At 43.4% G+C, this 72,089-nt stretch overlaps 1 protein-coding gene across 1 annotated transcript; it reads left to right on the forward strand.

Moving 5' to 3' along the window:
• Positions 1-480: 480 nt before the first annotated feature.
• Positions 481-27,238, forward strand: LOC148022567 (uncharacterized). The gene is made up of 3 exons (XM_087695093.1): positions 481-775; positions 1,176-1,281; positions 26,837-27,238. Exons 1-3 carry the CDS (start codon positions 636-638, stop codon positions 26,849-26,851), a joined length of 261 nt encoding a protein of 86 aa, XP_087551219.1. The 5' UTR covers positions 481-635; the 3' UTR covers positions 26,852-27,238.
• The last annotated feature ends 44,851 nt before the right edge of the window (positions 27,239-72,089 follow it).

The raw sequence follows: 72,089 nt of genomic DNA on the forward strand, positions 1-72,089 counted from the left end.
TGTGGAGCAAAGATCCATCGTTCAGCATTATCTTCATCATATCTCTCTCCTCCTATAGTGCGTGCAAATCATTGACCTATGGATGCCCTCTCTCTAAGTGTTTTGGAAACTATTTCTAAGGTTTCTATAAAAAGCCACAAGAACAAGTTTTTGGTTTTTGGAGAGAATAATTCATTTGAAAACACACTCCTCACGGTTTTGTACTTAAAAACCCAGGATGCTTCACCCCATAGCAAGCACTATCTCCCTTGGCTATTACTGGTTATTAGAGGCATGATATTCCAATTAAAAAAGCGAATGTGAGGATGAGGCACAATGGGTAGATGGGGCCAACATGATTTTTGAAAGTAAAAGATGCGTTTGGAAACCAGCTCATGTGACTCTAAACTGAATTCGGAAACCAAAAAAAAAGCAGAAAACTAGTTTGTGGGGAAACACCCTCATGGGAACGTAAGGTATGACCTTCTCAAAGTGAGGGATGTCTAGAGAGTGACAAGAGAGATTCCGCCCCCATGAGATATATAGTGGTCCGCAAGAGCGACGTGATACGTCCCCAAACGTTAGTTAATTAATCACACGAGCGCCATAATCAACCAAATTGGGAAAATCCCTTATGACTACAAGAGAAATCAGAGATGGGTAGCTCGTGCTCGTGTCTGCAGTCGTCGCCTGTGCTAGACGACCATCCCTACAAGCCTCCCACCAAGAAACGCAGCAGCAACGATCCACACGATATTGAAGCTCGGGCCATGGCTGGCTTGGCCGCACAAAAGAGGTACCACAGGCTCGGACACACTTTGAGACTTTCTGTGCTGTGTGTGTGTGTGGGTGTTAAGTAATAAACTCAGGGTCTAATTCCTTAAGCATCCCTTTGAATCCCACTGTCCACACATGTCCGATGGCTTCCCAAAGTCCTGTGCTAAAAAAAGGAAAAGGGGATTGTTTACTGTAATGGTCTGCAGGGTAAGGATCAGGGGGAAATAGAAAAAGACCAAGCGAGGAATAGATATATGATCATTGAGCTGGTCGTGCTTTAATGGTTGTGTTTCTGATAATCCTGCATGTAGATGAAATTGATCGTTTAGCTGGTTATGCCTAATCGTTGTGTTAGTGCGTTTTTGTTCTGATTATGTTTTATAAACATGCCCGCTTACCAAATGTCTGCCTTTCCAAAGGGCTGAGCTTTACGAAAAGTCGGCAGCTGGAAGAGCTGCACGTGCCCAAATAGCTAAACAAAAAAAATATTCTCAAGCATCGTCTAAAGGTGAATCTGTTCTCAAGGTAAGCATTCACAAATTACACATTATCTTCATTTCTCCATCTAATCTGGTTGAATTTCTAGCGGCGGCTTTGGAAATTGTTGTGATGCAATGTCCTGCATTTAGTCAAATAGAAATAAAGGAGTACACTTTGCTGCACCCTGTGCTATTCTGTCTTTATATTAGTATATGCATTCAAGACATTCATAATACATGCACTAGCTTACAATCGATAGAAATGCATTATAAGCATGGATCATACCAAGTGCACCAAGAACATGGAGTGCCTGCCAGTTGCTTCCTGGCCCTACATAATGGAGTGCTGGGCGTGAGGCTTGGACCATTGACAAAAGATGTATAGCTTCAAACCACAAATGGGTTTCGGAGATTCCCAACTTATATGCTCACTTGGTGAGCAGGCAATGAAACTTTTGAGTGAGTTTGCACAGTCTCCTACCTCTTTGCAAGCCTTGCCCTCCATTTTCTCATCCCCTTACCTTTGGCAGTGCTCTTGTGGTAGTAGTTACTGCTTGTGACTTAGTACACTAGAAGCTTAGGGGGACACATATAGAAGAGCAGGTAGCAATTGTCAAGAAGCTTCCCATCACAAACTTCAAGGGAATATGCAGCATAAATCTTGCCCATTGTGGTAGGTGGGTTGCAAAAAGTGAGTGATTTGTCATTAGAAAATAGATTTTGAACAGCAACGGGGATAGTGAGACACAAAGGTCGAATTGTGTATGAAAAAAGGTCGAACTTGTGTATGAAATCCATTTAGAAAACAGATGATGGTTGATGGCATTAGAAAATAGATCTGGACAGCTATGGGGATAGTGGAGCAGCTGTGTTTTGGAGGCTGATGACAGCATCAAAGGAGCAGCAGTAGACGATGCTTGGAGCAATCGCAATGGCAGCAGGGACTGTGCTTTTGCACCAGACAGCTCCAGTCAGCCAGGGATGATAGCAGCAGCATGGGTGGTTGGAGAAGCTGTTGCTGATCTGAGATGGCGCTTATGCATAGTTTGAGGTAGTCATGAGCAGTAGAGTGATGCATGGCAGCAGGGAGAAGATAATTATTAATGATGATGGCAAGAAGTGTGATAATGAAGGGACGAAATGTCACTGTCCCTTTTGGCCCCTTTCTATAGAGTTTGGAGGGCCATTTTTCTTCTCAAAGCTCAAGAAGCACATTTATTTTTATTCTGCTTTTGGGATGTTCCAGAGAAGAATAAATTGGGCTATAAATTGGCAATTAACAAGCCATAATTATGGTCTAAATTTTCATTGTTTAACTTATATGTTGTATGCCATCTCTTGGTTGTGAGGCCCTATCATTGAGTTAGTAGAGAATGTTATGGAGCTTCGACACTCCATTTGTGGTCAGCTGTGTCATTTAAATTTTAATCCTTTGTTGTTTGTGGTGAGTGTTGCCGGACACTTTTAGTCCACTCATATATTTTAGTCTACACTTAAAGAGTTTTTTTTATATATAGGACCCTTGTCGTGTTAAGAAGAGTGCTAGGGTTTGCACTGAGGACACACAGAGTGTACGACCACGATAGAAACACAAAGACACAGACACAGACACAGAGGGCAAAACTCAAACCGTAAACGCAAAACTCAAAACTCAAACACAAAAACTCAAACACAAACAGAAGAAGGGAGAGAGAGAACACAACTCTGAAGTGAATGAATGCTGTAAATGAATGTAAGAGTGTATAGTGTGCTCAAGGGCAGAGCAATGTCGGAGTGTGACGTCCACCGAAGACGGATCCCAAGTCTGTGACCACCAGTCGGAGTGTAGGAGTGCTGAATAGTGAATGGCAGTAGGCTGGTCACCAAAACGCAGCAGTCTAGAGGTTGGAAACTGGTAAACGCAGCAGTGTACCACCGATCGGAGGCTGGAAACTGTGCACAGTCTGCTGTAAATAGCAGGCTGAAACAATGTCTGAGAGTGTCAGGGCCTGCAACGGTGAAAACATAGGCTGGCTGGCCCTGGAGATGATGGATAGCAAGCTGAACAGCAGTCTGGGATAGTTTGGAGTAGTCGCCAGTAGCTGAGAGCTGTCGCCTACAGCAATGGACAGGCTGAAGATGATGTGGCTGTAGTCGATGATGGTTGGACAGCAGATGGAGGCGGGCTGCAGGTTGGAAACTGGGCGCCAACAGCAGCAGAGGGTGTGTGGACTAGTGTAACCTACAAAACAAGGATAATGGCTGAATGGGGGCAGCCTGTCTATTTATAGATGTGGAAGGGCACCCCAAAAATTAGGGTTTCCACGAAACTTTCTCGAACCGCTCCCCGCTTTAAGGTTTCCACTGAACTCTCTCGAACCGCTCCCCATTTTAGGGTTTTACTCTAAAAGAGCATTTTTAGTGTGTTTTGGGACTGCTTAAGAGGCTCATCAGCAAGTAATGCATATTTTAGCTCAACACCCCCTCTCAGGCCCAAAATTGAGCCGAAAGGTTAGGCCAGCCATTGTGATGTTGATATACCCCAAGGCGTCCCACCCCAAAGCAGCCAAGGTATTGGACAAAGGGTGCACGTCGGCTACCCAGTGGCCTACCAAGACTATAGAGACGATGGTTATCTTACCAAGGTAGTCACCCCAGAGAGGACAAGGCATCGGACACAAAGGGTGCACGTCGGCTGCCCAGTGGCCGACCAAGCCCTACAAAGGTGGATGGAACGACATTGAACTTTTGTGTGTTGTTTTTTTTTGAATAAGTTTGGTAAAGTTTATGGGATGCGGCCGATTGAGGAATAGTGACCCAGAAGACGGAAGTAGGGAGGGTACACCCAATACATCACAAAACAGTACAAGCTAACCTATCCACTTAGGGTGTCGATGACGAGGAAAAGTACGTGATGAGGTATCCATGTGATGAAGAAGGATGCTGGTGTGGTAACAATTGCCGCCGGTGGAAACAGCTTAGGATCCGCTCAAGTGGTGCTTTGCATAATGAGATGCAAAGTATGCTACATGTTGAAGAATGCTCATGCAGCAGGTGCCACTTGGACAGTGTTCCTCATGGGAAAATTGTTCACTTGTCCAAGCGCCCTAATACAAAGATAATGAAATCATGCAATGCAAAGGGTAAGGTACAATAGGGGGAAGAAGCCGATGTCGAAGACAAAGTGCTGAAGCCTGTAGAATACCAAGAAGGGTAGGAACCCCTTCTCAACCTGGATGTAGATGCCGAAGAAGGAAGAGAAGCCTGATGTCGGTCTTCATATGGTGCCGAGAACCATAAAGAATGAAAGAAGATGAAGTGGATGAAGCACCCCGCTAAAAGAGCAAGGTAGAAGTCACTGCCATGATAGCATCGAGAGAGATGTTGCATGATCTGCCTTGGAAGGGGAAATCGCCATGCTGGAAGAAGAGCAAGCACTCCTAGGATGATGAAACCACGAAAGGAACGGTGCGCATCCCCACGTCTCTAGCCCAGGTAGGACCAAAGCAATCGTCAAGTTAGCCCTACACTGAAAGACAAAACCCTGCAAAAGAGATGAGAATCTGCAAACACAGAGGTTAGTGGTGAGATGCTCCAAAGCAAAACATAACAGAAAGAAAATCTAACTCAAAAGAAATGCAATGAATGTGTATGTGTGAGTAAATGCAGCGGAAGACAAAAAAATGGAAAAACTAAGGATAATGAATCCTACAGGCCCGACTCTAAGAGTGCGAAAAATGAATGCTAGACTGACCTAGGGTATCGGAAAGGACCTAGAGACATGCTAGTCTAAGAAGGTGGTCATCATCGCGTACGTACAATAGTAGGGCTTTGCCAAGGGAACGCCTGATAAGGTGGGAGGAAGATGAGATAGATGCATGAAGTGCAACGGGATCGGAACCTGTAGACCAATCAGCCAGTTCCTTAGGGTTAGTGAAAGAGATGGGCTGCTGAGGCTGTACTCGAGCCACATGTCCAGCAGCAACGGCGGGTGTTGAAGGAGCAGATGAAGCAGGAGCGGAAGGCATAGCCCCACTAGATTGTGCAGTCGCAGCGGTTTGCGGAGGTTTTTTAGGTGGAAGACCTTGGGCCTTGGAGCGACACTCCTCATCTACATGGCCTGCTCTTTGGCAATGTGTGCAAAACCGGTTTTTTTTAGGGAGTTGTTGCCAGATAGGTCTAGATTCTTTAGTTCCATTTGAGGAAGAGGAGTCACCCTTTGATTGGCTTGCCTTCGCATCTAGCGAGTTCTTGCCACTAGTGGTTGTCCCTCCCGAAGAAGAGGCAACCAACTCCCTCTGCTCTGAATAAGACTGTGATGAGGATTTTTTGTGGACTTGATTATACAGCCTCGCGTAATGCAAGAATTAGCACTCAAACTCGTAGAAGGTTGGCAATCGAGGTTGGGAGGTGATGTGTTGAATGAAATTGAAGTATTTTGCGGGCAACTTATTCAAGAAGAATGTAACCTGATCGTCATCTGACTTTGGAGAGCCAGTAGTGGCGAACTCGGCAAGTAACCACCTATAGTCAGCCAGCTTGACTTTCAGATCATCCCCTTCCTTAAGAGAGAACTCTTGAAGCTCAAAGTCGAGATTGATGCACCGAGTACGATCACGAGCCGCATAGCGGTCGAGAAGGTGACTCCAACGCTCTAACGCGAGCGGGAAGTGCTGCAATTGAGAGTGAAACTCAGGAAGCAATCCCTGCATCAGCTCAACATTGGTTGGGGCATTGTGGGCTCTCCATTGACGGATGTAATCAGGGTGAGCTAGTCAAGGGTCCGGCATAGGCTCTAGACCAATGACGAGGTCCTAAAGACCCTGAGACTCAAGCACTTGTTACATGAAATTAGACCAAGTGGTGAAATTTGACCCGTTAAAACGTGTCTTATCCGTGAAGGCATTCTTGGCCGTTGCAATAGGAGTGGTAGTGCTCGGAGATGGATAGTGTGAAAAAGTGTAGTGTGGGTAGGATGGGGGAGTGGAGTACACTTGGGAATGGGCCCTAGAGTGCCCACCAGGAAGGAGGTGGGATGGGAACACGGTGAGCAAAAGACGAGAATCCCTGCATAGGTGTAACCCAAGGAGAGTGTGAAGACGCACCATAAGCTGAGCATGGAAATCCCTGCGTACGAGTGGTTATGGGAGATGTGAAGCTGGGGATAGTAAGGGGGACGCCCATCACAGTCGTCCCAGGAGTTGGGAGTGTGCTCATGCGCTGAAAGGTGAGAGGTATTGTGTTAAAGGGTGGCATCCCCCCTAACGAAGTACCATGGTGCAAAGAGGTAGAGAATGGGGTGGAGAAGGAAAAGGTGCTAGGAGCGGAGATGGTAGATCCAACCCCTAGGGTGTGTGATGCAGATGTGGAGTATAATCCAAGATTTTGGAAAGATAATGAGAGATGAGCAAGGTGTGATATAGAAGAGGGTGGGATGGGAGGAAGTGAGAAGTGTGTGTAATATGCTCAAACGAAACAGAAGTTGTAGATGTACTTGAATTTCGTCTGCTTCGTGAGCCCCCTCTATTGAAGTTCACATACGCAAAGTCATCCGAATCCTGTACCTCAAAAGAAGAAACAGGTGAGGGTTTTGATTGATGCAACACAAAAGAATTGTACAAACCTGACATTGGACCTGGCGGAGATGATGAAGATGGATCGCCAGACATTTCTAATGCCGTATGTCCTCCATGATCGGAGAGGTGGCCAGCCTCACCAACCGGTCCGAATGTGGTAGCAAAACTGGTAGGAGGGGTGTAAACATTACCATACTTGTTGTGATAGTACTCCTCAAAGTCCTCCTCTATCATGTTAGTGAAATCTGGTGAATGTGGAGTGTCGTCCTCCTCACCGAGTCCATAATGTCGTCTCAGGGCCTCCAATGATGGAGAAGCCTGATAAGACATCATAGGAACTGGAGAAGAAGGTGTCTGGGACATTGTGATTCGGTTACGAGTCGTATTGTGTGCCTTGCACAAAGACTAGCTCTCAACAATATCCGCAGGATACTCTTTACAAGAGCACCGGCTCTGATACCATGTTAAGAAGAGTGCTAGGGTTTGCACTAAGGACACGCAGAGTGTAAGACCACGACAGAAACACAAAGACAGAGACACAAACACAGACACAAAGGGCAATACTCAAACCCTAAACGCAAAACTCAATACTCAACCTAAACGCAAAACTCAAAACTCAAACACAAAAACAGAGAGAGAACACAACTCTGAAGTGAATGAATGCTGTAAATGAATGTAAGAGTGTACAGTTTGCTCAAGGGCAGAGCAATGTCGGAGTGTGATGTCCACCGAAGCCGGATCCCAAGTCTGTGACCACCAATTGGAGTGTAGGAGTGCTGAATAGTGAATGGCAGCAGGCTAGTCACCAAAACACAGCAGTCTGGAGGCTGGAAATTGGTAAATGTAGCAGTGTACCACCGGTCGGAGGCTAGAAACTGTGCACAATCTGCTGTAAACAGCAGGCTGAAACAGTGTCTGAGAGTGTCAGGGCCTGCAATGGTGAAAACGCAGGCTGTTTGACCTTGGAGATGATGGACAGCAGGCTGAACAGCAGTCTGGGACAGTTTGGAGCAGTCGCCAGCAGCTGAGAGCTGTCGCCTACAGCAATGGACAGGCTGAAGATGACGTGGCTGCAGTCGATGATGGCTGGACAGCAGATGGAGGCGGGCTGCAGGTTGGAAACTGAGCGCCAACAGCAGCAGAGGGTGTGTGGGCTAGTGTAACCTGCAAAACAAGGATAATGGCTGAATGGGGGCAGCCTGTTTATTTATAGATGTGGAAGGGCGCCCCAAAAATTAGGGTTTCCACTAAACTTTCTCGAACTACTCCCCGTTTTAGGGTTTCCACTGAACTCTCTCGAACCACTCCCCGTTTTAGGGTTTTACTCTAAAAGAGAATTTTTAGTGTGTTTTGGGGTTGTTTAAGAGGCTAATCAGCAAGTAATGCATATTTTAGCTCAACATGTCCTCTCCCTTTTAGGGAAAGGAGTCGAAGAAGAAGGGGTACCAATAGGTAACTCTAGAGGAATGGGTGGAGTTGATGGTTGGGGAGGTGGAGTTAGTTGATGATGAAAAACGACTTGCACAAGAAGCACCCTCAATGGGATCACCAAAGGCCGCAACCTCATCAAAGTTCACATCCCTGTTCACATCGATCTTTCATGTCTTCGGATCCTAGAGTTTATAGCCCTTTGTAGTCATGTTATAAGACATGAAGATAAGCTTCATTGACTTTGGGTGAAGTTTGCTATGTCATTTCTTCTTGTCCACATGGATGTAAGCATCACGCCCAAAGATGCAAAAGTGCAACATAGAAGGCTTTTGCCCAAAGAAAGCCTCACAAGGAGTCTTATCCTACAATGCTAAAGCCGGAGACTTGTTGCGGATATGCACTGTTGTATCAACTACTTCACCCTAGAGAAAGCAAGATAATCTCCAATGCCCCAACATCAATTGGACCATCTCAAGCATGGTTTGATTGGTGTGCTCTACCACACCTTTCTCAAATGGTGTGTTTGGATGGGAATACTCCACCCGAATAATGTGATTCGTGCAAAATTTAGATAAAAACGTTTGAACAAAACTTGCCGCCGTGGTTAGCTCGTATATCTTAAACTTTGAAAGATGTTTGTGTTTCTGCAAACATCTTCCACTCGTAGAAGTTGGAGTATAGCTCACTCTTGTACTCCAAGAAGCATGGCCACGCATATTTGTTGAAATCATCAATAATCAACATCAAATACTTGACCTTCTCGAGGGAGGCAATGCCCATAGGTCTGCTTAAATTGGTATGCACCAACTCTAGTAGTGTACTAGCCCTCTGAGAAGCAACTTGTGGATGAGATTGCCCATGTTGCTTGCCCTGTAAACAACTAGGGTACAAAGTATGAATAGGAGCAAAATTTGGAAGGCCCTCCACTAACTTCTTTGGAGAAGCCTTGTGTATGAAGTTGAAGTTTAGGTGCCCATGAAAGGCATCCCAAAGTAGCCCAACAAGCTTGTGAGAAGTCTGCATAGCAAGGGTGGTGAGCTGATAAAGCCCACCCTCTTGAGTACCTGCCCAAAGAATGGAACTTATAGAAGAATCTTCAACATTCAACATCCTAGGTAAAGACCATGTGAGTATCTAGCTATGTCAAATCACGAATAGAAAGAAGGTTAGAGTCCAAATCTGGTACATAAAGGACTTTGGCTTGATGATCGGGCAAAAGGGGAATAGACCCCACTCCACGAATTGGCATAGAAGAGTTGTCATAAATGGTGATTGAACCCACTTTAGAATCAAGATACTAAAGCCAATCGTGCGAATAGGTCATATGGGAAGTGGCCCCATGTCAACAAGCCACGGCTTCTTCTCAGTGGAGGAAGCAAGGGTTGTATCCTCAACCTGGAATAGATGCACAAAGACAGACTCGGTCTAACTTGTGAACCCTTCGAACCATACTTTGGCTTCAAATGGGCGTAGTACTGCCAACACTTCTCCACAGGGTGAGTGTCCTTCCCATAGTGTGGGCACTTGGGCCTAGACTTTTTCTCATTGTTCTTCTCATTCGTTCTTTGGCTTCAAAGGGGGACTTCTGCTTCTACTCCTTCCGATTCAGAGAGGGACCCTATGTGTCATAAAGTTCTTCACACACCACTACCTTTCACTTTCGAGGAGTGGCTCTCCTTTGAGCACTCATTTTCTCTACTCATACCTAGGATCTAGAGGATCTACCTAGATTGGGGCCCTTGGGTCTTTAGCTTCTTATTCCTTCTAGCATGGAGTCACGGAGCTAGTGGTTTCTCTCTCGAGGTTGAGTTTCGGGTTCTATAGCTCATCCGGTCTCCTGACTATCTTCAAAGGTCTCCTTTCAAGTGGTATTCTCAGATTACAGGGTGGATCTTCTTCCTCCCTTGGTTAGCATGGAGTCAACTCCCGAGATGGAGTATGGGCATATCCTTATGGTTCTCAGCACCACACAAAGTCCAACATTCCTCTATGCATTGCCACGAGGGACACTGTCTAAGTGGCACATGCTGCATGAGCGTTCTTCAGCATATAGCATTGCATCTCCACCTCACTCTTCTCTTGTTCCCCTTTTTGGGCCTGAGAGGGGGTGTTGAGAAACCCTTCACCCGTAGTTTTGCGTTTTGCGTTTAGGGTTTCACAGTGGACAGCAGCCTCAAAAAGGAGCTGGGCGCCCACAGTGGGGCACCACCCTAGACAACTGGCACTCTCTCTGGGCGCCACCCTGGTCAGCCTCTTGCCTATTCATAGGTTGCCTCTGTTACTCATTCATTGCGCTTGATTCATTCAGCCCGTCACCTCTTCTCTCCAGTCTCTCCACTACCCTCACACCCGTTCAGGAGGACATTGCGGTTCGTGGTTCATGGCTGTCTTCATCATCTTCCTTGTGCTACGATACCCTTGTTCCCTTGTATCACATTCACTCCATGATTTGGATCTTCATCATTTCATTCATTAGAGTTTCTTCTCTCTTTTCTTCTCTTCTCCATGTTTGTTGAGTTCACTCTGTGTTTCTCCTCGCAAACCCTACTGTCTCGCTGGTACGTCATCTTTTGACACTTAGGTTGCTGCATATAGATATCCTCATGCAAGTCCCCATGCAAAAAAGCTGTTTTCACATCCATTTGATAAAGATTCTAACTACACAGCCAAGACCAAAACCAAGCATAGAGTAGTCATCTTGACTGCATGAAAAAAGGCTTAATCAAAGTCAATACCATGCTCCTACTTAAAATCCTTAGCAACCAATCTAGCCTTATATATTGGATTGAGATGTCTAGGGGTATTTTTCAACTTGTACACCCACTTGTATGGTAGTGCATGCTTCACATTGGGCAAAGGAATCATATTCCATGTATGGTTTTTCTATAGTGAATCAAACTCATATTGCATGGCCCTTTTCCAAAAGTGACTACCACCTCTACACATGACCTCCTCATAAGTAAGGGGCTCACTAGAATTTGTCACCATAACATAGTCCATGGAGGATGCAAATTGATTAAGCTGATGTCTATCTCTAGTAGACTGTCTTAAAACGGGCTGCGGGGCTTGTACATCTTGTCCAACATTATGATCATGGACCACTGGAACATCAGCTGTAGGTTGTCTAGCTGGCTATACGATAACAAGAGGCTCCTCTTGAAAGATCACCTTGTGTACCTTAATTACCTACTCAGACTGCTTATGCATCTTCTCCTCATGGAAGACAACATCATGGCTGGGGATAACCTTTCGAGTTTGTGGATCCCATAGGCGATAGCTCATCTCATTTGTATCCCCATAACCAAGAAAAATGCACTTCATTGACTTAGGATCCAGCTTATTGCGTTTGTTCTTGGGTACATGGCAGAAAGCATTACATCCAAAGACTAAGATGCATATATGAGGGAGGTCTTCTAGACCATATGAAACGAGCCTTCTTTCGTGAATGGGTGGTAATTCCCTAACTACAACTTAGTTACAGCATTAAAATTTATTACAAAATTGGGATATTGTTTAGGCGCTTGGCAACACCATTTTGGGATGGGGCGTATGGAACGGTCAACTAATGTTTAATACCCTTCTCATCATAAAATTGCACAAATACTTCAGAAATATACTCACCTTCATTGTTAGACCTTAGGCATTTTAGCCTATACCTAGAGAGATTCTCAACAAGAGCAAGCCAATGCTAAAAAGTAGATAAGACACTCGATTTCTGCTTAATAGGATATGCTCGGACCTTATGTGAATAATCATCAATGAATGGAGCAAAGTACTTTGTGCTACCCATTGACTGTCAGGGCATGGGACCATATACATCAGAATGCATAAGAGTTAGATGCTCACCCATGTACGTAATGCCAGCCTTATGAGAACTGCATGTCTGTCTATCATAAAGGCAATGGTCACAAGAATTAAAACATTTGTAATTCAGAGGAAAAAGATACTGCAAATGAGTAGACATTTTTATTTCCTTTAAGGATATGTGCCCAAGGCGAAAAATTCCATAAAGATACATGTGGTATGTCAGCTACAACCAAAATATGGTCAAGGAATCTAGATACAAATAAAGGATAGAGGCTGCCAACCTTGGCACCTTGAGCAAAGACAAGATTTCCACAGGTAATTTTCCATGTGGAATCACCAAAGAATACATAGTAGTTTTCATTATCCAATTGCCCAGCAAATAGAAGGTTTTTGGTCAAAGCTGATATATGATGTGCATTATAATTTATGCAGAGTAAAAGAGTTGCTTGAGGGAAACTGCGGCCTTACATCCTCAATACCAAGTCATTTTCCATTTGCATAGAACCTATCATGCCGTGATAGGACTAAAGTCAATCCCTATGCGGGGTAGCATGAAAGGAAGCCCTTGATTCAAGCAGCCAACACTGAGAATATGTAGACGAAGTATTTGTCAACTGAGAAGCATCAAGAGAGGAAGTTGCTAAGATGTATTCATCATCTAACTCTGGTTGCACTACACTTATCTATTCAATCTTTACATTGGACTTACTAGGGACAATGCTGTGATCATCTGGCTTTTTCTACACTTTGTCCTTGCCTTTCTCTTTGCGCTTATCATTGCGCATCTTATGGCATTGTGGCCGAATACGACCTTGCTTTCCATAATAATGACACGTCGGAGAGGACTTACGATCATATAACTTACTGTGAGACTACCTGTGAGACTACCTGTGAGACTTAGACCTCTGTGAGTCTCTACCATGACGATCATTACTACTCTTACCATTGTGTTTGCTCCTAACAGTCAATGCATGAGAAATACGAGCTCCATTCATATTCTTTTTGCTTTCTTTTGTGAGTTAAGTATTCTCAATATCCTCGAGTTTCAAGGCATCCTTAGGCATGTTAGCACACATGGTTGTACTGAAAGTGCCCTATGACTCGGAAAGTGTCACAAGCAAGAACAAGGGAGGTAGGTTATCCTTGAACTAAATGCCTTGCGAAGTCAATTGGCTAAAAATCGAATGAAATTCATTCGAATACACGGACATAGTAGTCCCTTCCTTCATGTGAAGGTCCATAAGTTGTTTCAACCAATACATCTGTGATGTAAGACTTTGCTTGTCATAAAGATTGCATATCTTTTCCCATAACTACTAGGTATTATCTTCGGGTATCACAACATTAAAATAAACATGTTTAGACAATGATAGTATAAGGGTGGATTTACATAGCTCATCTAACTCATTCCACTGATCCTGATCCATGCCTTTGGGCTTTACACTCTTGGTTTTCAACGGCCTAACTTGCTTTTTTTGGACCAATACTTGCCACACCTGTGTCGTCCAATAGGTAAAATTTGTGCCATCAAGTTTTTCAATATTGAAAATAGCACTATCATTTGAAGAACTAGCCATAATGACATTATACCAATGCAAAATCCAAGAGTAATGGACTGCGGTAAATGATTGCAAAATAGCCCTAAAACTCAGCCAAAACAGGAGCAAAATAGGAGGAAATACCAAAGTATAGAGCTGTCCACCAACTGCAACTGTCAAAGTACAATGTTTGCTCTCCAAGACAATGTGGAAAATTGTAATTACAACATTGGTGTACTAAATGCAACAATATAACCAAGACCATTGTGGGCAAATAATAAAAAAATACCAGGCTTCCACATGCCAAGAATATCCGGGTAACAACAGGGATATGTAAAAGCAACTAGGAGTGAATAGGCATACAACCGGTACTAAAGTTTGTCATAAATTCAAAGGAATCGGTAACCAATACATCCCATACGCATAGACATCGTGTTTGTAAGAGAACTCAAGATTAAGTGCATAGATCTGCCAAATATATTACCAACTCAACAAAGAGTAATGAAGCTCAATACATAACCAAGAAGCATGTATACATCATTGAATCTTGCTAATAGAGGTAAGACCTGGTGTCCAAAGCATGTAAATCAAATCAGTCTACTAGTAGGTATAACTGTATCCAAGAGTATCCAAGAGAGCATGTACATAAGGCAAGAGTCCCACCGTCTTAGTAAACCAAGCTTAATTGCATAGAAAATCCAAAGCTCCAATGCAATGTACCCAAGTAAATGCAAATATCGCAAAGGCATATCCACTGAAGTGTATCCAGAGTGTAAGAGAGCAATGCAAGGCTTAGTACATCAAGTACATAATATCCGGGTACCCATAGACATCAGCCAATACATTCGGGCGCATAAAACTGAACGAGTCTTTAAACCCGTAAAATGACAATCATTGAAGCAATTGAAGCATGTAGCCAAGGCTTCAAGATATCAAATGTAGCTCAAAATCAAGTCCCAAAGCATATCTTGGTCCAGGCATCAATGCTAAGCATCAATACATTCAAGTGGTATACACGCAGAGCATGTAGACTTTAAATGCATAAAGCTTATTGTTAATAGCTTGCTGCCCAAACTGTTATTATAAGCTAATCAAGTTCTAAAGAATCCAAGTAGCATCCCAAAGCATAAATATAACATTTGCGAACCAAAATAGCATGAATGAAGCATTAAACTTGCATTATGAAGCTCATTGTTTGCTGTCCATAAGGTATACAGCAGGTCTGTACCAAAATGTGAGTCAATGGTTGAGCAAGAAATCTTCAAATGATGCCCAGGAGCAAGCCGAACAATGCCAGAATGATTGCCACAGAGTGTGTCAAGTGCTAGGAGCAACTACCAATGGCTGAATTGAGCCAAGTGTGATAGCATAGTTGCCCTTGTACGTAGTACAGATTTGTTCGTATTGTACAATCCGTACGGTATGGTACAGTACAAATCCCTACGTTTTTGTATGAAAAAACTGCTGTGTCTGGCGCATTGTGCCTCTTGATCAAAGTCAAATCTGCATACTCTGCCTGCGTCTGTCTTGTTTTTTTGCTTGTGTGGCACACTTGCTAGCCCATTGCCACTTGCCATTGGATGCCATTGCTCATTGGATACCAATTGCCATTGGATCCCATGGTCTAGCCTTGGATGCTCTTTTCCACACTCTTGAGCCTTCTCTCTTCTTCCACTTTGGATCCCTCTCTTGTTCCACTCTCTTTTTCCTAGCCTATAAAAGGTTCTCCTCCCCTCCATCCTTCCACACCAAATCAACAAGCATTCTCATTGCTCAAGCCTCTCTCTCTTCAAGCAAGCTCTCTCTCTCTCTATCAAGTTTCAAGCCTATCCTTATTCCTATGCCCTCCTCCTCTCTCCCTTACTTTCAAGCCTCTCACTCTCCCTCTTTCTCAAGGCTCAAGTCTCAAAGTCTCTCACTATCCCTTGGGCCCCTTTGTCTCAAGCCTCTCTCTCGCTCGTTATTCTCCCTCTCCATCGGCTTTATGACTTGTGAGAAACACGAGGCCTTCAATTTGCACACCATTCATGTAGAGAGGGACACAAAGAAGTCCAACTCCCACCATTGGATGTGCAAGTATTGCGAGAAGTGCTACACAAGTGATGCGATTGGACTTCAACATCTATCCAGGATGGGGGGGCAACTTGCTCCATGCAAGGAAATCCCTTAAAATATTGCAAACAAGATTCTTGCCAAGATGAGAGGGGGATCCACCAGGGTGGTATATTGGCACCGACACATATGCCTACTAATGATGAAGTATCAAATGTGGATATATATTCAATTGAAGCAGGTGTGAGACATCCACCATTGATGGCGCGGGCTTCACGTTCGCATCCGGCTCTAGCAAAAGACAGAGTGGATGCTCATGCTGTCAGAGTGCAGCGATGTGGAGACTAAGAGAGAATGAACACAAAGAGGAGAGAGAGAGAGAAAAGGATATAGTGTAAACGTAGAAAATCTGCAGTGTAGTATGCTGTATAAGAGTGCAGAAATATACACGGGGGCAGAGGAAATATCTGCGTATGTCTCCGACTTGATGACCTTGATCTCCGTCAGCCCGAGCACAGTCTGTCTCCGCCAACAAATCTCAAGATCAGAATTTGAAGTGAATAGATGGGAGAGTGTGCCACAACCTGACTATAAATAGCCAGGAAATAAATAATGCCCAACACCAGCGACTGCAGAAAAAATAATAAAAAAACTGTTCGATTGCGGGCTGCCACGTGGCACTTGTGCAGACTCCTGACGTGGCTGCTGACATCCGTACTGTTGACGTGGCACTTTGCCGCACTCTCCTGTCCACCGATTGTCCAGGAAATGACTATCTAACACCCCCTCTCAGATCCTGGACTGGTCAAAAGATTGAGGGATTTGGAATGTTGCCGAAGAAGAGCTTGGGAAAGCGCATTCGATAACAAATTTGCAAGATTATCCTCCGTCTTGCAGTATTCCACATCAATGGTTCCATCCAGAAGCTTCTTTTGAATGAAGTGATACTAGATCTCAATGTGCTGCGTCCGGGCATGGAATACAGGATTTCGTACCAAGGCAATACAACTCTCATTGTCGCACTGCAGAAGAGTAGGATAAGTTTGCGGGCAGCCAAGCTCCTCCAACAATCTCCGAAGCCACACAACCTCACATGTGGTGGAAGACGCGGCCCGATACTCTGCCTCAGTAGAAGAAAAGGCAACTATGGGTTGCTTCTTGCTACTCCAAGATATAACACCTGTACCCAAGGTAAAACAATAGGCTGTAGTAGACCGTCGGTGGTCCACATCACCAGCCCAATCCGAGTCACTGCAACCTGCAAGAACCAGATCGAAAGCATCTGTACCTGCGGGATAAGAAATCCCCAAGTCAGAGGTCCCCCTTAAATACCGAAGAATCCTCAGGGAAACCTGCCAATTCACCTGTTTGGGTTCAGTCATGAACCCTGCCAAAAGACCCACAACAAAACAAAGATCAACATGAGTGTTGAGAACCCAAATCAAGGATCCAATCAATTGACGGTAGCGTGAAGCATCCATCACAGGAGAATCTGAGTGTGAAGTGGCCTTCGAGTTCGGATCCATAGGAGTAGTAATGGGCCGATAAGTCTCCATCTCAAAAGTCACCAAGAGCTCCTGAATGTACCTCTATTGAGAGATGAAAATCCCCCTCTGAGACTGATAAATCTCGTGACCCAAGAAGAAATGAAGAAGCCCCAAATCCGTCATCTTGAATGTTTGATGTAACGCCATGTCAGAGTGCAGCGATGCGGAAGCGTAGGACAAAGATTGAGAGAGAGTGAACACAGAGAGAAGAGAGAGAGAGAGAAAAGGAGACAATGTAAACGCAGAAAATCTGCAGTGTAGTATGCTGTATAAGAGTGCAGAAATATACATGGGGGCGGAGGAAATATCTGCGTATGTCTCCGACTTGATGACCTCGATCTCCGTCAGCCCGAGCACAGTTTGTCTCAGCCACCAGATCTCAAGATTAGAATCTGAAGTGAATAGATGAGAGAGTGTGCCATAACTTGACTATAAATAGCCAGGAAATAAAGAATGCCCAGCACCAGTCGGTTGCATTAAATGTAGCCAACTGTAGAAAAAATAATAAAAAAACTGTCTAACTGCAGGCTGCCATGTGGCACCTGCGTAGACTACTGACGTGGCTGTTGACATCCGTACTGCTGACGTGGCACTCTGTTGTACTCTCTTGTCCACCGACTGTCCAGGAAATGATTGTCTAACACATGCGGCACCAAAGAGACAATCCTCTCTCTCTCTCAAGCTCTTGGTCGTGTGTGTGGATCGGTTGCCTGTCTTAGAGAAAGGCAATGACTTGCGGACATTGAAATTGCAGGCATGGTGATTGAGTGCAATCTTGCATTCAATGTCTTAAAGCAAGAGCAATGGAAGAAGATGGTAAAAGCCATTGCCAATGTGGGTCTATGTGAAGGATGGACCGGTGTCACATAGAATGACATGAGGATGAAAAAGATTGAGGAAGATAAGGAGAGGATTGGTAGAGCCCTTGATCCTATTCGGGCTGCATGGACAAAATATGGTTGCTCCATTCTCATAGATGGATGGAGTGATCGTAAAAAAAAGGGATATCATGAACATACTTGTTTAATGTCCACTTGGCACTTACTTTTTGCAGGCCGTAGACACTAGCAAGAGGTGGAGAAAAATAACAGGTGCCTTCATCTATCGCCACATTTGGCAAGCTGTCATTGAGGTATACATTGTCTTTTAAATTTGTTTCTTTCATTATTCATGATCATAATTATCTATCTTCCTATTCTCTCTAATACCTATCTCGATTCTCTCTTCCCTCCAAGCCTCTCTCTCTCATGATTCTTGAAAGTTGAATCTTTCGAGGCTCAACTCTCTTTCTTTCTTGGATCTCTCAATATTGTAATTTGTGGTTGTAGGTGGGTCTCTCGAATGTGGTGCAAGTTGTTATCGACAATGCATTGAATTGTCGGCACGTGGGCCATTTGCTTGAGGTGGAGTTCCCCATGATCGTGTGGACTTCATGTGCAAGTCATTGTTTGGACTTGCTCATGGAGGACATTGGGAAGCTCAAGTGGGTGAAGAGGGTGGTCCGCAAAGCCACATCAGTTGTCACCTTCTTCACAGTAAAGGTAAAGGTGCTTGTGATGTATCATTAGCATAGCACACTCGAGTTGAAGAAGCCTTCTTCAACTCACTTTGCTTATATGTGGTTATTACTTGAGTGCCTTTATGAGGTGTGGTTTGCCACAATGATGTCCACTCTATGAAATGAGTGGGATGAGCACGAGACAAAGGAGGCCAAAGCTATGCAATGCTTGTGCCTTAGTTAGTAGTTTTTGCAGAAAGTCCGTGCCATTGTCATTGTTGTAACTCCCCTTTATAGGGTGTTATGTATGAGTGATTGTGAGGGGTCTACCATGGGCCTTCTTGTTCACTTCTTTAGAGCAACATTGGTGCAGGCATATGCTTGCATGGTGATCATAGAGACACAATGTGCATATATTCTAGAGATAGCAGAGAGAAGATGGGCCTGGATGTATGAGCCGATCCATAGTTTTTGCAGCATTTTTACATTTGGCCTACAAATCGCCAATGTTTATGGACGATAAAGAGCTCCGTTCGGACCAGCTTGCTTGTTTGATACGTGTGGTCCCTGTGGATGACCACAATGCAGTGCTAGAGGAGCTAGGATGCTTGTAGATCAGAGAAGGCATGTGGCTTTTGCTTCTCCCACTTGTTGGAGGAGGGAGTCACTTGTGAAATCTCTATTTTGGTGGCAAAACTTCGGATATGCCCTGGAGACCCTTCAGCCCTTAGCCATGAGAGTCCTTGCTTTGGTTTGCTCTTCGGGTGCATGTGAGAGAAACTGGAGTGCATATTCTCTCATTCACATGAAGATTTGCAATCGCGTTAGAGCGCTAGTCTATTACCGCACTAACTTATGCATGATGAGGGTGTTGAGAAATGTGCAATCACATCCACCATAGCCTCTTTGTAAGGAACAAACAAGGTAAAGAAACACATTGCAAATAAAGCCTTAGACTAGGTCATGTATGCATGGTTTATTAAAACTACAGTTGGTGAATACCACAGTCACTTTCCACCTTTCCTGACCTACCAATACCACCTACTGTAAGCCTATAAAATGCATTTTCTCACTCTTTTCAGTCAATTGGAGTTTTTGCCACTTGGGCTAGGATTCTCACTTAGTTTTTAGTAACATTGAGACATCAAACCAGCAAGAAGGGGACATTGTGAAAGATTTAAGTTTAATCCATGAAGATATAAGCACAGTGTCCATTGGCACTCATCTAGTGCTTTTAGCACTTATGTTATCTAACACAATCAGCTTTGCCTTTGATCAAATCTGAGTTTTTTTGTGCTACTCCAGCATCACATCAAGGAGGGGAAGACTCGGACTTGCAAGACCTTGAAGATCCCAAGTTCAAAGGACATATTAGTTACCTAATCACCTAGTATCTCTTGATACTAATCACCTAGTGCTTCTTGGCACTTGTGCTCAACTGAAAGTTGAAATTTTTTGGAGCTGATTTGTTGCTGATCTTGCAACCTCAACATGGGCAAGGACTCATCAACATCCCGGTTCAATGGTGTCGGATTTCATACATGGCAAACTAGGATCAAACCGATCCTGATGAAGAAAGGCTTGTGGTCAATCACAAGTAGTCAAGAGAAGAAACCAAGGGAAGCTGCACTTTCACGTGACACGGGATCGATTAGAAACCTTGTTTGGAGCTCATTCAAAATCTTGCAAATATGGCTTACTGATTGAATTTTTTAGGCTTGACATGAAAAGTAGTACCTCACTTGCAACTCATTTGAATTATATGGAAAGCTTGTTGACATAACTTGTAGGAATCAACTTGAAGATGAATGAAGACATTTGCCACTCTAGTGTACTCTTTCCATAGCATTTACACTTCTCTTGTGTACCTTTTAAGTATTTGAAAATACATTACATTGCTTCCCAATGTGGCTTGCCAAGGTTAGACATGAATTTGCTAACAACTCCCACTGCATAATCAATGTTAGGGTGAGTTGCAGCTATAGCATCTATCAAAGATCCACAAGTTGATGCATAAGGTATGGCCTTCATAGCACTAGTAGCGACATCATCCTTTGGGCAATTAGCTTTGCTAAGCTTTGTATGTGGCGGTAAAGGGACACCAAAAAGCTTAGAATCAGCCATATTGAACCTGTCAAGTACTTTACTAATGTACTTGTCTTGTGAGAGAAACAAGTGTTACCCTTTGTCTCTTTTAATGTGCATGTCCAAAATGTGTTCAACTGCCTCCAAATCTTTCATAGAGAAGGCTGAACTTAGCTGCCTTTTAAGAGCATTCAAAGTACTCTTATGCTTTCCTGCAATCAGCATGTCATCCACATATAAGACCAACACAATAACTTATAAGACTTCCATCATCAACCTTTTTAGTGTATAAGTAGTGATCTGCACGACTGTGTTTAAATTCATGGTGGAGCATGAAGGTATGAAACTTTTTGTACCATTGTCTAGGGGCTTGTTTCAGCCCATATAAGCTGCGTTTCAGCTTACAAACTAAATGCTCTTTCCCTGGGATGGCAAAGCCTTCTGGCTATTTCATGTACAACTCTTCATCTAGATCACCATGAAGAAAAACAATCTTCATATCCATTTGATCCAACTCTAAATCCAAGGATGCGGCGAGAGCCCTTAGCAACCAACTGTGCCTTGTACTTGGGCTTCCCATCAATGCATTTCAATTTGTCTTGTTTTCACATGACTATGCCTCTCTAAATGTTAGCGACTCACCCTCATCAGTCATCAAAATGCAATCGGACCTTTTTACCCAGTGATCTATATTGTCAAGCAATGGGTCTATATCCTCAGGTGTGTGCACATCATTACTAGGTTGTTGATTTTCAGCATTTTCTTGCTGCTGTAACCTGTTTTCAGCATGTTCTTCTTGCTATTCTATTCCATCTTGTGCATCTATTTGTTGTCCATTATCTTTTGGCTGTGGCACAATGGGTTGCTGTTCATTTTCAGCATCAAAAGGAACAGAATCTTCAGCTAATGGCTGGCTGTTCATATTGAAATTTGACATTTTTGTCAAGGTCACCTTGTGTAGCATGTTTCAGCAACTTTGCCTCATAAAATACTACGTCTCAGTTGCATACAATCTTCTTGCCCTGAGGAAGCCAAACTCTATAATCCATCTCTCCCTCATCTCCATATCCCATGAAGATGCCCTCAATGAATTTCATGTCTAGTTTGGTCCTATGTTCTACAGGTACATGCACAAAGGCATCACAACCAAAGATATGCAAATGGTCATATGAAGCAAGTTTGTCGGACCAAACCTCTTCAGGAATGCCATTTTCCAATGCACGATTTGGAGAGCGATTGCATACATGAACTGTAGTTTCAAGAGCCTTTTCCCAAAATTGTTGTAGGCTCTCTCACAAAGTGTGCGATTATATCTTTTAGCCATGCCATTTGATGTAGGATTGTAAGGAGTTATTAACTCCCTTTTAATGCCATGCATCCCATAAAGCTTTTTCAACTCATTAGAAACATACTCACCCCCATTATTTGTTCTTATAACTTTTAACTTAAGTTCTCTCTGTGTGGTAACAAAAGCATGAAACCTTTTAAAGGTATCCATCACTTCCTTTTGGCTCTTTAACACATACACCCATGACTTTCTACTGAAATCATCAATAAAAGTACAAAGTAACGTGCATCCCCATATGAAATAATAGGCATAGTGCACACTTCAGAGTATACTAAATTAAGAGCATTGGACTTCTTAACGACACCAGAGTAATAAGGAGACTTCACATGTTTTCTATATATGCAATCATTACAAAATTGAGACTAGATCCTTTTACATCAAATCTCCTGAAAGAGGAGAGAATCTGAAGGTCCTTTTGGCTTATATGGCCAAGTCTTTTGTGCCAAAGTTCCATCTATGAATGAACTTCAGCCACAGCCAAGAACTTGCTAGGTAATGCTTTACAATGCAAATAGTACAAAGTCCCCTTTTTGCTACCTTTAACAATCAGCATAGAGCCTATGTGGACCTTCCAAGATCCACTACCAAAGGTAGTAAAATATCCTCTTGCATCAAGTTGCTCAACTGATAGTAGACTTTTCTTTATGCTAGGTACATATTTGACATCCTGTAGAATCAGCTCTTGGGCATTTTCAAGGACCAAGTGAATGGTACCTACACCCTCTATCTCACATGCATAGTTGTTGCCCAAGTAGACCTTGCCTAGGCAACCTACAATGTATTCAGAAAATGACTCCAGGGAGGGAGTAACATGAAGAGAGGCACTGTTGTCCACTATCCAAGATAGGGACAGCCCATCATGGGCTGAAAGTAAGGCATCGTGCTGTATTATTCCTCTTCTCAGATCTACCTCTAAGATGATAGGTTGAACCATTGCTTTCTCCATTGGACTTTCTTTTGATCTCCTCATTGAGGATAGAGCCTCTAACACCATCAAAGGTTAAAGCAATGTTGTTGCTAAGTAAAACATGCAAAGCCTCCCAGATATTAGGTAAAGTCATTAGCAAGAAAATAGCTTTTGGTTTATCATTGAAGGGTTGCAAACCAGAGTCTTGCAATTGACTCAAAATCCCTGTGAAAGCACTCAAATGCTCAGATGCTGGCTTAGACTCATCCAACTCCATATTCACAAGCTTGTGCATGAGATGCACTTGATTTATGGGAGTTGTATTTTCATAAGTATCCATTAACTTTTTATGTAGCATAAGTTGTATCAAGACGCTCAATGTCTGTAAGTATATTATTAGATACAACTTTTTTAATGTATACAATGGCCTTCTTGTTGAGTCTAGCCCAATCCTCATTTGCCATAGCTGCAGGCTTAGTTTCCAAGAGAGCATTACCACAGGCTTTGAGAAACAAAATGCCTTGCTTCCTATCTTTCCATAGATCAAAGCTAGTGCCATCAAACCTTTTGATTTCAAGGAGGGATTTAGTGTCACTATTGCTAGAAGCATTAGTGGCCATTTGTTAGCAAAGTGCGAAGTACCAATACTGTAATTTATGACAGCAAACAATAGGCTGAATATTCAGTTAATTTCAGCCCAAAATTTCGGGAAATAAGAGCAAGATTTAGTGTCACTGTATTTCAGATAGTGCCTAAATACAAATACAGTAGTAGAGGAAATGATTTTCAGCATACATTACATGCATACATCATTGCCAGGTGACTCCCACTTCAGCAATGTCACCAAAAATGCATCTGCAACAATCCTAGATCTGCAAATGATCTCTAAGACTGCTACACCATGAATATTCAGCAATACATCAACTCAATAGGAGTTGCTTGACATGTATATTGCATACATATTTGCTCAAATCAACTTCTGATACACAAGAAAATACCCAAGAATTCTTCGCAATTTCTCCAAAATCTCGTGAATGGGAGATAAAAGACTCCAATTTCATTGCTTACATCACCAAGATTGCTTCAGCAATGTCCCCAAAATGCAATACACACATCAATTTTGCCAAAATCCACAAATTTCAGCAAAAGCCCCAAAATTTCACTAACCAATCTGTCCCAATTGCATTAATATGTGTTCCCGAGAGCATAAAACAAAAAAATTTAGCAAAATTCACAAAATTTTGCAAAAGCCTCAATTTCTCTGGTCCAAATGTCAATTTCTCAGGTCCAAATGTGCACCAATGTCAATAAATTCAGCTCAGCTGAGCAAAATTTAATTGATACATGAAAAGCCCTAAAAATTTCAGAGCCAATGTGCACCATGTTTGCAATTTCCGGGTCAAATGTCACTGTTATGGACGAACAACATCAAATGTGGGACAAGCCCCAAATTTCAGCCATGAAATTTTTGAAAAATTATTAGTTGTGTTTCCACGCATGAACCAAGCCTTGTGTAATTGGGCCAAGTCACATAAAAAGTCAAACAAGCTGTCGATAGATGAGTGTACCAAAATTGTTACAGTACACAAAGAATAAAATGTATTTATATGTTAGGGTACAAATTAGGGTGTGTTCACACTTGTATAACTTTACACGGAGATGAAGGGACTTTACACCCAACAAGGTGTTCATAGAGGGTCACAGTACGCATAGTTGAGGGAGCCTCATACAAAGTTTGAAGCTTCTTCCATACGGCTGAAATTGTCTTGTAGGAGGTGATCGTAGGTAGAACCCCTTTTAGAGATACATCGGAGAAGAGTAGAATACACATGGGCAAATCTCATGTAAGAATAGCTTCATTATGGTTGATAGGGTCCCAATCATCCAGAAGAGGAATGGGAGGCTGAGGTCGCTCAATAGCTCCAGAAACCATGGATCATAATTGCTTTAGCACAAATCATGCTTTCATGACAGCACTCTAGGTGAGATAGTCAAGGCCATGGAGTTTATCTTCAATAGAGCAATACCGAGGTGTCATTTGGAGAGGATAGGATGAGAAGATAAAGAAAGAAGAGAAATAGAGAGTGCAGCCAAAGACAGCACAGACTGATCATGAGTTCACATGCAGTGGATAGACAGCTGGTCACTAAAATGACTGCATAAACCAGGAAAAGCAGGTTGATGACAGCCAACAAACACGGTCAAAGGGTTGAGAATATTGTCCCCAGCCTGCAGAGGCATTAAATGCTGAAAAGACAGCAGTTGGAAGTCAAAATGCAGACTGATCAGACATTGAATGCAGGCAATCAGCAATAAAATAATGCAGGAAATGAAAACAGGCAGCGGATGACAAAATGTAGGCAATAGGAGCTAGAGAACAGGCCGTTTTGCAATAGATAGGTGTTGCCTAGGCTGAAAAATTGTTGCAGCAGAGATGGATGATTAACGGCAGCAGTTGGTAGACTTGCAACAGCAGAAAACAATACACGAGGATTGAACATACACGTTTGATAGCATGCTAGAAGTGGGTGCAACGATGGAAGCATGGAAGATTATGGTAATAGATTGTACAACACGAGAAAACAAAAGAACACTGCTAAAGGAGAACTTAGAGACATGCTCATGAAATGGAATCCGTATACCAAACACAAGACAGTCACATACAATAGTGAGTCACTACTTCTGTGAGCATTGGCACCGGCTCCCTCTTTCCAACAAAACTTGCATTGAAAGTCTGCAAGTGAATGATGATCATTGAGGAGGAGCAAGCTTGAATAAATAGGCAATAAATAATGCCTAAAATGCATCAGGTTGGCCAGCAATAAGATAATCATAAGATGGTGATTGGCCATATTGCATGAATACACAAAAATAAGCACCAGAAAAATGCCTAAAGTACTCCATTGTGCCTAGCTCACAAATACGCATGCACAGATGCATGAGTTGACTAACTTGCTAACAAGTCTATCCCACACTTCAAGGCATTAATCCTTTCTGTGCAGGTTTGACTCTGATATGCTTGAGTTCCAATCACAGGGCCCAGTCAGGTCATACATGTGGATGTATATTTTCTCTAACCCACTGCGTGGGTCCATTGTAACTTGTGATCACTCATTGGTGGTTAGCTCTAATGCACTTTTCTAGATGTCTAGTAATTACAAAGAAACAAATTTAATAAATAATTGACTATGCAAATATATTAAAGTGGATATAAGTTCTTTTTTTGTTATTTTATGACACCTTGAGACATGGCCACTCTTAAGGCTTACTCCTCTATATAAGAACTATTCATTCAACATGATTCAATGAATATAATTCATATTTATTCTTCTTCTGTGTTTTTTGAGCTTTCTGTGTCATAGTGTTTTGAAGACTTCTTGTGGGCTTGCATAGCATCATAGGGTTCTTTTATGTGTCCTCTTAGTTAGCGTCAACAATTGGAATGATGCATCTTGGACTTTACGACCACGTTCTTTTATAAGTCCTCTTGTTAACTTTTCCCTTTTTAAAAGAATTTTGTCTCATAGGAAGAATTCTAGCTTCTCAAGTGTAAGGGGGATGCTAACCATACTTCCATGTTTCCATGTGTATAAGCTATGACTGTGCATTGCCATTACACTACGACTCATACCATTGCCATTGTAAGACATGCTATATTGATGCCTTTAGATAACTGGGAGAAGTTTGAGCTTAAAAGTCATATTTCTAAGGAGAGGAACTATGTAAATGATATATAAAGCTCACATAAAATAACCATGGGATATGAATTTTGGTTTTTATTTGATGTGGATCCAATGTTTTATGTTATAAATTGACAAATATTCATTTTACAGTGGCAGATGGGCTGAATGATGGATAAATATGAGTCCACAAGAACTAACATAGGTGAGTGATATGGATGTTTTGACTAAGCGAGCTTTGCATTGGGTCGTGGACAACATATACTATTTTACTTTGGACCTCTTGGTTCTTGAAGTCAATCGTGTGCATATGGCTTTGTAAATAATATCATAGGTTCAAAAATGGGCTATGATGTGTATTTTAACCTTGTGTATCAATGTCTTTTGTTGTATGTATAGTACATAAATTGAACCATACAATTGAATGTTCTTGATGAGTGAAGCTCATAGATAATTTCGTCTTCTAATGAGACCCTTTGATGCATGTATGCATGTATTACACACGAGCTAAACTCATGTGTTCATTTTTTTTGGATGGGTTTATTTATGAATGCATGCTTGGTAGCCTAACTTGCTTGCATATCTATGCCTACATGTTTGCATGCGCATGCATGTATGTACCATGTACATTGGGTACACATAGATATATACATGTATCTATGAATTGTATATAGGATTTATGTAGTTTTATGGATATTGAAATTTTCAGTATGGGGGCATGTATCCATGTGAGGTATTTGTTTGTGAGCAATAAAGAGCCTCATTTACTTTTGGTGTTACTAAACTAATTGAATGCTTTTAGATTTTTTCGCCAATTGTGCTAGAGATTTTGCAGAGTAGAGCAATGTAGTGTTAATGATTATACATGGCTTTATGCTTCTATCCCATACAAGTAAAGTTATTAATATAGACTAATTCTGTTAGTATTCCACAAATCCAATACTAATTTGGCAACAGGGGGAAATCATTATCTAACAAAGTTGGTATTAAAAATAAAAACATTGTGGCCAATGACAAGCTTGCACGTTGTCTACCAACATATGAATTGTATATCACAAAATACCATGCAAATGGACTAAATTACATGGGGTAAATATATGAACTTTCCAATGTTTGACTCAAAAGTCCTTCAAGGTTGTAGAGGAGGGGTTCGGTTGATTTTATCACATAACCTTGAGTGAGGTTATAGAGGGTGGGTGGTTGTAGAGAGCACATTTGGTTCACGTCATGTGTTGGTGGAACCTCTCTTTCCCCTTTTTGATAGTATCAACCCTCATACGTAGGGTATATACTTGTTAGTCTTTGTGAATAAAACTCCTTGATAGGGCCATGTTCAAAGGTCAAGGTGCTAGAGGTGGTGTGGTGCGATGTAGGGCTCCTTGTGTATGAGTGGGTGTGAAGTTTGCTCTAGAGCACTAGTGTACTAGTGCATATGTGTGTACACTAGTGTAGAGCATGTGTGTAGTGTGCTATTGCACTAGGATGGACTAGTGCATAGTGCAAGGGGTTTGCACTCCTACACTAGCGCATGAGTGTACAAGGGTTGTGCACAATGGTTAGTGTGCAAGGATGGGACTAGGGAGTAGCACATGTGCACTAGGGTTTAGTGTGGGGATCATGATGTATCTTAGGCTAAGAGTACAGATGGTGGTTTGAGATAGTGCATGGGTTATGTGCACTTATGGAGATGCTAGTGTGCAAGTGCATAGATGTGTATGCAAGGTAGTGCATGTGGGGGATGCATTGAGAGGCATGCATAGTGAGTGCACAAGGCAAGTGCACTAGTGGATGTGCATTGAAGTGAATGTGGGGCGTAAGGCTATCTTAAGGAAAGGGATATAGGCTTAAATGCGAAGGGATATGCACCGTGGTGTGTGCAAGATGTGTCGATGCATGTGCACTAAGATGCAAGGGGTGTGTGTGTGAGGTGTGCACACTAAGATCAAGTGCATTGTTGTATAGTACACTTTTGGGTGCTCTTAATTGCTTAGTTGGTATTCAACGGGTTGTGTCTCTTGAAAGGAGATTGCATATCATTGAATGATGGCAGAATGGTTGAAGTTAAATGACAAGGACAATTCAACCTTGGAAGAATAATCCAAAAGAAAATTGGATCTTTAATTGAGTGCCTCTCCGTTCCTCTCAACTCTGCAATTGCCAAGCCAAGTGCAATTTGCTACACTTATCGGAAGTATTGCAAGTCAAGTAAATTGCATGTGCTGCCTCTTTCAAACCCTTCTCCTTCCTATAAAGGGCATTAGATTACTTACAAGACATTAGAAACGTCTAGCCATTAGTTGTGTGCGTGACCCTTAGACCCTCCCTTGCGAATAGGCTGGGTTCTAGAGTAAAGAAGAGAGAGAAAAAGGACCCACTGCAGAGTAACTTCCAGCCACTTCTTTCTTTATTCATCACATACATTGTGTATTTCTCTCCCCTTGCCACGTCTCCGAAGTGGTTGCCCCTCTTGTGATGCCTCCTTCCTCTGGTGCCTCGGCAATGGTCGTATCTTATCTTCTTATGGTGGCAGCAAGGTGGTGGCTCATGGTGGGTTGAGTGGTGGTGATGAGGAGGTTGGGGGGAGACGGTGGTGGTGGAAGAGATGAAGGTGAGCAGTAGATTTTTGACGAAAGGAGAGAGAGATGGTGGTGGTGTGTGAGGGGGGAGAGGGGAGAGTGTAGACAAGGGCAATAGGAGATGATAAGGGTACTAGCAGGTATGACGACGGAGGAGGAGGTTGTGGTGGTGGAGGCGGAGATGACAGTGGAGAGAGGCGGGTGGATAGAGAGCCAGACGGCCGTCGCCCAACTAGCTTAGAGGACGAGGTGGCGGTCTTTGCAAACAACAGCCCCAAAACAAGCGAGCGCGGTAGCCCTAAAACAACCAATAGACATGCGACAGTGATTGATCAGGCAACAACCACAATTGGCCAGGGCGGCGGCGGTTCATGTCAGCAGAGGCGGCGGGTTCCAAAACCAGGCGGTAGGCGGAATCAGACCTTGACGGCAGTTTCGAATAGAGCCCAGTGGACAACAGTAGAAAGTGAAAAATGAGGGCTTCTCATTCACACCAATTCGGACAAGTTCCTTGGCTAATTGTGAAAAATGAGGCTTTCCCCGACTCTCTCTACCATGGATGCAAAAATGTCCGCCCAACCAACTTGCACCGGTTCATTTGTAGAGGCAAGATTTTTACCACTAATGGGCGCACTCTTTACCTTTTGCAATTGCCCCTCTCACAACCATTTGCTCCGAAAAAATGTGAAACGAGCCTAATGTCCTTGGTCCCACAAAAATGGATCCATGCTTGATTCAATTTCTTTAATGATAAACATTTGTACTGAAATTTTTGGCACATATCAAAGAGGAGGAGAATATAGAATGCAAATATATTGAAGCAAATCTCTCTTTAGCTTCAATATAGTTTCAAGTATTGTTGTCATCATAATTACATGTAAGAGTATTTACAAGGCAATACAGATAAGCTACTTCTTTTTGGCGAGGCCTTTTCCTTGAAGAGACAGGCTTTCTAAGTGTCCTTTAGGCTTTCTTTGATGCTTTAGTTGCCACAAGTATTGAGAACATGCCTTCAATTAATGTGGTTTTGAAAAGTTCTTCCTTATCCGCTTATACACTCTTCATGGTTTCCTTGCCTCTTTGGGCAATATCCTTTTTTGTATTTAAAATTAAAAACATCTTCTTGCCTTGATAACCTTTCTATTGTTGTGGTTGGATATAATTGATGACCATATGCTTCTCTTAGATACCAAACATGCTTACTATTAAGACCCATTTAGGAATTTTGGCACTCATTCAAGTGCCATTTTTAATAAACTTATGAAATTGTACTATTAGTGTACTTGATATTAATATAATCTTTTGCTTTGTTAAGCAAAAATAATAGATTAAAGATATTATGATTATGATGCATTTCAATTTAGATATTGCATTTTATTATATTCAAATCTTCAAATATTTAAGACCAAAGTTGTGTATAGAGTACACCTTGAGCTCCATTTATCTTAACAAATGTGTTTGTCAATGTGGATTCAACTCAATGTAAATATAGATCATTGGGATTAATTAGTGCAATGTTCTCAAATGTGCGAGCTTTTGAAATTGTGGCTAAAATTATATATTTAAGCCTAAGATAGGAATGAAAGATGATAAATAATTACACCTTGAAACGACTCTAAAAAGTAAGCATGAGGTTGCATGAGGCTCAATCTTAAAATTGAGCTTCATGTAGAGTGGTATATACAAAATTATTAATAATGATATTAACCTTGATCTAGTACTTGACTTGAATTTTACACAATTTGATAAAGAAACAAGTCAATAGAGTTGCATAACATTGTAAAAGCCTTATGTAAGATAGTGGCTTTATTAGATTGTTGGTGTCATTGTTAGTATTTGATCTTCTTTATTTATGTTAGTTGATGAGAAGAAACAAGCCAACAGAGTTGCATGAAGCTAAAATTTAAAATTGAGTCTCATATAAGGTATTCATTAAATTAGACGATTGGATGAACTGAGCCTTATATAAGGTGTTCACTAAATTAGATGATTGGACGTGGTTTCCAATGGAGTTGCACAATAATAAAATTTGAAATTGAGCCTCCCATAAGATTTTCGCTAAATTAGATGATTGGATGTGCATGTTAGCATTTTACCTTGATTTCTGATATCATTTTATGAAGAAGCCAACAATAGAGTCACATAAGCATATATGAGCCTCAATATACAAGGTGGTGATTGTTGATACCTTTGATAAAAAAAGAAACAGAGAGTTGCATGAGGCTCAATCATAAGGTTGAGCTTGCCTCATGATGTAAGATGGTTGTTAAGCCTCACATCCCCACATAAGCCTCATGAGTCACTCATGTAGTACTGGGATTATGTTGTTTGCTTCCTTCTTTCTCATGATTGCCAAGAGCACCATGCATGTGCTAGTGGTGGGTGGGGGGGGGGGGGGTAGACTAAACCTTAGAATAAAAAGGAAAAAAGAAAATAACAAAGATTATTGTTGCCACCAGTTTGATCCTCACCACCACCTTCTCGAAGTCGTCGCCTTCAAGATTGACATTGTTGCCTCAAAATGAACATACTTGTCTAAAAATTGGATGATCAAGCGGAGCCTTGGAATAATCAAACGATCATTCTTGGAGGAGAAGACATTGCTTGCTTGGCCAATGATTAAGGCTATAAAGCCTTAGCCTAATGTTAAGGCAAGGCTAGTTAGCCTTTTTTCTGTGCACCCAGTTGCTACTATTGTGCTGAGAGAGAGAGAGAGAGAGAGAGAGAGAGAGAGAGAGAGAGAGGAGGAGGAGGAGGAGGAGGAGGAGGAGGAGGAGGAGGAGGAGGAGGAGGAGAGAAGGGAGAAAAGGGGAAGAGAGGAAGGAGACTAGAAGAGATGTAGAGAAGAAGAATAGGAGGAGGGAGTAGAAGAGGTGAGGAGAAGAAGGAGAGGAGGAAGGGAGTTGAAGAAGTAAAGAAGGATAAAGAGAGAGGGAAGGTGAGAACAAACAAGACATCCCGAAGCACAAGAGAGTACCACCCCGACATCTTCAATACAAGTCCTTTCTACTTAACAAGAGTGTGACCCATAAGGAACTGCAAAAATCCATACGGAGTTCAATACCTCGAGCTAGTGCTGCGGATGCCTTCTTGCAACGGTTCCCAAGAGAAGATATTCTGGAACGAGGAGCACGGGAGAGCTACTAACATTGTCACAAATATGGTCGACATGCCACTTCAGCAAAAAGATCAAGTTCCTTCCTAAATTTATGCTCATTCAATAGATGGTTAGAAATGTATAAATAGGACATGTAAAGAAATTTTAAATAAAAAATTGTATATTTTGAAGCTAGGGTAAATTGTATAATATCGCATCGAATAATTTCCTTAAGATTTTTATAAACGAAAAGTTGCATTTAGAATAATTCTTTTTGCATGAAAATGTTGGAAAGATAAAAAGCTACATTGAGAATAATTTCTTTTGCATGAAAACATTGGAAAGGATAAAAGTTGCATTGAGGATTTTTTTTTTTACATTGATAAATTATGAAAAAACTAGGATAAGTAAAGTTTCATTGACAATAGTTCTTTAGTTTTTACAAATCATATGAACATAAAGGATGGTAAAATTTGTATCAAGGATAATTCTCTTTATGCTTACAAATTTTTTAAATATCCCCTTAGCATTTATAAACAAAGAAGAATAAAATATAAGCTTGACTCAATGCATTTAGGAAATTGATTGAATAATAGAAAAATCATAATACACTAATTCTACAACAAGATAAAAAAGAAGAGCGCAGGGTCACTTATGGCATGTAGGAAGGGCTTGAGCAGCTGGGTCTACAAGCTGGGTTTGAAAAGGGGATTGATTGCGATACCAAACTTGTCCTTCCCATGACACCCTTGAATAAGAAGGTAAAATTAAAGAAACTAGGTCGAGGGGAGAAAAGTACGAAATTCTTTTCTAAATCCTTTGTACTTATTGGCAACAGATCTCCCTCTAGACTAGTTGCAAGTCCCTTTCGAGAAACGGGAAAAGAGATTGCTGCCTTGGAGAGGTTTTGGATTGATCTTGATGGCGAGAGGTCACTCCATAGAAGTCTTTGGGCAAGAGGAGTGAGGGTGCTAGGGGGGCTCTAGTAGGTAAACTTTTAGACTTTTAGGAACCGATCGAATTGCTATGTGACTTAGGATGGGTTTCCTAAGGTCTGGGTACTAGTTAGGGCGGAAATCTTGAGTAAATAATGGCCTTTGTGCCATTCTTTTGTATGGGTGGAAGGTGAAGACTTGTATAAGGAATCTTATTAAAAAATAATCAGTCTTTCAAAAAAAAAAAGTTTGTGTTGTGATTTCAATTCACTTTGATTTAAAGGATTAATTAAGGAAATTGATTTTATGTATACAACTTAAATGTGTTAGGTAAGTAGTTAACTAAAACTACTCAACCGAGGGAAGTGAGATAACGTAATCCCTGATGGATCTACTCTAAGGTAGGGTTTTCTCAGTAAGCTGAGAGCTTCTCACAGATTCGTTATGTTAGAATATAGGAGAAATGGACCCTTGAATCAACTAGGACCCTTGATTCAATATCGTTTTAGGGGAATGGAGTGAGACTTTATCTTATGGTGGGTAGAGGGATTGACATTTTCATACTTTCCCTTGTGCTCTCCTTGAACCAAGTGTAATACGAGTTGGCTTTTGCTTGAGTAATCTACTCAGGACATCCAAGCTATGCAAAGACTCTTAACATAGTAAGGAGAAGCTTTCACTGGGAAAAGTCACTGAATGCTTGAGTTGCCACACAGGTCAAGGCTGAGCGCGTCAAAATGCGAGGGAAGTTCCAACCACGACATTCTGCAAACAAAGTGGCAATTGATTAGCATGGATTTTGTAGTTGGGTTAGCTTGTGTCCAATGAAGACATGATTCAATCTTAGTCACTGTGGGTTATGCTAACTAAGGTTGCTCACCTTATGTTAGTTAAAACCAACTACAAGGCTTCATATATTGCAAGAATCTTCATGAAGGAAATCTTTAGGCTACATGGTCTACCTAAAAGGATCATTAGTGATCATGACTCTCTCTTCACTTCTCATTTCTAAAAGAGTTTGTTTGAGGCCATTGGTACCCAAATTTTTTAAAGAACCACTTATCATCTCGAAACTGATGGGAACATTGGATGAGTCAACCAAGTCATTGAAGACATACTTAGAGCTTACTATTGTAGGGAGCCTAAGTGATGGATATAATACCTACCTCTGGTGAAGTTTGCTTATAATGCATCCTATCATATCAAAGCATCCAGATGACCCAATTTCAAGCTTTGTACAGACAAAGTGCCTAATCCCACTAAACTTCTTAGATCCTACCTTAAAGGTAGAAGCTTCCAAGAAGATGTTGGAAGAAATGGATGAGCAAGGTAAGGCTATAAGATAAGATATCCAAGCTTCCAAGGATTGACAGACATCGTATGCCTATCTAGGAAGATAATAAAGTATCTTTAAGGAGGGAGACATGGTTTTCATTCCTGTTCGTCCTAAGAAGAGCTCTTTCTCCTTGGGGCAATATAAGAAGCTAAGCCCAAGATATTGTGGACCCTATAGAATTCTCAACTGTGTAGGGCTCAATTCTTACAAGCTACAACTTCCTAAACACCTAAAAGTTCACAATGTATTTCATGTTAGCCTTTTAAAAGGTTATGTACCCAATCCTGATCATGTTCTCGATGATCAACAAGTTGTAATGCCAAGCCAAGGAGTCCTTGAGCTTCAACTTGACAATATACTTGGTGTAAAAGAACATGTCCTTAGAAATAGGACCATTAGGGAATATCTTGTCCAATGGAAGGACTATCTTGAGGAGGATGCCACTTGGGTGGATGAGGATGCCCTATGACAACATCCCGATCTTCTTTTGTAATAAAGGACTAGAACTCTGAAAAAGTCTTTTTCAACTGTAATAAATCCTACACTTTCACTATAATAGTTACTCTGCCTCATCCTTATAATCTTGAAACTTCGGTGATACATGTAGCCATGTCTGATGAGGCATAGCTAGAATATTAACGAGTCCTAAACCACAAGCACTATGATCTCCGTTTCTTCCAGAATCAATAATCTTAAACTCCTTCGAGATGGGGACATCTCAATACCTCTAAGGGGAGGACGATGTAATGGTCCTTTCTCCCCCTTCACAAGAATTGGCATTAAGGGGGGAGGGGGGGGGGGGGGGGGTAGACTAAACCTTAGAATAAAAAGGAAAAATAAAATAACGAAGATTATTGTTGCCACTAGTTTGATCCTAGCCTCCACCTTCTCAAACTTGCTACCTTCAAGATCGACATCATTACTTTGAAACGATCGCATCTACCTAACAATTGGATGATCAAGGAGAGCCTTGGAATAATCAAATGATCACTTGTGGAGGAGAAGACATCACTTGCTTGGCTAATGGTTAAGGCTACAAAGCCTTAGCCTATTGCTAAGGCAAGACTAGTTAGCCGTTTTTTGTGCACCCAATTGCTGCTATTGTGCTCTGAGAGAGAGAGAGAGAGAGAGAGAGAGAGAGAGAGAGAGAGAGAGAGAGAGAGAGAGAGAGAGAGAGAGAGAGAGAGAGAGAGAGAGAGAGAGAGAGAGAGAGAGAGAGAGAGAGAGAGGGAGGGAGGGAGGAGAAGAAGAAGAAGAAGTGGAAGGAGAAGGGAAGGGGAGAAGGGAGGAGGAGAGAGAAAGAAGTGAAGGGCAAAGAGAAGAAAAGAAGGGAGAGGGAGAGAAGAAAAAGTAGAAGGAGAAGAGAAGAAGGTAGATGAGAAGGGGAAGAGAGGAAGGAGAGTAGAAGAGGTGTAGAGAAGAAGAAGAGGAGGGAAGTAGCAGAAGTGAGGAGAAGAAGGATATGAGGAAGGAAGTTGAGGAAGTAAAAAAGGATAAAGATAGAGGGGAAGTGAGAACAAACAAGGCATCCCAAAGCACAAGAGGAGTACCGCCCCGACATTTTCAACAACACAAGTCCTTCAGTGACTCACAAGGAACCACAAAAATACATCTGAAGCTCAAGATCGTCAAAGTTGGAGCTAGTGCCATGGACACCTTCTCGCAATGGCCCCCCAAAAAGTTGCATTGAGGAAAAACATTCTTTTCACATTTATAAACTATGAAATTCTAGGATAAGTGAAGTTTCATTAACAATAGTTCTTCAATTTTTACAAATCATATGATTGTAAAGGATAGTAAAATTTGTATCAAGGATAATTCTCAACGCTTACAAAATTTTTAAATATCACCTTAGTATTTATAAAGGAAGAAAATAATTTTAGCGTGTAACAAGCAAATTAAGAAGGGTAAAATAGATGATCAAGATCATCAATTAGGAGTACTTCTTGAGGAAGAAGAATCCCACTATAAAAATTAAAATTTGAGAAGTTTCCCCCAATTTAGGATAATCTCTAGGATTCTTGATGGGATTAATGATCAATCCTTGATAAGAATATGAACAAAAAATCGTACTCAAGGACCTACGATAATTAAGAAAAACGATAAAAAAGAGAAAAGTTAATCAAAGATTAAGAGAAAGGAAAGCTAGAAAAATCCAAGCTGAAAGGAAATTGGGAAAAACCTAAGAGTTAGAAGATAGTCAAGTTGGAAAGGGTTGCCTCCAAGTTAAGATCTTGCTCAATTGCCTCATTTAGGAAATTGATTGAATAATAGAAAAATCTTAATACATTAAGTCTACAACATGAGAAAAAAGGAAAGCGCACTAGACCTCCCCCAAGGCTAGTTGCGGGTCCCTTTCCAAGGATGAAATAGATTGCTGCCTTGGAGAGTTTTCAAATTGACCCGGATGGCGAGAGATCACTCCATAGGAAGTCCTTAGGCAAGAGGAGTGAGGGTGCCAGGGGGGTTGTGGTGGCTAGTAAACTCTTAGACTCCTAGGAATTGCCCAAATTCCTATGTAACTTAGGATGGGTTTCCTGAGGCCCTGATACTAGTTAGGGGCAGAAATCTTGGGTAAATAATGGCCTTCATGCTATTCTTCCATATGGGCGAAAGGTGAAGAATTGTATAAGGAATCTTATTAAATAAAGAACATATCTTTCATAGGGTTGTTTTTGTTGTTTGTGTGTTGTGATTTTAATTCATGTAAATGAATACTGTGATTTAAATGATTAATTAAGGAAGCTAATTTTATGTATACAACTTAAGTGTGTTAGGTAAGTAGATAACTAAAATTGCTTAACCGAGAACACCATATTATAGAATTCAAAAAAATTTCAAGTTCTAATTTTAAATAAGTGATAAAGATTTGAGCACGTGGCTAAATCTTAATCCATATTTGAAAGTGGGATTTGGGAAAGTAGCTTATATATCATTTAGGGTAGACTCCACCTTTAAGTAAGACAACAATATTTGACCATGTGGTTAAATAATAAAGGTATTGGGGATTCCCAAAGTATATTGAAATTTCAAAATTCCCTAATATAGTGTTTGAGGGAAGCGGGAGATTGTGATCCCTCATGGATCCGCTCTAAGATAGGGTGGTCTTCGTAAGCCAAAAGTCTCTCATAGATTCATTACATGAGAATTTAGGAGAAATGGACCCTTGAATCAACTAGGGTCCTTGACTCGGTATCATGCTAGGGGAAGGGAGTGAGACTTTACCTTATGCCCATCTACTCTTTACAACTTGCACAGGAGGGAGGCTGGCATTCTTTTACAAAAAATTGGGAGTGCCTTTACATTTTAAAATGCACATTTGCCTTTGCATTTGCCTCGACTTTTAAGGTTGCCCTTGCAGTTTTGGCCTTTTCCTCTCTTATCCTTCTATCGAACCGCCTTTTTCCACCTTGCTCCGTATTTTTGAGTTTTCTTGAATTTTCTTTTACTTCCTTTTTCTCTGTCTTGTGTTGGGATTAACATTTACCCCTCCTAGTCGAGTGCCAATCCCACCGCACTTACGGGACTTTGTTGATAAGGGCTCGGTTGATTGAAGGGTGGTTGTGTGAGTCAATGATGGGGCTTTTGTGGGGAATGGACATGGGAGAGAAGCATGTTGAAATGGTTGAGGTTGTGGAGATCGAGGGTATATTGAGTAGGTGATGGGGGCCTCCGAAGTTGATGGTTAGGTGCTGGTTGTTGGATTCACTTGAAAAAGAAAAGAGAGTGCACTACCTGCGGGTGTGCCTACCTCATTGTGCTGTGCATCGTGTCCGTGCCAGTGAAATTGGAAGTCGGGTTGAACCGCATATAAGCCTGGGGTGTTGTCCGACAACACTTGAGGACCTAGTTCGTGTATGGGGAAAGTGTGGTGAGTATAGCTTAGGGAGATAGGTCTAACCATAGGCGAGGTGACCTCCCTAGGTGTGTCTTGCCCTTGATATGCCCTAAGCGTGAAGTGGGGGTAAAAGGGCTAGGGAGTTAGGAACAGAGTTGTCCGACCATAGCCACCAGATGTGCCTAACTTGAGGACCCCTAGGTGCAGTGATTGTGTCACTCATCAAGTGAGGTGTGTTTTTCCACTTGCTATTTGATCTTCTTTTCCTTTCTTGCTCTTGTCTTTCTTTTCTCTTTTCGTTCTCTTTTTCTTTTTCTTGTTTTTTTTTTTTTGCTTTTTTCCTCTTTTTTAATTTTGTTTTTTTGAATGTGTATGAGGAACTAGTCCTCAGATTCATGGTCATGAGAGAAGGAGACTGGGGGCTTAAGCGATTTACTAAGGAAGTTCCTACCTTGCAGATAGTCCTTTAGATTCATGAGTACATTTAGAGGGGTTGTTGACAAAAATGGATGACTACACCTAGTGAATCAGCTATCATTCATGTCCTCTAGTAAGGCCATGCAAAAGGATAAGAGGAGGGTGGCTCTCATCATGAACCTCGCCATAGCGCAACTATCTATGCTGACATTCAAATCAAAAAAATGGGGGTGGTAGGTGGTATTCATGAGAGGTACGCAGTTGCTTAAGCAAAATCCTAAGTAGCCTAAGGTAGTTACAGGTTGTGATAAAAGTAGGATCAGGGCAGGAAGAGAATTTGCTAAGGAAGTGGGAGATGGAGGGTCCTAGGTCATTTTCGGAGAATACAAGGGCTTCTTTAAGCTTAGTAGCATTTACATTGTAGATTTTAGGGGAATCGTAACGACTATGGATGTCGGGGTTATAGTCTACCCCTACCCTTCTTGGATATGGCATGTATGCTGGGTCATTTCTCTTGTAGGGTAGGGTGCTGCAAAATGACATCCATGCATCTACGTTCCTGTCCTAAATTCTCCACGTCCATGACTTTTGTATTCTCAGTAATCCTGTGTCTCTGTCCATGACACCTCCATGACTTTGTATTCTCAGTAATCCTGTGTCTCTGTCCCCCACAGTGTTGGATTTTTCTCTCTTTTTCTGTGCTCCATCGATTCCCAAGCCTTTTGCCCCTACTGATTACTTCCTCCACCACTTTAGGGGATAATACTCGACTCAATGTGGGTGGGTATTGGAAGGTAAATTTGAACGGCTGGCACTTGTTTTCCCACTACTCCCACACTGCGAGTTCTAGGTTCTAGTTGAGCGGAAAGTACTATTTTTTTGCGGGATGGGAGCTTTCGGGATTGTTAGGGGTCGTGCCCTTAGTCTTCTTCATGCTTGCTCCAGGGTCTTCTTCCTTCTTTTCCTGACCTACGCTTTTCTTTTTGCCATTGCATCCTCGGGTGGCACTTCTTTTGCCGAGCTTCGGTCTTGGAGAGGGTGGTTGGGGGACTTGTTCCTCGTCTTGTTGCCTCCAAAATCCTGCCCCACTTCTGGTAGTGGTACTTGTTGCTCTTCTTCTCTCAGTAGCTCTTTCCTGCTCCTTTGCATACCCTAGCCATTCCATCTCTTGGACTGTTAGTCCCGCCCTTAGTAGGTACTCCCTTTGCTCTCGTAGGCTTAGGTTTGGTTCTGCTTCGTGAGCTTGAACACATAGGCTGCTATGCCTTATGGCCATGTGGGTAATTTCTAGCTTCTTCTGTAGGGTTTCAACAACCTCCTCCTCTTCTGGATGATGTGTGACATCTGAGATGGTGCTAAGGAAGGCACATTGCGAGGCTTCCATGCTCATCTTTATGGCCTTTGCCAACACCATATTCCCTTCGGCATGGGCTAGATGGCCTGCTAGTTCTCTCACTCTTTCCTCACTTTTGATGACCCATTCTTCTGCTCTTTACTTCATCTCTTTTAGATTTTCATTCTGCCTTCGTGCTAAGGCCACCATCCTTGGTTTCAATTCTCTCCACCTCTAGGTTTCTTCTTCTTTCTCTTTCTCCATGTGCTCAATTTCCCTCTCTAGTCTTCCTTGCTCTTCCAGCTCCGCCAGTAACCTATACTCTATGTTCTCCATGTCTCTTGGGTGGTCTTCCTTTATGTGGACTTTTTCTACATCTGCTGCCTCAAGTTCCTCCATTGCCTTCTCTATCCTCTTTAGTTGCTCTCTCAACTCTTCATGTTGCACGAGGATGAGCTTGTACTCCCTCTGCAACCCTATCAACTCTTGTCGTTCCTCTTTGAGCCTTCCTTGCCAATTATCTTCTTCTTTCTTTCTAGGCTTGAGTTCTTCCTATAGCTCGTAGATTTCTCTTTTTGGTATCCTACTACCTGGCGAGTCCTTTCAAACTGGAAGGCTGCCAATGCTTCTCTTTCAGCTTCCAACTCAACTTCTCCATTTTCTTCTCCACCTTTGCCTTGTCTCTAGTTGTGTGATTAGCTCTCTGCCATACTCGTCATAACCCATGGACGCCGGCGGTGCTGTCAGTACAGTTGTTGTAGATGCCTCTATTCTTTGCCTCTTGGGGTCTTGCTTAGATTATTTAGCATCTGCAGCTGCCGTTCTCTTTGTCCCACTTGTCGGAGCTCCCCTACTCGAATTTGGGGCTATTTCCTACAACACCATGCTAGTGATGCCTTGGGTGGTTCTGGAAGTTATAGGTTGGGGCATTAGAGTAGGCGAGAGTGGATACAATAGGCCCTTGTCCTTGCCTTCTACCATGGGCGATGGTTCGATCTTTGGAACTTTGGTGCTCGTGCTTGGGCCATCTTCCCTTGGTGGATGCATTGTGGCTAACTCCTCCTCCCTTGAGGGCTGTTCCATTGACATGCGAATGGCTTGAGCTAAATATTCCTCCTCCTTCATGTGCATCTCTTCTGCCTTTGCCTCAGCTTTTCTCCTTCTTTCTTCTTCTAGCCTCCATGACTCCTCCTACACCCTCTGTAATTTAGCCTTTTCTTCCCTTGTTATTCTTTCCCTAGTCTCTTGCCACTGCTTCTGAGGGCTCGTCTCCTTTGGCCTCCCAAGTCCTCCTTGGCCAGATGGTACCTCTAGTTCTCTACCCTCACTCATTGTCCTCTTACTCCTGGGGTGGTGACATTTTCGGTGTCTCCTCCACTTCCTCTTCACCTTCCACCTCTCCCACAACCTCTTGGATTATGGTGGTCAACAAACCCTATGATGGATGCCTTTGATGACAACTTCTTCCTTACCGTCCTTGTTGTGGAAGCCGGAGACTCCCCGCCTGCTAGTCTTGTCCCTGTGGTTAGTGCCTTTGTCGAAGCTTTGATGGTTTTTTGCATGTAGCCATTCTAGTTCACCTCATCCACCAAAGACTTGGCTACACGGCTCTCTAGTAGGGGCACTCCAATTTTACTCATGAAGGCATTGTACCTTTGGCTAGAGAACATGGCATGGATCACCCTTACCTGCAACCTGACTTCGGGATCCATGATGTCGACTAGATTGATGCTGTCATTGGCGTGGACTAGGGCTTTGTTCATCCCTAGCATGCCGTAGATGTCCCTCTTAGGTCACTTCTCAACCTTGTTGAGTAGGCCCAATGCTTTTTCCATCACTTTCAGGCTCAATTCCACCTTGACTCTGCGTAGGGGTTTTCTTCTCGTTGCTCTATTGTAGTGCCAATATTCCTATTGGCATTGAAGGTCCATAGGAACTCCACGCACATGTTGTAGTCTAAAACCTATCTAACTTTCTACATGTACTTTCCCAAGCTACATTGGTCGACAAGCCGCTTCATTGCCGGCTCTTCTATGACCAAGCCATCCAAGTTCATGATGTTTTTGAACTTGAACCGGTTGAAGACCCTGATCTTTGTCGTTAGGCTGTACTTTACCTGTTTTTCTTTGTGAATAGAAGCTTGCCTTTGTCTTGGCTTGCCATCGTAGGTTCATGTCACACAATACTAAAACTTACCATTAGTTTTCTAGAGATAACTCTTGCAAAACAATAAGCAGATAAGGAATGTAAGCTATGGAAAGGTGAAGTGCTTAAGTACATAATAAAGACTTTGGCTTCAAGCAGTCCATGCAATCCATTGGAGATTATGATAATTTTCCTCCATCATAAGTTTGGTTTTTATTCATTGACATTTTTACTTTCCATCTTACCCCCTCCTCCCCCAGGAAGGATATGAATCCTTCCTAGGATTGGAGAATGAAGGGTTAAGGGCATTAAGCGTAGGGTTGCGATGCTTTATTGTTGCATTATAAGTTTGGTTTTTATTCCTTGACATGTTTTACTTTTCCATCTTACCCCCTTCTCCAGCGAGAAAAGGATATGAATCCTTCCTAGGATTACATAACAAACCGAGACTGATTGGCCCAATGAAGTCAATGGCCCATTTTTCAAATGGTTGATGTGCTAGGATTGGGGTCAACTCTATTTTGTCCTTACGAATAGGAACCTTAGTCCCTTGACACTTGTCACAATGCATTATGAATTTAGCAACATCACGGAATAGGGTAGGCCACAACAGTTGAGATTGTAGCACCTTGCAGGCCGTAGTATTGCCGCTGAAGTGACCTCTGATAATTCCACCATGCGCTTCTGTTTAGCATATCATGCATCTCATGCTCACATACACATCTCTGTAGTAGCAGGCCACCTTGTCCTAACCTATAAAGTTGGTCGGAAATCAATTGATAGGATTAAATCTTAAGAATAAGGTGCCTTAGCCTAGCCTTCTCAATGGGTCTCTTTGATAGCCTGTGCTCTAGGATATGGACTATGTCATCAGGCCAATAAGGCGTCAAGCCAGATTTGAATAAATCCTTCTCACTAGACGTGCTAAAGAGGTGTGCATGGGATAGGTAATCTATAATGCCTTGTGTGGCCTCTCTTGTGGGAATGTGGGACATGTGATCTGCCATGTAATGTTGCTTGCCCTTGCGTACGACCACAGAAAAGTCAAACTCTAAAAGTAGAAGTAACCATCAAGCTATGCATCCAGTAGTGCAATGTTTGTTCACTAGATAGAGAAAGGCTTGATGATCAAAAAAGAAGGTAAAGGGCATGGCCAAAAGATAATGGCAAAACTTCTTTACAACAAATACCATGGCCAAACCATCCCTCTCCATTGTGGAATAGTTCATCTCTGTATATTCGTGAGTTGTCTGCCAGCAAAGCTCCAATGGCAAACTTTGACACATCAATATGCACATGGAATGTTATGCTCTAGTCTGGGGCTCGTAAAATTGAAGTAGTGAGAGCCTTTTTCAACTCCTCATAAGCGTGTTGGCACTCCTCGATCTACTCAAATACAATCAGCAACTTGTAAAGTGGTCTAGCGATCAATGTGTAGTTCAGAACAAAGCATCGACAGTACCTTGTGTGTCCTAGGAAGCACAAAACTCCCTTATAGTTGGTTGGTGGTGGTAAGTTGACAATAACTTTGATCTTTGAGAAATTAGTGATTGGGTGTCTTAATTTAAGATAGAGGAGATGGCATCTAAGTCAACCGGCATGGTCCTCCAAGTGTCCATCTCAACTCTCACTGTCTCCAATTTGTTGCCTATGAAAATGAGGCCATTACCCTAGTCTTCGATTACTCGCGTGTTCCTCATCCACTGCTGGCCTAGCAAAGATGTTGTAGTCTACTCTCTTCATAACAATGAAGTTCACCGAGAACTGGATATCTACTACTTTCAAGGGCCAGTCCTTCAAACACTCAAAATGGCTTAACTTTCATGCCATTAGCTGGTGTGACATTAAGCCTTGTAGTTTCCACTGGTGGGTTACCCCAAACCTGCAGAATTGCATGGCTAAGTACACTGATTCTTGCTCCCGTGTCTACGATCCCCTTTCTCATGACATCTCCTAGTGCTACTACTGGTAGGATCGCATGCATCTCCATGCCTTTCTAAAAAGAATTCACATGCAAGGACTTAGACACCGAGTTCAATGTGAAGCTAGGTATTTGCGTGGCTGTGTCATGGTCATGCAAGTTGGCTATTCTTGTCTTGTTAGATCCCTCTACCCATTGCTTCAATTCTTACCATAATGAAGGCCTTTGTCTAACTAGATCCCCCATCAACAATGTTACAGGAGCTGCTAGTGTGAGAGCTTTCACTCAACCGCCAAGACCCACGGACTGCTTATTGTTTCAAGCGTTCCAAGCGAGCTCTAATGGCTATCTCTCACCTAGCCGATGCGCCGTCGATCCTACGAGTGTAATGAGCTTACCTTGATGCTTGATCGAGTACCCTCCTCTCTCTTGTACTCCGGTAGCTCCATGATTCTTGATGCTAGCTCAAGCATCCTCAATCCTCCTCCATCTCCAAGCTCCATCCTCCATAGCCGTGCAGGCAAGAGAAGAGAAGAGAAGAGAAGAAGAGAAGAGGAGATGGAGAAGAGTTTCACCCTCTTGATCCCTCACTCCCACACACTCACACACTCCCTCTCTCAAGAGCACACACAAGCAAGAAGGAGAGAAGAAGAGAGGAAGAAGAAGACTCTTTTTGCCACACACCAAAGAATGAGCTTCTCATTCACTTTTCAACTTTATATATAAAGCCCTAAATCCTTTTTGGGCGGTCATCCCCTTTTCCCTTTTTTACATGGCCGATTGTAGCCTAGGTCATTTTTCCCATTTTCCACCATTCTAATTTATCCTATTCCCAACTAATGTGTACACTTTGCACAGGAGTGAGCCTAGCGCTCTTTTACAAGGATTCGGGAGCGCTTCCACATTTTAATTGTGCGCCTTTTACTCTTTTGTTGTCTCGGGGCGACACTGAGACTTTCTGAGGGTCGTGCCCGAACATTTAAAATTTTCAGGGTCTGGTTACCGGTCAAGGAGCCTTTTTCTGCTTTTATCTTGCGCCTTTTTTGCTATTTCCTTTTTTTCCATTTTCCGCTCCTCTGTGCTGCGGGAAACACAGTAACATTACCCCCCTCCTAGCCAAGGGCCAGTCCCATGGCACTGGGGTGGGAAGTAGTGGCTAGTTAGGTTTGCTGCTAGGCAAAACTGGTAGGTGGATGACACTGCTTACTCGGTGGTTGTGTGAATGAGAGGTGATGGAGTTTAATGACGATGACTAGGAGAGATTCCGGCGTGCTTTAGGTTTCATGGAGATGCTCGGCATCTTTCACACAATTGTGGCGTCCATTATGTAGCCGGTCGTCCCTTGAGCATCAGAAATGCTTGAAGCAATAAGCAATCCCTTAGGAGGATGGTATTAGAGGGATTTATCCTGGAGAAGCCCCTCGCCCCCCCGCCCCCCCCCCCCCCCCCCCTCCCCCCCCTCGAACTTTGCCTTGACAATGATATGGTTTGTTCTTGCATTGAAAATTTGTGTCTTTGATTTGAAGATCATTGTCTTTGAGTTGAAGGTCTTCAGTTCTGCATTGAAGATCTTTAACCTTGCATTGAAATTCTTCAAGCTTGTGGAATCAATAAGCGATCCGTAGATCTTGAGGCATTAGGCATGCATCTTTGGAAGACGAGGTTCCAAGATCTATGCCAATGGCAGGTCTATTCTGAGTACTCCTTTTGCTTGATTTGGTTCAATCATGGTAGCCATCAGTAGGCAGATGATTGGCGGCATGAAGCACGTTGGTTCGTCCACTCCAATGTAGAAAAGCTTCTGAAACAGGAGCAATGGTGACATGTTCGGCATATGGAACAGATTTTGGTCATTCAAGGATGCCATGGGTGATCTTCTTCAGCTGAGTAGCCAGTTGTTGAAACTCGAACATAACCTGCAGGAAAAGTTGTGCACTCCCTAAGGGGTGTGTCTACCTCTCCGTGTAGTGCGTGGTGCCCGTGGGAGTGGAACTAGGAGATGGGTCTAACCTTGGGCAAGCCCTAGGTAATGTCCACACTTGAGGACCCAATTCGTGTGTCGTTGGAGGTGCGGTGCAAGTCTTAGGGTGACAGGTTTGAAAGTCCTGCCCTTGATGTGCCCTAATCGTGAAGTGGGGAAGGGGCTAGGGAGAACCCTAGGTGCAATGACTGTGGTGCACGACGAGGCGAAGGGGAGTTGCAAGCGGATCTTGCGAAGGTCTCTCTCGCTTACCTTTGCTTAATAGTAGATGCATCCCTTGGCTTTGCTATGCTTTGCTGTTGTCTCTTCTTTCTAGTTCACCCTTTTCTTTTGTCGCCTTGTGGCTTTTTTTAAATTTTTTTTACAAAAATACTAATATAAAGAGGCTTATACATAGATATATGTGATACAAGGGCATGATGGGAGTTTAATCCTCGTCATCCGAATGGCGGGTAGGGGATGGTGGAGGGCGGGGGGCCTTGTTAAGGAATGTGCGACTTAGCAAGTAGCCCTTGAGATTGAGGCGGGTTTTGAGAGTGGTGGTGGAAAGGAAGGGGTGGTTGCACTGTGTGAATTTGCTATCGCTCATATCTTCGAGCAGTGCAACACAGAAGGATGGCAAAAGAGTAGCGCGCATCATGAGGCAAGTCATGGTGCTGCTATCTATGGCGTTGGGGTCGAAGTAAAGGGGTGGGAGGTGGCGTTTTTGAGGTGCAGGCTCTTGGTGGACTAGGACCCTAAATAGTCTAAGATAATTACAAGTGGTTATGAAGGTGGGGTCAGGACAGGAGGTGAACTCACTAAGAAATCTATCTATAGAACTGTACAAATCAGGGAGGGTAAAGAGAAGGGCATCCTTATGGAAGGTGCTATTGGCGTTACAGATAATGGGAAAGTCGAACCTGCCGTGGATGGACGGATTAAAGTCCACACCTACCCTTCGAGGATACAGCATGAAAGTGGGGTCGTTTCTCTCAGAAGGGAGGATGTTACAAAACGCTATCCAAGCGTCAAGGTTGACGTAAAAAATGCATCTTCTCTAGGTGGGTTGGAAATTATAGCCCTCCATCGATCTAGGCACCTGGAGGACTTTATCCTGCCAAAATTCGCGGTCCTCAGCTCCCCAAGCAGTTGGGTTGGCCTCTCGCTCCGCTAGCCACTTGTCCTTGAGCCTTTCACCCATAGCGATTACATTGTTTACAAGTTTAATGGGCATTACTATGTTTAATGTAGCGGGAAGTTCAAAGCTCAAGTGGAAGGAATCGTAGGCACATTCCTATTGTTCCCAAATAATCAACTCTGCATGGAATTCAGCGGGGAGATTCTCAGAGCGCGGTGGGAGAGGGGTAGGTTGTCTTGGAACAGGTCTAACGTTCAGCTTTTTCCTTGCCTTCTCTACCATTTCTCTCCTACGCTTAGCCTGGGCCGCTTTCTTCTCAGCAGATGTGTCAGGGGGTTGCACTTCATCTTGTTGTGGAGGAGGGGGTGGTGGAACGTAGTCCTCCTCCTGAGGTCCCAGATCAAAACTCTAGTTCACCCCCTTCTGCTTGCACGTCTTCTTGCGCCTTCACCTCTATGAAGCCAAGTTCGTCGATTTCCTGCACTGTCAAGTCTATCTGTGCAAGATATCTTCTTTGCTCCTCCAGGCTCTGCGGCGGGCCTCCTAGCTATAGTGATACATGCAGGCCTGCTGTTAGGGCTCTACGTGCAATGGCTAGCTTCTTCTGCACAGCTGATCATTGGCCTCATTTTCTTCCGGTTTGGTGGAGTGGAGCAGCGTGTGGAGGAAGGTGTATTGTTGGGCTATCATGGAGAGCTGGGCCGCCTCTGCCTGATTCTCAGCCAACACTCTATCTCCTTCTGCTTTGGCCAGCCGGCGTGCCAGGTCTCGTATTCTCCTCTCGTTGTGGTCAGCCCATTCTTTCGCTCTCTTTTCCATATCTTCCAGGCTCTTCCCCTGATGGAGGGTCATAGCCATGAGTTGTTGCTGTTGGTCCTCGAGCTCGCGATGTAGGCGGGACTGCTCTTGGTGTTCATTGGTGATCTGTGCGCGTTGAGTTGGTCCAGCTTTACCTGCATCCTTCATACATGCTCTCCTTTTAGCTGGTCCAACTCTGCAGCCTCCTGCCTGATTTTCTCAAGCTGGTTTTGTGCATCCAGGTTGATTGCAGAGAGCTGGTCGTTTTTGCGCCGCAGGTGAGCATTGGTCTCCCTCTCTCTGTTGAGGCGATCCATTACGATTTTTCTTCTTCCTTCCCAAGCAGCGTCACGTTCCTTCATGGCTTTTAATTCTTCTGCATCCTTATTGCTGGCTTCTTCCTTTAGCATAACAATCTCCCTTTGGTATTTTGCTATCTGCTTAGTTTTCTCCAGCTGGAGAGCGGCTCGTGATTCTTGCTCTGTTGCCAGCTCTTCCATGGCGGTTTTCTTTTCTTCCTTGGCCTGTTCTAGCTGCGAGAGCAACTCCTTAATGTATTCATCGTATTGGCCTACAGGAGGTGGGGGATGGGACATGGTGGCGGTGGTGACAATGATTTCTGTTTTCTGCCTTTTTAGCTCTGGCCTTGGCTCCATATCAGTCGTGGCTGCCCTCTTCACTCCCGACGCTGGGGTGGCCACGCCCGCTTCTCTTGCCAACTCTCTTTCCACTAGGAATTGCAGCCAAGTGACCATGTTGCTCTCATCGACTTTTGGATTGGAGCCTTGGGTGGCGGTGGTAGTGGGCATTGTCACGATGAGAGTGGTTGGCGTGGAAGGTACGAAGAGGGGGGGAGTTGGCGTCATCGGTTCTTTGCCTTTTCCTTTTGCTGGGGGCGGGGGTGTGATTTCCGGCACACTGGTACTGGAACCAAGTGCTTGTGTTCGGTGTGGGCTCTTTGCGCATTCCTCGTCTCTTTTGTGCTGCTCCTCAATGGAGTGACGGGTGGCCAACGCTATTTCTTCCTCTTCCTTTCTTTGCTATTTCTTCCTCTTCCTTTCTTCTCAACTCCTCTTCAGTCTTCTTTTTTCTCTCCTCCTCATCCCTGACCGACTCCCTTCGAGCCCTCTCCAGATCTTCCTTTTCTTTTTTCTTGCGCTCCTCTTCCCTCTTTCCATGCATGGCTTTCGTTCTTTGTTCTGCGTGCCTCTGCGGGCTGCCCTGGGACTCTCCCTCTTTGTTTTCGTCAGTCTCCGTTTCATCTGAAGACCTACACTGCTCTTCTGTGCGAGGTCGGGATTGTGACGGTGACTCGTCACTTCCTTCTTCGCCTCCCTTCTTATCTTCTTTTTCCCGTCCTTGCCCTAGTGCTTCTGGGATGATGGTAGTAAGGACGCCTCCAAACCCTATGGTTGAGGCTTTGGAGGATGAAGCCTTGCATGTTGATCGGGACGATGGGGATTCTCCTCCAACGGCTCTTCCTCCTGTTGCTAGGGCCTTAGCCGAAGACTCTATGGTTCTCCTCACAAACCCATTTAGGTTTACCTCGTCCAGTGATTGTGCCGCAATGCTGTCGAGCAGAGGCACGTTGATCCGACTCATTATGCTGTTGTATCTCTGGCTCGAGAACAAAGCATGCACCATTTTTGCTTGCAGTTGGATGTCTGGGTTTGGGATGTCTGCCAAGATAATCCCATCGTTGGTATGGACCTTCACCTTGTCCATTCCCAACATGGCGTAGATGTCCCTCTTCGGCTTTCTTTCCACCTTATTCGGCAGCCTAGTGTCCTTTCCACCAACTCCGGGGTCAGCTCGATTTGTACTTGCCTGGTGGCTTCATTCTCGCACACCGTGATGGTGCCTCTGTTTCTGTTAAAGGTGCGCAAAAAGTCAGCGCACTGGGTGTAGTCCACCCTTTGGCTCACTGCATCTAGGTATTTCTGCAGATGGCACTGGTCTATGATTTGGCGCACTGCCAGCTCTTCGATGGCCACGTCTTCAAGGTTGAAGATGTGACAGAACTTCAACTGGTTGAAGACTCTCGTCTCCACCGTGAGGCCGTGCTTCGCTTGCTCTCCTCCTCCGAGAAGGGGAGCTTGCCCGCTTTGTCCTGGCTTGCCATGATCGATGCCTGGAAATTCAGCCATTTCCACTATTAGTGCTTTTTGACAAATAACTTGCTGAAAGAAGAAAATCGTAGCAGATTTTATTGATTTGGAATATTTTGAGTATAGCCTTAACTTTTCTTTTTAGACTTTTACCATTACATCTTACCATTGCATTTCAAAATTTATTGACATTTCATACTTGGTTTACTTTTTAAATTCCACCTTACCCCCTTCCCCTTTGGAACGAGAAGAATCCGTCCCAGGATTGGAGGTTGAGAGGACAAGGGCGTTCAGCATAAAGAGCGTCGGTCTATTTGTGCAGGAGCCAAGCATAGAAGTTGGGGTTGTACTCTAGCTGAGCTTCACGGTCTAATTCGAATGGACGGATATCCACGTGCGTGATGTATGTTAGAACATCGGTTAGGAGATCGCCAGAATCGACCCGACTTGCAATGTGGAGCTCTTCCTCTGTTAAGAGGCACGTCTTGTCGTGGGCGGCCTAGGGATCTCTGGATCACTATCCGAACTAACTTCTGACTCAGAGTCAAACACTCCATCTTCGCTAGAAGAGGTGGTCTCCCCTGGTGGCCGCAGTTCAGATGGTGATTCAGTCCTAAGTATTGATGTCGTTCCTGGCTAGACTAGGCCTGCTTGCTCAAGGTCTATGGCTCCTACGCGTTCCAACCAAGCGCGATCACATTCCATGCACATGACTCCTCGCTCTACTCTAAGGGTCTGGCTTTTTTGTGGCTCGGCGTCTGCTCGTATCTGCTCAATTTCTCGTTCTTCAGTGTCTTATTCTATGGTATCTACTTCACCCTCGCTCTCATCACTGAAGGATTGGCAGTCTTTGTATTCCTCGCTACAATCTTTGTCATCCGATTGCTCGTCGTCTCCTAGGGTTTGGTATGCCTCGTGTCGTTGGTCAGGAACTAGGGCCCAATTATACATGAGGTTTAAATCGTGCACCCTGGTTCATTGCCACTTGGATTCCTCTAAGAGATCCTGGAGTGGTTTGAAATTTACAGCTGGATTGCCAGCTAGCTGGTACGTTAGGTATTCTAGTATCCCCTAGAGTTCCCTTTTGTTGGATGGTACTTGGAAGGTGACAGGCCCAGGATTTCCTCGGCGGCTTCCTGCCATCATGCAGACTGGTGTAGAGAGTGCTTCGTTGGACTTGCCGATTGTTTTGATGGCTTGCTCGTACACCTCATGATCTGAGAATGGCAGGTCAATTGTAGCGAGAACGTGCATCCAATCCCACTCATCCTTTGGACATGGGATATACTTGGTCAAGGGCCCATAGGGCTTCTTAACCTGAGTGTTCCTCTTGAGCATAGCAGAGATGGCATCTAGGTCGACTGATGAGGTCTTCCAAGTGTCCATCTCTATTCTTACGGCGTCCGTTCTATTGCCAAGGAAGATCAAGCCGTTACCCCAATCTTCGATGACTCTAGCGTTGCGCATCCAGGGTCGGCCTAATAGGATATCGTAGTCCACTCCCTTCATGACTATAAAGTCAACAGAGAACTAGACATCTGCGATCTTCACTGACCAATTCTTTAGTACCCCGAATGGCTTCACTCTCATACCATTTGCTAACATGACATTAAACCTAGCATCTTCGACAGGCGAGTTCTCCCAAGTCTGAAGCACTGCGTGGCTAAGCACACTAACCCCAGCTCCCGTGTTCTTGTTGTGTCACCTAGGGCTAGGACCGGTAAGACCGCATGCATCTCAGAGCCTTCCCAAAAGGCATTGACATGCAAGGATTTAGGCACGGAGTGCAGCGTCAAACTTGGTGATTGCGTTTCTGCATCATGGTCTTGAGGGTCTGCCGTGACCTACTCTTGTGACCCTTCGACCCACTGCTTAAGATCTTGCCATAGGGCAGGATGCTGCTTAAGCAGATCTCCTAGGCTAAGTGTTACAGGGGTAGTCACTAACGTGATCAGGAGATCATTGGATACTCGTCCCTCCCCTAACCCAGATTGTCTGGGCCACTGGCTGCGAGCGACTGACATGCGGCTCTGTCGCGTCAAGGCTTGGTCTTAGCGGCACTGCTTGTGGCGCAGTTGCTTCTACCGACTTAGGTTGAGGCGGTGATATTAGCGTGCTTACGCTGGAGAGATCATCGATCTCGTCCTCTATGATGGGCTCAACGTCTTTAAGATGCTCTTAAGCCTCCTTCACTCATTCCTTTACCTTTTCTATGGCCTCTAATTGTCGCTTCGGATGCGGGTATTCCCCTATCTTAGCGCTTCCCTTTTCGGCCGTCTTAGGGGCTGAAATCTCTGCCTCTGCGTCTGAAACCTTCTTTCTCGTAGGCAAAGTCGTAGCACTCTCGGTTTTTAGTGCGACTTTAGCTTCCGATCTCTTCTTCTTCCGCCTGTGGCTTTTCGTCCCTATCAAGGTTGTGTCAAGATTTCTAGGTCCTGGCAGAGAGATGCCGGCCTGCTTTGTTTGGGCTCGGGTCATAACCCACAATGGGATAGGTGTGGCCTCCCCATCAAGGTTTTCGACACCAAACAGCCCCAATGGGACAGATGGCACGTTGGCTGAGCTAGAGGATGGCTTTCACTTTGGGCAATCTAGGAAAAGATGGGTGATTCTGCACTCTGCGCATCTTTAGTCAGCCTTGTCTCTGTTTTGCTGCTCTCTTTCAGGGCAGCATGATGAGACATGGCCAGGGTGACCGCAAGTCCAATAGGTGAGTGGATCCTGCATCTGCCCTCCTAGGCCTCTACCTTGTCCTCGTCCTAACGCCATCACCGGCACGGGTCGATAATCCATGAGGACCGCGTTGCCCTCGTTGTCGTGCGAGACGTAAGGGTATATGTAGGTCTCTTCATCATTCGGCTCCTCCACGTAGTGGACTGGAGCGTCGCTCGGTGGGTGGGTCACGTAAGGACCAGGCGATCTAGGAATTTCGGTAGGGTTTATGTCCATTCTAAGGACGGCTGGTTTCATATCATTAGGCGCGGGAAGAGCCAATGGGGCTCCCCTTCCGAAGAATGGCTGCGGCCTATTTGCTAGGTAAGGTTGGCCGTAGGGTTGCGAGTATGAAAATCTTCTTGGTAATCTACAATGCGCGACATCATGGCCGAACCTACCGCAGTTAGCACAAGGTCTTGACCTAGGGTCTTGACACTCGGCCGGCAAGTGGTTTCCGCCATAGTACACGCATTGGACATGTGGGCGCGTTGGGCATCTCAACATGTCTTGTAACTTGGCTAGTTCCATCTTGACCTCAGCCAAGCCTTGGTTTGTCTTGGTGGCCTTCCCCTTATCTTGGGATGATGGGATTGACCGCTCACTAGAGGCTGACGTTCTCTCTGAGCTTCGCGAGTTGGTCTCCTCTACATTTGAGCTCCTGGAGCTCCGCTCTTTCAGCTGATCATCGACTCTGATGGCTTGCTCAAACACTCTAGCCACCGCGTCCTGCTGCAAGCTTGAGTTGCGTCCTTAAATAACTCCTCGTCTCGAATTCCGCTGATGAATACAATCGAAACTGCTCTTTCAGTTGGTCGTTCACCCAGAGGTATTCTCTTAAAGAGACTCCTCACATGGGTCACGTAGTCGCGGATATCCTCCTTCTTTTTCTGCTTGACGTTCATCAAGCGTACTAGCAAGTTATCGGAGTATCCGAGCTCAGCGAATCTCTTGACGAAGTCGTCATGAGGTTGGTACTTATCGAGTTGCTTGGCAACAATCGGTGTTTTGGCCTGGCTTTTTGAGCCTTGGTTCGCCCCTAATCCTGCGAGCAGCGATGTCGCTAGTGCGGTGGCACTTTGCTCTACTGTTGTATTATCGAGCAGCCGTTTCATGAGAAGCTCGCTCAACGTCAAGTCTCCCTCCAGTACGCTCTCATGGCCCGTTCGGTTTTGGCCAGCCAAGTTCAGCACTCGCTGCACCTCATGCAGCTCCATGCTTTGCCTTTGGCTCCTAGCATGCTGATCCCTATTGTACTCGGCTATGCCCTGCAATGCTTTGCGGGCTAGCCTTCTCTCCTCTTCTAGATCTGCAATGATTGCGTCTGCTGTCCTGCCGCGGTGCTTGTACCGGGTGTGCGCGTCATAACTACTCACCAGCTCTGCTGAATAGCATCTGGGAATATGTTCAAATCGAGCTCCTCATTAGACCGATGGTCGGAGATCTCTTATGTCATGTTCGAGTTCTCGCGCTCCACTATGCTGTCGATCAGGTTGAATAGACTTGATAGATCCTTATCGTTGGCGCTCCTTGCTTGGTCCTATTCTGCGCTTTGATGGGTTGTCTATGTCTTGGGTCCTCTCCTATTGGTGGGTTCCTTGAGTGGTGTATCTGAGTGAGTTCCTTGACTTATTGAATACAGTCCTCAATTTAAGATCACTCAATGTGTGTCGTTTCTCGTGCACTTGTGGTCAATCAGGCTTTCAGTTTTCTTATGTGTACTTCAAGTGTGGAATTCAATGTGAGCGCGGCAAACAATCTCTATATGCTTACACTCTCTTGTCTCGTCTCGGGCCTAATAAGCTTCGTTGCTCAAGTCCTGGCCGTTCTAGCGGATTCTGGGGTCTGCGTTGCTTCTTGCTGTTCACTAGGGGGTCGATCACAGGTCCTACGATTGGATTTCCGTTCTCAACGCGTCTGGTCTCGCTGGGGAGTGCTCCAGCACCGTCCCCTTGTCCCTTGGTGGTGACTCCTACATCGGGAAATGCCTACAAGGAGCTTGCTATGTTGTCCTGGAGGGGGTTGTGCTTCCAGTCGGTCGTGGGGGTCAATTTTTGATGTTTTCTTTTTCTTTTCTGCCTAAGGGTGTGTCCGATTTTGATAATCGGACGTTCGATTTACCAGTGGTCCGATTCTTGGAATCGGACGGTGGTTAAGTGTCCGATTTTCAAAAATCGGACAAGTGGTCCGATCGGACTAGGTGTGTGGTCCGATTGCTGACGTGTCCTAATTCGTGAGTCCGATTTCCTCGATCGAACGATCGAACGAAGCATCCAATCGGACGAAGTTGGTCTGAGTGTCCGAGTGGTTCAAGTTAGAGTGGTTTGATTCCCAAAATCGAACAGGTTGGTCCAATTGGACGGTTGTCCGAACGTCCGATTCCACCGACCCGAACGCACTTTCGAGCATGAAATCATCCAAAATCTTCAGATATTGATTATTATAGGCTACAAGATTTAACATGAATGATGCGGGAGTGATGGGGGAGAGATCTATATACCTGGGGATCACCGATGGCAACGCAACTCCTCGCACTGATCGATCAAATGGGTCACTCAAGCTCTCTCTCTCTCTCTCTCTCTCTCACTCAGCTGGTTGCAAATGAGGATTTCCTTGCCCTCCAAGAACTTATATCTCTACTGGACATTATCTGGATGTTACCGACTACTCTCCTTGCGATTCCTACACATTCAAATGAGCATTTCCTCCATTTTCCACCTGTTTTTCCCGATTTTCTCCCTGTTTTACAGCAGCAACGCTACGCCTTTCAGGTGCGATTTTCTAATGTTAGCCTACTCTAAACGCAACACGAATCGAAAGCGAAAAACTGAACTAATTTCTCCATGTTTTCCAATCATCAAACAACCAAAATGTCCCAAAATACTTACTTGTTTTGAAGATTAAAAACACCCAACTTCCTACCTATCTCAAGCTCCGTTTCGGGGATGAATCCCCTACTTCGATGCTCGATATGAGGCACGCAAGTGCTCGAGCTTGAATCTGTTGGTCTCGGCAACGGAACCAAAATGTGGGAGCTTTCACTCAACCACCAAGACCCACGGACCACTTATTGTTTCAAGCGTTCCAAGCGAGCTCTAATGGCTATCTCTCACCTAGCCGACGCGCCATCGATCCTACGAGTGTAGTGAGCTTACCTTGATGCTTGATTGAGTACCCTCCTGTCTCTTGCACTCCGGTAGCTCCACAATTCTTGATGCTAGCTCAAGCATCCTCAATCCTCCTCCATCTCCAAGCTCCATCCTCCATAGCCGTGCGCGCAAGAGAAGAGAAGAGAAGAGGAGATGGAGAAGAGCTTCACCCTCTTGATCCCTTACTCCCACACACTCACACACTCCCTATCTCAAGAGCACACACAAGCAAGAAGGAGAGAAGAAGAGAGGAAGAAGAATACTCTTTTTGCCACACACCAAAGAATGAGCTTCTCATTCACTTTTTAACTTTACATACAAAGCCCTAAATCCTTTTTGGGCGGTCATCCCCTTTTCCCTTTTTTACATGGCCGACCGTAGCCTAGGCCATTTTTCCCATTTCCCACCATTCTAATTTATCCTATTCCCAACTAATGTGTACACTTTGCATAGGAGCGAGCCTGGTGCTCTTTTACAAGGATTCGAGAGCGCTTCCACATTTTAATGGTGCGCCTTTTACTCTTTTGTTGTCTCGGGGCGACACTGAGACTTTCTGAGGGTCGTGCTCGAACATTTAAGTTTTTCAAGGTCTGGTTACTGGTCAAGGTGCCTTTTTCTGCTTTTATCAAGCGCCTTTTTTGCTATTTCCTTTTTTTCATTTTCCGCTCCTCTGTGCTGTGGGAAACACAGTAACAACTAGCAATGTTGTAAGTAGGCCATTAGCTACTTGCCTTTCGTCTTGCCCTTCACTCTTTTGCCATTGGTCTTGGGTAGCTTGCCTACCGGTGTGGTGTCTAAGCCTCGTATTTGTGGTTTTGTGTGAGGTGTGGGTGCATCTCTTGAGTTCATGCTTGTCGATGAGACCGGCATGCTCACATTAGAGAACTCAGTGATCTCGTCTTTGAGGATAAACTTGGCATCCTTTAGATGCTATTGGGCTTCTCTCACCCACACTTTAACCTGTTAGAAGTCAAGCTCCCCGTGTCGTGTGTGACTGTCTTTATGTACTACCGACATGACAGCTAGTGTACAGCTGTCTCCTGCATGTGACTACATTAAATAAGTCGGTTAGCTAGTCGGTGACCTGACTATGGTTATTCTGTCTAGTCAGCGTGTCACTTACTCTATGTTACTTTTGTATGTGTGTTTTACTCAATGACGAAATAATGAGAAGAAGATGATGGAACCTGAATGGTTCAGACATTTGCTCAACCCTGACTCTCTCTCCTCTTCAAACATGGTATCAGAGCAGGACTTGGTGGATCTCTGAGAGTTGGAGAAAGTGAAGATCTACTTCCAGGAAGTGAAGACTCATTTTTCCTTTGTGCAGACAAGCTGCCATTGTGGACTGCAGGTAGGTATTTGTTCATTACACACTCCAGGGTCAAGATCAGAGCTTGTGGCTTCTTGAGAGCCTTGAGGAGACTGTTTAGAGTGCATTTGGGTGTGGCATCAACACCACCATCATCAACTTCATCAGCAAGAACTGAAAACAGGGGTCTGCAACCAGCGTGATTGTGCCTGTTTGGGCTGAAGGCCTGCACTATCTACTGCACTCAATGGTGACCATAAATGGGTCATGAGAAGCATGTATGCTTACTGAAAAAGGTCTTTGTGAAGTACATGGAGTAAGTACTTGTGGTTGAGCTCTGATATGAGCTGAAATAGAGTGGGCAGAATGGTGTAAATTGTCTGCACTGTTGTATACACAGCATACATGGAGTCTACAACACTTTGAAGAGCATTGGAAGCTCTTGAGTATGCCCAGAAGCACCTGTGAAGTATAGGTGCATGCTGGAGGCTACATGTACTTGACTTGATCAATTGCAAGCTGAGTTTGGTGGTTGAAATACACAGATCTGAAGCTTCTTTTTTGGATGGATACTGTCTTGGATTGTGGGCAGTAAGCATTTTGCTTCCTACTGAAGCACAGAGTGACAGATGCAGATATCTGAAAGACATATATGCTGTCATATGCGTGTTAGAATTGTCTTGGGTTGAGAGGAGCATCAAATGCCACTGAATACTGGAAGTTTGCAGCTGAAATAAAAGAAATCTTGTCTTCTTGGGATGAATATAAATTGCAGACATTTTGTTTGACTTGCTTGTCAGATGTAGATAGGGTATTGTCACTACATAGTCATGTACTGACGGTGACATACTGAAGCAAATGTATGGTCTGATTTAAGGACTTTTTTCAGCTAGTTGAAGCGGGTTATGCTAGTTTATTGACTGCAATTTTTACATAAACTGTTGGCATTGGTACTTGTTAAGAATACACTGGCTGATGTCTCTATGCTTATGTTTGAAGTGGCATATGTACCAGCAGTCAACTAAGCAGCTTTGGAACATGCATTACATGTATCCAGGTGGAGGTTGACTTTGGAAAGAATGCTATAATTGCAGTTTACAGGTTTGGACTGCATGCTTTTGGACCCTGGCAGTGGATCTGCAGGAGTTAAATCTGAACTGAACATCAGGCATATGTATTGGCAGTTGTCTTTATGAGTTGGATCAACCGATTGTGACTTTGTTTGGGCTGATATTTGACTGAAATTTACTGGTTTTTTTCCTGAAATTAATTGCAAAAAAACTGTCATAAAGTCTTACGGGCTGAAGGTAGTCAGGTTGTCATTGGCTTGCAGGTAGTCAGGTAGTGTCTACGACATGGCAAATGCAGATAGAACTGATAATATAACCCAGATTGTGGGGGAGAAGCTTGACAGCAATAATTATGCGATATGGAAGTTCCACATGGAGAACTTTCTGATAGGCAAAGGGTACTGGGACCTAGTGACAGGTGTTGAAGCTAAATCAGAGGTAGCAGACAGGAATCTCACAGCTGATCAAAGACGAGCGCATCGAGCTTGGACAGAAAGAGCTCGTAGAGTGCTACACTGGCTCTCATTATGTATCTCAGATGCTATGGTGATGCAGATTATGAACTGTAAGAGTCCTGCAGATGCATGGAACATATTGGTCAGATACTATGGCACAACTACGAGTGCCAGAAAGATACAACTGAAGCAAAAATTCAACAACATAGAGAGGAAGAACAGATCCATACAGGACTATGTCACGGAGATTAAAACCTTAGCAGATCAGCTCGCATCTGTTGGTTCACAGGTTGAAGATGAAGATATGGTTGCAGTGACTTTGAATGGCTTGGGTCTAGAATACAAGTCATTTGACACATCCGTGTCTGTGAGGGATGAAATGCCCGACTTTAACGAGCTGGTTGCATTGTTGATTCATGAAGAGGTGAAGCTTGGCTTGGCTACAGGGTCAAGCAGCTCCAAGAATAAGGATGCAATTTTTTACTCGAACCAGCGCGGTCGTGGCAGCCGTGGCAGGGGTTTTGGATCTGGCAGCGGAAGCCATCAAAATGCATCCTTTAACAATAGCAATCAGCAGTCGTCAAATGCCAGAGGTGGTGGAAACTTCAGAGGCAGGGGGAGATCTAACTCCCGTGGCAGAGGCTCATGGCAGTAGCAGCGTCAGTCAGACAATCCAAATAACGACAAGGATTGTCATTACTGTGGGAAATATGGACATATTGCAAAAGACTGCTGGAAAAAGCAGGGGAATCAGAAGGGTAAGCAGCATGGACATTATGCCACGTCCAGTCAGGAAGATGACTCTGGTGACAGGCTGTTTGCCATGCAATATGTCAAGGATAAGGCTGCTGCAAAATCATCTGATGATGTAGTATGGTATATTGATTCAGGGGCATCAAACCATATGACCCCACATGGTGACTGGTTCACTGAGATGGTTGCAGATAAGCATGGCTATGTTTGCACAGGAGATGATACGCAGCATAGCATAGAGCACAAGGGAAAAGTGCCTCTGGTTGTACATGATGGCAGGAAGAAGAATCTTCATGATGTTTTGCATGTCCCTTCGAATACGAAGAACCTATTGTCTGTGGGTCAGATGACAGAGTAGAACTTGCAGGTTCACTTCAATAAGCATGGCTGCTTTATTGAAGAGTTTGGCAATGGATGCAAGTTGATCGCGAAAGGCCACAGAAATGGAAGAATGTTCACTCTTGATGCTCCACTGCCAGAGCTGAACTCCGCCATGTTTGCCTAGGGTTCTGGCACTATCAGGGGCTTAGAGATTTGGCACAAGAGAATGGGGCATGTCAATTTGCAGAGGCTGCAGACCATGCAGAAGAAGCAGCTGGTAACAGGGTTACCTAGATTCCAATATTTAGATATTGGTCATGTATGCGAGGCTTGCCAGTTTGGTAAGCAGTCACGATTGCCGTTTGTCAGGCATGTAAGACAGAGTACACGACCACTGCAGTTAGTGCACTCTGATGTTTGGGGACCAGCTCATAATGCATCTATGGGGGGTTCCAGATACTATGTATCTTTCATTGATGACTACAGTCGATATACCTGGCTTTACATATTGAAAACAAAAGATGAGGTCTTTGCTATTTTTCATAAATTTAAAGCACAGGTTGAGAAGGAATTTGAATGTTACATCTCTTGCTTGAGATCTGATAGCGGTGGGGAGTATGTCTCCAATGAATTTGCTGATTTTTTGGCTGAAAATGGCATTCGTAGGCAGCTAACCTGCAGCTACACTCCGCAGCAAAACGGAGTAGCTGAAAGGAAGAACAGGGTTCTGATGGAAGCTGCTAGGGCCATGATGAATGAGAAGCATATGCCGCTTTACTATTGGGCAGAGGCTGTTGTGACAGCCGCATATATTCTGAACAGGACTCCCACTGCAGGCATTCATGACATGACACCGTTTGAGAGGCTCTATGGCTATAAGCCGGATGTACGACACATGAAGGTCTTTGGCTGTCTTGCTTATGTGCACATTCCAGATGAGAAAAGGAAAAAGCTGGATCCCAAAGCACATAAGAGTGTGTTCATTGGATACTCACAGGAGAAGAAGGCATACAAATGTTATGATCCCTCTACCAGGGAGACTTTGGTAAGCAGGGATGTCATCTTTGATGAGTTGGGCTCATGGTATGTATCACCAGTTGCAGTGCCATTGGATATGCCTTCCACTCATGTACCTACAATTGAGTTGCAGCAGAACACTGATATGACAGGACCTAGTAGTCAGCAGACAGTATCCCCATGGACAGGGAGAATGCGACACTCATCGGCCACTGACACTGGTATGTCAGTGAGGGGGAGATATTATGATGTCTTGGACAGCAAAGGAAAAGAGAAAGCTACTGAGGATGGTATGACGCCACCTGGCAGAATGACTTCTGGATATGAGTCTGCTGATACGTTAGACAGTGAACTTGGCATTTCGACTGTCTATACACCTGGTACGAGGCAGAACAGGTATATTCCGCCTCATGAGAGAGGGGAATCGAGCAGTGCACCACAGCCTAGACGATCGCAGAGGGTCAGATACCCTGTTGACAGGTTGACGTACTCTGGTTATTCTGCAAAGCATTATGCCTACATGACAAAAGTGATGGAGATCAAATAACAAGGTACTTATGCTGAAGCAGCAAAGGATGAAAATTGGTGCATGGCTATGGACGAAGAGATGAAAGCCTTGGCTGAAAATCAGACTTGGGATTTGGTACCACTGCCTGAAGGGAAAAAGCCCGTTGGCTGCAAATGGGTTTATAAAATCAAATATAAGTCTGATGGCAGTGTGGAAAGGTACAAAGCAAGGCTGGTCGCTAAAGGATATGCTCAGCAGTATGGCTTGGATTATGATGAAACATTCAGCCCGGTTGCAAAAATGGCAACCATACGAACTGTTATTGCCTTGGCTGCTGCAAAAGGCTGGAAATTGCAGCAGATGGATGTTAAGAATGCATTCCTCAACGGTGATTTAGCAGAGGATGTATACATGGTTCAGCCGGAAGGGTATGAGCACCCTGATTTTTAGCATTATGTGTGCAGGCTGAAAAAGGCACTGTATGGGCTGAAGCAGGCTCCGAGAGCCTGGCATGCTAGGATCAGGAGTTACTTGCAGAGTCTTGGATTTGTTGTTGGCAGGGCTGATCACAGCCTGTTTACAAAGAAGACTGACAGTGGCTTGGTAGTGCTGGTCATATATGTTGATGACCTGATAATCACTGGAGATGATGACATGGGAATTCAACATGCTATGAAGATGCTGAAATCTGAATTTGACATGAAAGATCTGGGAGATCTGAAATATTTCTTCGGTATTGAGGTTGTACCAGCTGAACATGGCTTATGGCTGATGCAGAAGCACTATGCCATGGAAATGCTTAAGAAGTATGGCATGGCTGAATGCAAACCACTCGATACACCTCTGGACCAGAATGTAAAGCTAGACATGAACACTGGGGCTGAAGTAGAAGATGTGACTATGTATAGGCAGATGGTCGGCAGTCTGATTTACTTGACCATCACTAGGCCTGACTTGAGCTATGCAGTAGGCCTGATAAGCCAGTTTATGCAGAAGCCGAGAAAGCCGCACTTGGATGCAGTTAGACGCATCATGAGGTATGTTAAGTCCACTGTAGACTATGGGCTGTTCTATGTCAGAGATAAGCCCTTGACACTGATTGGATACACAGATGCAGATTGGGCAGGATGCTCAACTGACAGACGATCTATGAGTGGCTATACCTTTGGCTTTGGTAGCGGCATGATCAGTTGGAGCAGCAAGAAGCAGCCTACGGTTGCTTTATCTAGTACTGAGGCAGAGTACAGGGGGCTGCATTGGCAGCATGTGAGATTGCTTGGCTGCTCAAGCTTATGGCTGACTTGGATATTCAGGTTGATGCTCCAGTGAAACTGTTATGTGATAATCTGAGTAGTGTACTCCTGGCCATGAATCCAGTTTACCATGCCAGGACAAAACACATAGAGGTACACTACCACTTTATTCGTGAGATGGTCCTTGCAGGAAAGGTTGATCTTATGCATGTGAGGACTGATGAGCAGGTAGTAGATATCTTTACCAAGTCTCTAGGTAAAGATAAGTTTTGTGGTTTTAGACAGCTACTTGGTGTGCAGATGCTGTCTCGAGCTTGAGGGGGAGTGTTAGAAGTCAAGCGTAGAAGTCAAGCTCCCCGTGTCGTGTGTGATTGTCTTTATGTACTACCGACATGACAGCTAGTGTACAGCTGTCTCCTGCATGTGACTACATTAAATAAGTCGGTTAGCTAGTCGGTGACCTGTAGTAGTCAGCGTGTCACTTACTCTATGTTACTTTTGTATGTGTGTTTTACTCAATGAGGAAATAATGAGAAGAAGATGATGGAACCTGAATGGTTCAGACATTTGCTCAACCCTGTCTCTCTCTCCTCTTCAAACATAACCTTATCGACTATATCCAATTGGCACTTTGGATCAGGGTATTTCCCAACCTTGCCACTCCCCTTCTCTACTATCTTAGGTGCTGAAGTCTCAACCTCTATATTTTCCACTTTCTTCCCTCTCATTAGTGTGGTTGCGCTGTCCATTTTTAACGTCACTTTGGCATCAACTATCTTTTTCTTCCTTTGGTAATGGGTCTTCTTTCCTATCGAGGTTGCATCTAGGTTGCTGGGTCCTAGCAATGAAATGCCGACCTACTTCGTTTGTGCCCTAGTCATGACTTTCAATGAGATGGGAGTGGCCTCACTATCAAGTGTCTTGACTCCAAATAGCCCTAGGGGAATTGAAGGTACGACAGCGAGCTAGCAGATGGTTTTTGCCTGGGACATTCGGTGTATAAGTGAGTGATTCCACACTCGGGGCATCTCAAATCGGCCTTCTTCCAATTAGCTTGCTCTTGTTTGGGGCGGCAACGAGATGAGACATGCCTTGGGTGGCTACAAGTCTAGCATGAGATTGGGTCTTGGCTCTGCCCTCCTAGGCCTCTACCCCTTCCCTGAACTAATGCCATCATTAGGTATTAGTCTAAAGCCCTCTAAGATGGGATTTCCCTCATCGTTATATGAGACATAAGGGTTTACGTATGTCTCATCCTCATTCAACTCCTCTACGTAATGTATTGGAGCGTCACTCGATGGATGTGTCATGAAGGGTCCAGGTGGTCTAGGTATGCTGATGGGGTTGATGTCCATTTTGGGGATAGCCGTCTTGGTATTGTTAGGCATTGGGAGAGCTAATGGAGCTCCCCTTCTAAATTGCGGTGGTCTATTCCCAAAGTAGTATGGCTGGTTGTAAAGTTAAGGATAAGGCAATCGCCTCGGTAGTTGGCAATGCACAACATAGTGATTGAACCTACCACAGTTTTGGCACAAGGTCTGGATCGAGCATCCATGCACTCAGTCAAGAGGTGGTTCCCTGCATAATGGACACATTGCATATGAGGTTGCACATGTCTTCTAATCATTTCCTAGAGCTTGGCTAGCTCTAGCTTTATGTCCACCAATTCTTGGCTAGGGTCAATACTCTTCCCTTTCTCTTGGTTAATCTGACTAGATCTCTTGCTAGTGGTGGCAGCTGTCTCTAAGGTTCTAGAGGGGCTACACTATCTCAGCTCGTGGCTCTAGAGCTCCTCTCCTTGAGCAGGTAGTCTCTACATGTATGGCTTCCTCAAAGACCCTAGCTAGCACATCCCTTTGCAGGTTTGAGTTACCTACCAAGGCCTTGTAGAGCTCTTTGCTCCTAATTTTTCTTATGATGAAGATGATAGAGACCGCTCACTCACTAGATCGCTCTATGGTTGGGATTCTCTTAAAGAGACTCCGCACGTGGGTAACATAATCTCTAATGTTCTCGTTGTCTTTTCGATTGACATTCAATAGTAGGATATTAAGGTTATCTAAGTACCTTGCCTCAGAGAATCTCTTGATGAACAGGCTCTTGAGAGTATTGAAAGTGTTGCATTCAACATCATCTAGACTGATATACCACGTCCACCCTTTATCTCCAAGACAAAGACTAAATGCTTACACACATTGAGCTGGGTCTGTTAGTCCATTCGCCGCACACACTTGCTCGAAGTGCTCTATGAAACTATATGTGTCATTGTTCGTCTGGTACTTGTCGAGTTGCTTGGCAACTATGGGTATCTTCGGTTGGTTCCTCGAGTTTGGTGTGTTTCCTAGTCTTGCTAGTAACAAGGAAGTTGCTAGGGCCACTCCGTTGCTCTGCTCTGTGGGTTGCATTGTCTATGAGTTTCTTAGTGAGAAGCTCGCTCAATGTGAGATCAACTTCTACCGCTCTCTCCCTCTTCGCAGCATTGGGTCCTATCCTATTCCAATTTGCAAGTGCCAAAACTTGATGGATCTCTCACATTTCTATTTCTTGCCTTAGCCTTTGAGCTTGTTGCTCTTGGTTGTAAGCAGCTATGCCTTGCATTGCTCTCTTGGCCAATCTCCACTTTTCCTCAAGGTCAGCTATGATATTCTCGATTGGCCTATTGTGGTGCTCCATCTTGGTTTGTAAATCGTATCAATTGATCATTTTTTGGATACTGAATAGGAACTCTCCCAAGTTGAGCTGGTTATTTTCATGGTTGAGCTTAGTCCTGACATCTTGTCAGCATCACGGTCTACTAGGTTATTGATCAAATTGATAAACTCAGGTAAGGTTGCATCCCTAATTGCACTGGTCTTCTCGCTCTATTGTGATTTGAAGGTCTTCTCCTATTAGTGGGTTTGCTCAGGTTGCTTATCTTGCATATGAGTTCCTTAGTTCAGCCACTCCTCATTAAGTGCGCTCAAGTGTTCGTGGGGTGCTTCTTTTCATGCACAGTGCAAAATCAGGCTTTGTGCTTTCTGAGTGCACTTCAAGTGATTGTTCTTAAGAAATGCGTGACGGTGTAAAAAATAATGTGATGAAATGTACTTTTGTAGTTCTCTCCCTTAGGTGGTCACTCTAACAGGTTCGATTGCGTCCTTTAAGCTAATTCAGAGGAGTGGTCTAAGGGGCTTTGTTCAAGGTCACTTTCTAGATGGTCGAGTTGTGATCTTGAAATCTGGAGGCTCTACTATCCATCTAATGTGTCTGGAGGCCTATAGGTGGTACCTTACTTCGGGTTGAGCTATAATCTAATGTGTCTGGAGGCCTATAGGTGGTACCTTACTTCGGGTTGAGCTCTATTTGGCTTGGGATGTGCTAGATTGGTCAATTTTTAGATTTTGGTCAGTATGTGCGATTCTTAGAGGTTCAATTCCTAGAATCGTACTGTCCATTCTGGGCTTGTGTTCGACTGCAAAAATTGGACAGTCTAAGAGCCTAGCTATTTGAGTTGGTTGTCTGACTTAGATAGTTCGAGCCTATTGGCTCTTTGACTTTGAATTCAGGTCTGTTTGACTCAGACCGGCTAATGATGTCTGATTGAATGTAGTATTGTGGGTGTCCGAGTGGACTGACTTGGACTATTCGAGTCTGAACATTCAACTATGGAAATTGGACTCTGCAATGGGTGTCTGATTTTGGTGGCGCAAACGGTCCACGAGGCACAATTTCAATATGTCTAACCTTTGTGGTTGATACCAAGTGCTAGAAACTTTCAAAATCAGTGATTAGATGCAGAGGAAGGTTTGTGAATACCTGGAGTAGCGGGAAACCTCTGAATTGGTGTGCACAATCTCTTCTTTGCCTTGGAGCTCCAACACACACACACACACACACACACACACACACACACACACACACACTCTCTCTCTCTCTCTCTCTCTCTCTCTCTCTCTCTCTCTCTCTCTCTCTCTCTCTCTCTCTCTCTCTCTCTCTCTCTCTCTCTCTCTCTCTCTCTCTCTCTCTCTCTCTCAAAGCTCGAAAATTGAAAATAAGCTCACTTCCCCCTTCCTCAAGGTTTTAGACCCCCCCTCTCCAACACTCCTTGGATCCTTTTCCTCTTCTTTTTTGGATTACAACCCCGCTTCCCTTCTATTTAGGCCTGCTGTTAAACAAAACCCTACTGTGGTTTTCTTTCTCTTCCCCTATTTTTCCTACCTAAATGCCTACAAATCCCTACAAATCACAAGCAAATACTAATGCTAATCAAATGAACTCATCCAAACTTCAAAAATCCAAAACACTTACTTGTAAAATGAAGATCAAATGCCCTTTCTTCCTACCTATCTACCTCAAGCATCGGTTGTTCGGGGAAAATCCTCCATGCTCGATTTAGAGTGCGCAAGTACTCAATGCTCAAATCCATTTGTGCCAGCAAACAATGGAACCAAAATGTGGGAGCTTTTTCTTGATCACTAAGACCCACAGATTGCTTACTGCTCAAGCATTTCAAGCGAAATGTTAATGGATACCTCTCACATAGCCATATGTGCTCTCAAGCCTACAAGTGTAGTGAGCTTACCTCAATGCCTGATCAAGCACCCTCCTCTCCCAAGCACATTGGTAGCTGCATGATTCGAGATGCAAGCTTAAGAAAGCTCAATCCTCCATCTTCAAGCTCCATGCTCCATAGCCGTGCGCATGAGATGACAAGAGAAGAGATGAGAAGAGGAGAAGAAGAGAGGAGAAGATGGAGAGCTTCTCCACCATGGTCCCTCACCCTCACACACTCACTCCCTCACACCCTCACACTCCCTCTCTCAAGCACAAGCACAATCAAGCAAGCAAGAAAGAAGAAGAAGAAGAAGAAGAAGAAGAAGAAGAAGTGCTTTTGCTACACACCAAGAATGAAATTCTCTATTCACTTTTTGGCTTTTATACATGCCCTCATCCCTTTAGGAACCCATTCCCTTTTTTACATGACTCGCCATCTTGCCAAGGTCCTCTTTTCCTATTCCCTTCTATTTACATTAGCCTTCGCCTATGCCCATCTACTCTTTACAACTTGCACAGAAGGGAGTCTTGCACTCTTTTACAAAAATTTGGGGGCACCTTTACATTTGATGTGGAAAAATTACTATTAAATAGAGTCTAAAGATCAATACATGTAAAATAGACTAGACATGCTCAGAATTTGATGGCTTGTATCTAGATCAATCTGAAATAATGATACACTTCCTTTTCATCAAAAGTTGAGCTAAAATACCCTTCTCTTGTTTAGCTATAAAAATGGGGCATGGGGAGCAGTTAGAGAAGCGCAAGGAGACCCTAAGAGAGAGGTAGAGAGAGAGAAGTGGAAGAATACCCCTGTAAGAGAGAGAGAGAGAGAGAGAGAGAGAGAGAGAGAGAGAGAGAGAGAGAGAGAGAGAGAGAGAGAGAGGAGTTACCCTGAGAGGCTGCGAGGGAGAGAGTTAGCTCAATTCCCCCTATCTCGGTCTTTGACTAAGCCATCTTTCCTTACGCTCTCTCATCTCAAATTCATTCCTCCTTTATCTCTCGAATCCACTTGCAGATGATGGCCCCCAAGCGAAAGATCCTCCAAATACTGAAACTCCCACCACAACCAACATGACCACAAACCAAGGGACTGCCACTATGGGAAACACATCTCTTATGAATCATGTGCACCCTGTAGTATTAGGGGAAAGAAATTTGTGATAAAAGAATATTTACATTAATTATGGCAACTTAATTTAGCATGTTTCGAGATAATGAGCATAGTAGGAAACTTTTGTTCATCGCATTCATCTTAGGTGATCAATTAAAATTGCACTTGGAAGCCCTTAAATTGCACATAAATTGCATGGAAATTTCATGCTAATATATATATGTGAAAAGTTTCAAGAAGACGCATTAAACTGCAATTAAGGCAGATAGATTTTATGCATCCACATCCATTTGCTTGGTTGAAATAATACGAAATCCTATTACATCTCACAAAACATAGATTTGAACTTGTGATAGAATACATAGGGTTCCTAGGAAGTTGAAATAATTTCAAACCCTAAAGAGTTGAAGGATTCTTCTCAAGGCCTATATTGCTTGAAGTTGAAAGGAATTCAATGTCCTTAAGTAACTATATGAATTAGGCGACAAACCCTAGTTCAAATGAATACGTAGGGTTTCGTTGTAGGGAAGTCAATGTCCCAAATTGCAATCAATATTGCAAGGATACTCCTTCATTCAAAAGAATGAGGAAATTAATTTAGGTTATCTTTGGAAATCTCAGACGATAATGGGGATAAAGCCGAGACTAGATGCTATCACATCAAATCGGAATTTCATTTGGTAGAGAGAACAAAGAATTGTCTAATACATATTGTGCACTTCTGCTTGTGTTTGTACTTAGGAACACCTGTTTGGAAAAGGAGCCATCTAACAAGGAATTGATAAGAAGAAAATATTTCAAATTGGATTTAGGTTGAAACACTTGGGAAAGGTATGTTGAGCACCTTCAGCTAGCCGCCAACCCTATCCAAGGGGGTTTTTGATAGCCACATCGAGAATGTGGACGGAACCCGTTGTGAGAGGTCTCTCCGTAGAAACGTCTATTCGTAGGAGGATACTTGGGTGCTAGGGAGGGGCTCTGGCTATAATTCCCTTGTCTCCGGGTCCTACTCAGATGGACGACGTGACTCAGGAAGGAATCTCGAGGCCCTATTACTAGTGCAAGGGTAGAAACTTGGAGGAAAATAAGACACATCCTCACGGATTGCGGGAGTCATCCCATGGACAGGATTTGTATCTTAGTTGAATTTTTAATATAAAATTTACTTTCAATGAATTTGTATGATCTGTTTTCTTGTCAGTGCATAAAATTACGTAAAGGAACATGTGACTAACGAGTTAATTAAGGAAGTTGATTGTATGTGTTATCATTAATGTGCCTTTAGGTAAGTAGGAAACTAAAGCTATCAAGGGAAGCGGGTGGGCAGGAACCCCCATGGGTCCATCCTACGGTAGGGTGGTCCCAGAGAACTGGGAGGCTTCTTGAAATTCAAATCATGATGCCATATTGACCTTAGATAATGTAGGGTAGAACCCTGGTTCATATCATTTTAGGGGATTGGAATGGGACTTTACCCTACGGGTAGAGAGGTCAAGCAATGCGTCCCTTTCATTTCCCATTCTCTTTGAACGAAGTTTGATATGAGTTCGCCTTGGTTTAGATGCTTTGTGCAAAGTAGATTGAGACCGACGCTAGAAGGCTGTAGAACGACTTGACCATTAGAAACCTAGGAAGATTCACATCGATCCTAATAGGGTTGGCTGATATGTTTCGTTGTGGAGTAGACTCAGGATTCGCTAATCGATAAACCCTGTGACATTTCGTGGGAGTGCCAGGCAACGTCTTTTAGATTAGACTTTCGATGAACTACTAAAATTGCAAACCAGGAATGCTATAGTTGGTATCAGAGCAAACTAACAAATAACATAAGCAAGATAAGAGTACAAGGACATTGGAAGAAACCAAAGGCGAATGTAGTTAGTGACTTTGTTCTTACACAAATAAATGGCCAAAACTTGTGATGCTTCTACTGCAAGGAACCCGGTCACTTCAAAAGAGAGTGTCCCAAACTTGGTGAGGACCACCACCAAGGACGATTCCGTGGGAAACCAGAGCTGCGCATGGTCAGGATCAAGCAGCAATGGGGAGGGCAAGGACTTTCAATATCACCATCAAGGAAGTAAATGAAGAGGAAGAACGAACTATGGAAGCATAAATTGAAAAGGCGACAATCCATGCCGCTCTCCATAAAAAGGGACCAAATTGCCAATTCTCTATGATCCAAACCCTTCCACACTACCAAGGTAAGAATCTCAAAACCTTCATTGACTATGGAAGTACCCATTCTTTTATTTCTCCTGCTTGTGCAAGAAAGCTAGGAATAACCACAATAGTTGCATCTACTTTACTAGTAGAATTAGCGAATGGGTGTGAAATCACTTGTACTAGACAAAATGCCAAAGTGAGATTCCTATTCGATGTGTTGTGACCTAGGCACATTACAACGATCTTGATCATGAGTATGAATCCTTAAGTAGAAAAATAAATATTATCTTTTGTTTTCTACTTCTAAAGAAATATTAAGATTCTATAATGTAACAAAAAGCTTTGAGGTATGTAGGATATCAAGTTACAAACAATATGGTGGTATAAAGAAGATAATACAGGAAACGAAGTAAGATATTTTCTAAACATCTTTTAATGCTCGTTATTGCCATATCTCAAATCATTTTCCTTTGCTTGACTAAAATTGAAAATGGATTTTTAAGAATAGGTCTATGAATTCAATTAAAAAACATCTAGGCACATATATCAAAATGTTATTGAGCTTGTTAAAGTAACAAATCCTTTAAGACAAAAATCTTATTTTTTGGAGTTTTTCTTGTAATAAAGGATTTAATTGTATCAAACAAAAAATGCAATATACTAAACTAGTTTAACACTAGGTTTCAAAATAATTTAATAATTTAAAATGTATCGAATTTTGTGACAACATAACACAAATGAATATAATAGTATATCAATTTGATCAACTCAAGGGATGAAGAAGCCACGGTATCAAGCTCATTCATATTACTGCCATATGAGATGTGATTGAGTATAGAAAGCTAATATTCTAGAGGAATTGTATTAATGAACATATAGCAAGCTTTCTTCATAAAGCCAATCCAAAATAAAGTAATGCAACACCTAAAGAGAAGCAATGAGAGAATCATGGCACAAATCTAATGTAGTAATTAAATATCCTTAATATAATGTGAAAATGGAATATTTAAGCTTAAACCTTTCTTTTATTTTTCAATTCCACATCCAATAAAGGCATCATCATATACCATAAGATGCAAAATCTCTAGATACAATTAATTGAATCGTAAACTCTTCTAAAGTTCTCATAGACTTCATGTAGATACTAAAACATTTACAATTAACTACACCATAAATACCAAAATCATAATACAATTCAATACACTAAAGTATTTGGTTTCTTCTCAAGTACAAGCAAAACATCACTCCATGTTGGAATAATTTATTCTTTAACCTTAATGGATGAAGGATTCAAAGGACATTGTGATATTCCCACACACTCTCTCTCCATAAGATAAATATTTAATTTACACTAAATCATTTCAAAGTCTATCTTAGTTAAAATAATGATCTCATAATAGGGTACACTACGATATTTCTATTTTAATATCCTTATATT

Source organism: Lygodium microphyllum, chromosome 16 (assembly GCF_053477565.2).
Source record: "Lygodium microphyllum isolate KBCC chromosome 16, Lygodium_microphyllum_v1.1.10, whole genome shotgun sequence".
NCBI classification, from domain to species: domain Eukaryota; kingdom Viridiplantae; phylum Streptophyta; class Polypodiopsida; order Schizaeales; family Lygodiaceae; genus Lygodium; species Lygodium microphyllum.

What these genes read in the sequence shown, in the direction of transcription:
- LOC148022567 (XM_087695093.1), top strand. Translation starts at nt 636, where the DNA reads ATGGGTAGCTCGTGCTCGTGTCTGCAGTCGTCGCCTGTGCTAGACGAC. An exon ending in GGCTTGGCCGCACAAAAGAG is followed by an intron (nt 776 to 1,175) that starts GTACCACAGGCT and finishes GCCTTTCCAAAG; the next exon opens with GGCTGAGCTTTACGAAAAGT.